Consider the following 72,089-nt stretch of genomic DNA (forward strand, 5'->3'; position numbering starts at 1 on the left):
CTTGGGTCGCATCCAGCTATGTCGCAGTCACAGGGATCACAATCACCTTCATCATCGACTTCATCTATTGCAGGCCTTCGCCTGCGAGGCAGTAGCTCTGACCCGCCTACACCGTCTTCACATGCCTCTGATACACATGCTTCGGATGGTGATGACGAGGTAGTGCATTATGATCGATATGGCAGGATCATCATAGTCCCCGAGGGTGATGGGTAAGTGTTATTCATTATTTTTGCGTCTATTGATTTGCAATATTTTTACTAAGATATTAATGTGTTTTTATTGTTAAATTGCAGGTTCAGGCCGGGTAATAAGACTACGAAGATAATCACCAATGCCATCAGAAAGCTTTATGATGGCCCTTATGCGACTTGGACTGATTGCCCATTCTCACTGAAGGAGCAAATTTTCAATCAATTTAAGGTATAAATGTTCTTTTAAATAGTTTAATAATTTATATTTATGATGTTTCCATCTAGTATTTAACTTTTGAAATACAGAGCAAGTGTGTATGGGAAGACCACTATAGCGCGAAAGTGGCTGCAAATTTTTATCATAAAGCTCGCAAGAGATTGGCGGATGCTTTCTCGGATGCTAGAAAGAAGAACAAGAGGCCTGGCTGGTTACTTGAGAATTTGTGGAATGATTTGCAAAGGCAATGACTTACCGTAGAGTTCTTAGAGAGGAGCGAAAAATAAAAGAAAGCTCGCGCATCCGAGAAGGGAGGCTGCTTTGGGATGTAATCTAGCCTACAATGTGTTCTACTTTTTTCACTCTACAACACATGACACACTCCATCATTCTTATGTAGGCGTTAACAGACATGTTTGTCGGGACTCAATGTGTAATTTCCTATTATGAATTTGTATGCTAGGCGGTCAACAAATAATTAATGCACGCAATATAGATTTAATTAGGCCGATAAACCGCCCGATAAGAGCTAAACCGATACCAATCCGCCCGATATCTTATCGGGTGGCTAGTGGATTAATACATTTAAAAGCCGATAACCGTTAAGCCAAAACGTTAAGAGTAATTAACCGCCCAATTCGCCCGATAAGTAGCCCTACTGGAGGTACGATCAGCCTAGGGACAATAAAAAGAAGATTGGTACGTAATTGCTTAAATTATTTTACTTTTCTAAGTATATCTATTCTGCTTATTTACTAAATTAATTTATTTTCAGGAAAAGAAGTATGGACGTCCAATGAGTCATGATGAGCTATTCAAGGAGACGCATATTGTGAAGAAGAAGAAAGAGGGGGATCAAGATAAGTGGGTCGAGGACCGGGCCTCGACTGTATATGTAAGCTTTCAATTTTCTTTAAGTATTATAATTTAAATTTATAAAAATTTTGAAATACTAATTTAATTTAAAATAATATAGAGTCGCTACCAAAGTAACGTGGAGGAATTCATCCGTAGTCATCCAGCTGGTGAATCGGGTGAGCCAACCCAACCTTCGGATGAGGATGCTAAAAGAATATGGTTGGAGTCTGTTGGCAGTCCAAAATGGGGGAAGGTATACGGGCTTCCTACTAAAAACTTCCATCGCTATAAGTGTGGAAAGCGAGGAATAGGGACTTCCTCGCAAGGCGAGCAACATAATAGGGAGAGCCTCTCCGCTATGCGGGAGACAGTGACAAAGCTCACATCCGAGCTAGAAGCGGCCAAGGAAAGAGAAAGGCTTAGAGATGCTCAATTCCTTGTCATACAAGCTCAGATCAGAACTCTCCTATCTAGTGGAACTTTTCAGTTGCCCCGATCTCGTGAGTCATCTCCAGAAGGTCGACCTCCACGTGATCGTTCCTCCCGTCCTGCTCGTGATCGTTCCTCCCGTCCTCCCCTTGATCGTGTTTCCCGTCCTCCACAAGATCGTTCTCTATATCATCTTGTAAATGAAAGTTCATCAGACGGTGATGATAATGTTGTATAAAATATCCCTTGGCTTTTATATACTTTGTACTAGACAAATAGAACCAGTTTTGAACTAGTTGTAATTAGTTTTAACTTGGTTTTGGATTTTTATGTTCAATTGAACTTTAATTTGTTAGTTTTAAAGTATTTATTGAATGTTTTGGTTGTTGTTGTTGTGTTGTTGTTGTGTTGTTGTTGTTGTTATTAGGTGTATTGGTATGCTGGCAGGTGGTGTAGCTGCCAAAACAGACACTTTATGCCAAAATTAAACCCAGAATTTTTAATTAAAAAAATAAATTATTCCAAAATACCGACCAAAGTTGGTCGGTTAATGAACATTGAATTCCCAGAATTTCACATTACCGACCAACTTTGGTCGGTATTTTGCCTGCACTGTTGAGATTACCGACCATAGTTGGTCGGTAATGTTTAATTTTAATTATTTTAAAAAAATATATATTTTCAATTACCGATCAAAGTTGATTAGTTTTTTTAAATTTTAATAATTAATAAAAAAATATAATTTAGTTAAACCGACCAACTTTGGTCGGTAAAATTAAATTAATAAAATATGTTTCCGACCAAAGTTGGTCGGTAAGTACTTAAACTTGTCAGATGGTCGTTTTAAGCTACCGATCAAAGTTGGTCGATAATTTCCAACCAACTTTGGTCGGTAAGTCATTCCGACCATCAAAACACCGTCTATACCCTAATGGTCGTATTTTGGTCAGTAATTGGCCATAACCGACCAACTTTGATCGATTTTTTTGGTCGGTTTTTAACGAATTTCTAGTAGTGATAGGAGTATTTGTTTTGGACATATAATTTCTTTAATTTTTTCCCGTTGCAGTCTTTTCAGTTCATATAATCCCTGATGTCAACTGCATATTTATCGAACAGATCTATACCCTCGTCAACTAGAAGAGGTACGACTTTATGTTTGTTCCTGTACCATGCAACCCTGCCCTCCCCCAACCCCAACTCTCCCGAAGAAAAAGGATTTACGTGGAAAGAAGAACTCCATGAAAAACAAAAAAGAGAAAAAAGAGAAAAGTAAAGGATCTTAGTGGACATAGGTAGGATAAAATAAAAGGAAAAGTTGCAGTTCTTAGGTCCCACTTTATGTACAGTTGATCGGTTAAGAAGCTGAAGATCTTAATTTGACTTGCATGATAAATTAGTAGTAGTAGTAGTAGAAATTATCAAAATAATTGTAAAAGAGCTAATTTAATTGGACCCCATCTTCATCTAAATACAGTGCACTTCATTTCTTTTAGTTACTTACCAAGAGGGCTTAAAACTGCTTACCATGAGCACAAACTAGTGTCAATAACTTGCTTTAGTATGCAGAAGTGAAGTAAAAATAATAAAAGAAGTGCTAAAAGAGGTCCAAAATACCACACAATTTTATGAATGTTTTTCCCTTTTTATGTTCAAATTGAAACAACAGAATGAGACGGTCAAGTATCCGTTAAGCTGTCCTAAATTAGATGACTAACTGAACGTATATAAAAATCTTTAGTGAAATTAGTGAAAGTTAAGAACTCATTGAAACAAGTTTTTAGGGGATCCTTATCTACCAAAATTTTAATTTCTGGTTCCGGCGAACGAATAATCATTGAGTCCTCCTCTTTTCGGACAACACATACAAAGAGACCCGCCAACAGTCAAATAGTTAGTGAACCTTAGAGATAGAGAGATATTTCTATAATTAGTTTGTTTCTCTTCTATTTTTCTATCTCCCATCTATCTATTTTCTTTAGTTATTTACTAGAGCAATTATGATCTGGAAGTCGATCCGGGGCAAGTGTTCGAATCTATTATGACATAGCCTTGAGTCGCTCAACGGACCTTTTAAAAAACCTTTTTGGGCTTTGGCAATATTATAAACATTTACTATGATCCGGCTCACTTTCTCACTTCAGTCATGGAAACGATACACACTGATTCTGCTTATAAAGCATTCACTGGTAAAGATTCCACAAAGTCCACATTAAAGATGCCTCTTGGGAAATCCAGCCAAGACATACGACGAACACTTGCAAGTTCAGATGTTCAGTGTCCAAATAGTGACTCAAATATTGAGGTAAGTGTTCATTGCCACATTAAGTTTCTTGCTTCTTAGACTGGTAAATACCTTTCAAGTTTACATTATAAACTGGCCTTTCAGATCAACTCTACCTCTCTTTATAATGCCTTCTGCCCTTTAATCATGTAATCGTGTTTCCTTTCATGTGAAACTTCAACTTCTACACCTATCCCACTACGAAAGTTAAAATTATCCTATCAAACACCATCATATAAATGTTAGTCTCTGCTGTCGTGCTAGGGTAAACCGTTTCGCTACTGATTTGGGCTGATATCTAAATCTGCATTTGTCTTCTGCTGTTCTTCCACTCTGATGTAGTTTCTTACATTCTCTTTTGGTTCTTAACATTTGAGCCTTTTTTTTCCGCTCTCAGAAGTGGAGACATATTGATTGATACCCCAAAGGAGCGCTATTGGTCCTGTATTATTTGACTTCCATGTTTGTTGAAGACGTTGTTTCGATGCAAGCTGTTCATCTCAGGTGTGCAAGTGGCCAATTGAGGCGCACCATTGTACTGCAAAATAGAGATTACAGCACCTTTGACAAGTAGAGCAATATAGAAATTATTAACCATAAGGTTTGTGAATTCTTAAGTTGGTTGAATGGTAGATGTCATATAGCTGGTGCTATTACACTTAATTTAAGCTTTATGGGGATCTCTTTGAAGGATATTGTGCTTCAAGATATCTAATTTTGCACCCAATTTTGTTCTCTGACTTATGTGGATTTACGCTTGAATTGCTCCATGATGGCATAAAGTTTTCATCTTTGAGAAAGTTAAGACTCACTAACACAGTTTTGAATGAGCACTTTATTCAAGCTTTATGTAAAAGCTAGGGGTGCCATTTTGAGCCCAAACTCATTCAACCCGCCCAGATATTAATGGGTTGGGCTACAATATTTTAGCTTATGAATCTATTTGGGCTGAGCTATGGCTTGCAAGTGGGCCGGTCCCGGGCCTAAACGGGCTAAGTGGGCCGGTCCAAACGGTCTCGGGCCCGGTCCCGGGCCGGTTCCAAATTAAATGGGCCAAACAGGCCTGGGCCTAAATGAGCTTTTTGTATGGACCGGCCCGCGGGCTAAACGGGCTAAGTGAGCCCAACATATATATTTTTAAAAAAAAAAAATTAAATAGATATTAGAGACAAAAGGATGTTAAAAAAAATATCTAATGCAATGCTTTGTAAATTTTATTATAGAATTGTGACCTAAATTTTATTTAACATCCTAAATTTTAATATTCAATATTTAATATCGAATGTATATAATATATACATCTTATATATAGTATATAAGATGTATATATAGTACATCGATATAAGATGTATATATATATAAGCTATATTCGATAAGCTATATATACATCTTATATACTATATATAGTATAATATATATATATATATATATATATAGTATATAAGATGTATATATAGTATATAAGATGTATATATAGTATATCGATATAAGATGTATATATATATATAAGCTATATTCGATAAGCTATATATACAACTTATATACTATATATAAGATGTATATATAGTATAGTATATATATATATATATATATATATATATATATATATATATATATATATATATATATAGTATAGACAATTCCTCATCTTTAAGTGCTAAACCATTATAAACAGTTTCATACCAAAAATGAGGACCTCATAATTTCATACAAGGATTTAACAAAGCAGAAACACCATAAATAGGGGGAATAGGGAAAAAATATTTTTTAAACTTTTTTCTCATAGAATCAATAGCAAGTTTATAAATTTTCCCACCCTCTAAAAAATGAGCAAACAAATTTGCAAGTTCTGCAATATAAACTAAACAGTTAGAAATAATAGGATAATATTGCCCAGAAAATTCATTTGTAGCAATATGAAATTTTTCTAAAAATTCTACAAGTATTTTAACATTAGCCCAATCCCCATTTGTAAGGTGCTCATCATCATCACTTACATGTGCATTAAATGTTGAGTTTATGGGGTTTCTATATTCATATGCAATAACCAAACTTTCATACATGTAATTCCATCTAGTTGGACAAGGTTTAGGAACCTTTCTTTCTCTTAGGCCAAATTCATCGCATCTTTTAAAAGATTGTGATAGATCGATGATTTTGTAAGAAAAAATAAAAGAATGATGGGGTATTTATAGTTGAAAATAGGGAAAAGGTGTAATTATAAAAAGTTTGGGAGTAAAACAAAGTTGGGAGGGGGGATTAAATGGCTATTTTATAAATAGCCAACGGCTATTTTTGACAGCCCAACGGCTATATTTAAAAATAAAAGTTTTTTTAAAAAAGAAAATAGCTGTTAGGACCGTTTGGCCCGCTAAGGGACCAGGCCGGTCCCGGGTCCTGGTGGGCTAAACGGTCTCGGGCCTGACGGGCCCAAATCATAGGACCGGCCCAGGCCCGCTAAAACCGGGCCAAATCGTCTTGGCCCGTTTAGCCCGTTTGGCCCGCGGTCCCGGACCTGGACCGGTCCACTTGCCACCCTTAGGCTGAGCCCAAGTTAACCTATTATTTTTTATAGCCTATTATGACCCATGAAGTAGCCCAAATACAACTCATGAACCTCACCCCAACTTATCTAGAAATTTACTTAGTTGCCATATCATTAGTTGCCAAAACAAAGGGATCTCACCCTATTTAAGTTTTAGGGTGTGTTTGGTTGCACAAAATAGTTTGAAATTTTTTTTCCATTTTTCACTGTTTGGTTGCACAAAATAGTTTGGAATTTTTTTCCTGCACCCCCACCCCCCCCGTAATTTTTTTTTTTTGTATTTTCGTTTTTTTAAAATGTTTTGTTTATGCAAGATGAGCATGGTTCTAAAACATGGGTCAAGTTGGCGGGTTGGGCTATGACCTATTGTTTAGCACCAGTGGCGGACCCAGGATTTTATACAAGCGGGTTCAATCTTAGAAGTATATAAATTTAGTGGTAAAATAGTAGTTGTCAAATGAGTTCAAATAAAATATTTATGCAAAATTTACACAGCTTTAACCTTAATTTATACATATACACAATATTATTTATTTGTGAAGCGGGTTCAGTTGAACCCGCTAGCCACCACTTGGGCCCGCCACTGTTTAGCACATCTTGACCCAGCCCATCTTAGCCCAAGTACACTTTGGACTGGGTTGGACAATAACTCATTTATTGACCTAACCCATCTTGAACCGCCCAAATTCAGCCCAACACTCCCATTTGCTACCCCTAGTAAAAGCTGCAATGGCTTAGAGGCTTTAACTTTATTTCAATTTCACTGCAAGAACTTTACCCAAACTGAGGAAGGTTTGGTTGGATATTGTCCTTCTGAATTCAGATGGTTGATATTATAGCACCTAATCTTGAAGATCTTCACATGACCAGTGATTATGAGCTAGAAGTAATGAATGTAGCTGCTTGCAAAGCCTTGAAAAGTTTGTTCCTCCGTCGTGTGAATGTCACTAATGAATGGTTAGAATATCTTTTCTCCAATCTACCAAACCTAGAAATCTTGAAGTTACTCAGCTGCACAAGATTGAACACAATGAATAGTTAAAGCTACCGGCTCAAGCATCTTGTTGTAATGTCTCAAAATATGATTGTTGTTAAGCTAGATACTCCTAATTTAACAAGGTTCTCATATACTTGTTCTAGATTGCCAACATTCAAAGTTCAAACTGATTAAAGCTTCAATTTTGCTAGAGGTCATACTCAATGTGTTCATTGGACAAGCACTTGATAGTCATTGGTACTCTGAGCTCATGAAATTTCTTGAAAACTTCAAGCAGTCGAAGGCTATTGAGTTAGGGTGCGACAATGAAAAGTTGATAGCTATACCAAAAGGCATGAGAAAAGACTTGTTTCCTCCACTCTATGCCTCTCATTGCTTGCATATAAAATTTAATTGTTGTGTGAAGAATTACTCAGTGTTTCATTGTTTCTTGAGCCGATGGTCTATCGGAAACAACCTCACTATCTCTATGAGGTAGGGGTAATGTCTGCGTACACACTACCTTTCCCAGACTCCATTTATGAGATCAAACTGAGTTTTTTGTTGTTGTTGTTGAAGAATTACTCAGTTGTGGACGTTCTTGATAGTTTACTTTGGATATTGGGATCCAGACTTAAACAGTACCTGAAGTTTATATATGAAGATGAAAAAAACTTCTTGTGCATCTCTGCCCTTAAAATGTTGGAGACATAAGTTAAAAGGAAGTAAAATTGAAAAATTTTACAAGTATGGATCAACATGAGTTGATTATCTTTTCACAAATTAAGATACATCGAACATGATTGACATTATATTCACATAGAAATGCACCCTTTGAATCCAAGATTATTCCAACATAAACTATTCATAGATTATTCCTACCTTCATTAGGACAGAAGCACTAACGTTTAGCACACACCAGAGTTAAAAGCTTTTGGCTCTCTTTTCGCATTGAATTGGAAGGTCCAATTTAGATTCCATGTCTCCCTTTATGGTAAGGAAAAACAAAAAAGACGTTGCGAACTAAGTAATATAATAGTTATACTTTTTTTTTTGCAAGTATATATAGTTATACTTAGTTTCTTTTTCCTTGTAGTTAACTAGTTATATAGAGTCTTTCAATGGATATATTTTTAGTTTTTCATTTGGTGATTGCATCAACTTTGAAATCCGACTAATTATCATTTAAAAGTCTCATTTTGCAAAATTCTTTTAGTTTTCCATTTAGGGTCCAGTATCAGCTTTGCGTTCAGACTAAAAGATATTCGTGTCGAGAAGTCTCATTATTGAAAAAAAAAATTTATTTTCTCATTCGCTCTGGTATTTAGCGTTAGGGTCCAACCAAACGACCCCTTAAATGGATACAACCTCTTAAAACCTTGGGCTTCTCCTTCTCACCATATCACACTGTAAGCTTCAGCCAACTCCAAATGCTATCTTCAGTACAAACTCCTCGCCACTACTTTTCTTCAACGCTTACGCCACACAGAACCGCAGCTCAAGAGCTTTTTATATGTATCCGACGTCGTTTTAAAGGAGGCTGAAGAGATTGATAGGAAAATTGCTAACAATGAGGAGTTGGGCCCCTCATTTTGTTTTGGGGTTCTGAATCAAGGTGTATGCATTAGAAGGGATAGAGTGAATGCTCTACCATGTTAATTATACGAGTAGGTTCAATTTCATATTCTCAGATAGTAATGAGTGACATAAATGTAGTTGGAAGAATTTGCTCTAAAGAGTTCAATTTGTAACTTAACATGGTTCACTCAGGTGATGCATCTTGGTATTATCAGGTGACAGCAAATCCTTGGGATTTGTCCCGAGTACCAGGTGGTTCATCAGGGGGCTCAGCTGCAGCTGTTTCTGCTAGACAATGTATGGTATCATTGGGAAGTGATACTGGTGGAAGTGTTAGGCAACCAGCATCTTTCTGTGGTGTTGTTGGTCTGAAGCCAACGTATGGGCGTGTCTCAAGATATGGACTTGTGGCATATGCTTCATCTCTGGATGTTATTGGTTGTTTTGGCTCATCAGTTGCTGATGCAAGCATTCTCCTTCATGCAATATCTGGTCATGACAAGTATGACGCAACAAGTAGCAAGCGAGTAAGCTTTCTGTACATGTTCTTTAGTTCATGACTCCTTGTATTTGCCTCAGGTGCTATGTTTTTCTATTTTAGAAAGGGGAAAAGAATCTCCTCTACTAAGTTTTATTCATTGAATACACTTGATCTTGTATGCTTGTTATGAATATGAGGAGTTTGGCATACAATGTCACAAAGAGTGAGTTCTATGTTATTAATGAGTGGTTGGGGCAAGGGAGTAATGTAATCTAATTCAAGTCTAATAAGAGCTTGTTGGTATTTCCTTCTGATATAAACAGCCACATGGCTATACGGTCTGCTAGCGGTATATGTTTAGAGGTTTGCTTTAACTATTTGGCAATATTACTCTTCAGGAAGTTCCCGACTTTGCTTCCCAATTTATTGCGAGAGATCATTTGGACTCCAAACCTCTGAAAGGATTGAGAGTTGGTCTGATCCGAGAAACCATTGAAGATGGAGTTGACCCGGAAGTAATTACTTCAATCCGTGGTGCTGCTAGTCATCTTGAAGAACTAGGATGCACTGTCACCGAGGTATTCTTCATTTTTCTGTAGTTATGAACCTCGTGCTGAGTTACCATATTCTGTGGCGTTCCTTATTTGAAATTAGTTGTTAATTTTTATTTTTGCAGGTCTCATTGCCATCCTTCTCTCTAGGATTGCCAGCTTACTATATCCTTGCTTCTTCTGAATCTTCTTCAAATTTGTCCCGTTACGATGGTATCAGGTGATGCATTAAAGAATTTTTTTCCATCTGAACTTTCCTTTCCATTCCTCGGAGCAAATAGAAATACATAACGGCAGTACTATTTTCAATCCTCAATTTTTAGATATCTTTTAGGATTCCTCAGCTCTAATCTTCTGTTTTGGAAGCCAAATTGAAGGAGATTAACTAAGTATCTCGTTAGTCTTGCCAATTAAAAAGAGCAGAAAGTAGTGGGAGTGCCGAACGGATATATTCTTTTTAATTACTGCATACCAGTCGCAAGAACTAAGAATTTACTGCCATTTTGCTAAGAGAATAGGTGGATACCAACCATAATTTAGAAAGAAAAGTTGTAATTGCGGAGACTGCCTTACATTAGTAATGATAAGTTTTCAAAATGTTAAAACCCAAAAATTCATGGTGAAGACTCAAACATAAGCTTCGGAGAAATTCTGCAGAAAGTAGTTAACTTTCGATTTGTGTCGGAGCTAGCGTAACTTCATGTGATATCAAAATGCAGGTATGGCAAACAAGTTGTTGCCGATGAGTTAAACTCCCTTTATGGGGAATCCCGTGCTGGAGGCTTTGGTTCTGAGGTACCAAGGAACAGAAGTTTTCTTTGTAAAGTAGCTTTCTAATGGTTACATCACAATTCACAAAGGGTCTCCTGCTTCCCCTTCTCCATGAATGAGGTGACTTTTGAAAACACTATTGGACTGAGTGTATTAAATGTCTTTACAGGTGAAAATGAGAATCCTAATATGATGCATACTACAAGCGAGCTCAGCAGGTTGTACATCTATGTACTTAGAATAGTCCAAGTCCTCATAGTTATATTAAAGTTAAAACTGCAAACACTTTCTTTATATTCTCATGCTGCTCAAGATAATTAACTAATATAAGCCAATTAGAGCTAAGTAAATATTTCAGCCTCTTAAATTACATTTTTTGAGTCTCTGGCTAAATGCTTATACAAGACAATCTACACGTCAGTGTCTGACTGTGAAGTTCTAACTCCAAATATTTATCAAGCTGAATTTGGATCGAGTGTGTACGTGGCATTTAGAACCAATTACGTTTGGTCGATGCATCTATTAGACTCGCTAATTCATATTTTAAAGAGTTATGTAACCCCAATTTACAAGTGCTTTGGTATTTTCTTGTTCATTTAATTCTTCGAAAAGTTAAAGAGTGATTCTATTCCAGGTAAGGACTTTGGTAAGGGAAAGCTTCAGGGCAGCATTAGAGGAGAATGATATTTTGATTTCACCTGCTGCACCATCAGCGGCATACAAAATTGGTATGCTTTTTTTAGCTTTTGCTTTTACTTCTACTGATGTATCTACTTTGCAGTCTTGCTTAAATATCTTTTTCTATTCTTTCTTTTTATTCCGTAAGACCCTTCTATTGAAAGGCTACACTAACTCTGACTACGACATGTGACATTTACAGGTGAAAAGAAGAACGATCCATTGTCAATGTATGCTGGTGATATCATGACTGTAAGTAATTTTGTTGCTTCTTACATTTCTCTTGGTAATTTTCGAACTTTTTTCCCCTATAGTCGGTTGATGATGTAACTCGTTCATTTATTCTCTATTCTCTTCAGTTGATGATTCTTTTTATCATCGGCAGGTCAATGTCAACTTGACTGGTCTTCCAGCATTAGTTCTCCCGTGTGGATTTGTTGATAGCAGCTCTGCGGCCCTTCCTGTTGGTATTCAGATGATTGGTGCTGCATTTGAAGTGGTGGGTCTCCGTACTCCCATTTTTCTTGTTGGTATTCCAGTATTTAGTATAAAACAGGATATTTGAGCGTGGGGGTACTTTGACTTACTTAGACCTCTCTTTTGAGAAAAGTTAGAGAAAGGGGGAAAGAAGGATGGTACAGCTACTTAGCTTGAAATTGGAATCGAGTTAAACATGAGCATCTTAAAAAGTAGTGCTGAATACATTCAGTTCCTTACGGGACTATAGGAAAGAATAATTGGAAACCATGTAGCACAACAACAACAACAATCAACAACAAACTCATTGTAATTCCACAAGTGGGGTCTGGGGAGGGTAGTGTGTATGCGGACCTTACCCCTACCTTGAGAAGGCAGAGAGGCTGTTTCCGATAAACCCTCAGCTCAAGGAAAGATGAAATGGAAACTATGTAGCACAAATGTTCGAATTTAACACAAGCAAAACTGAATTAGTAGAAAATGATTAGAATTTAGAAATTAATGTGAACACCAAGTAGTTTTAGAGTTCAGTGAAGGATATCCTTGTCTATGTTCTGAAGAGATTTTCAAATCATTTGAACCTTGCCTCACATGGTTTCTAGTCTTATATGTCCTTTTCTTTTCCTTCTCTTCATGCTGTTCTTTGTTCATGCTCGCATGTGTGTGGGGGTGTGTGTGTTTGTTTCCCGCTTTTACATGCTAAAGTTCTTGATATTTTACTTACTAAAATGACTGCAGGAGAAATTGTTTAAAGTAGGCCATATCTTTGAGCAGACACTGCAAGGCTGCTCTTTTATTCCTCCTATAGTAGCCGATGAATTGGCATGCTAGTCGTGAATTCTTGCACAATTGTTGGGGATTGTTCTTCCTATCAACCTAATGATTTCATAGAGACTGGCGAAATAGCTATGGTGGAAAGCTCTGTGCTAATTGGAAGACAGATGCATCCATTCCATATCAAATGTTCAACCAAAGCTTTCTGGGCTCGTGCCACTGTTGACAAAAGAACTGATTCTTGTGCTGAATTTTTTTATGCGCCCATTACGAATTCATAAGAACTCTCAAAATTCTGGAGACTGTAACTTATTGAAAGCATTTTTCTTAGGTGTAAATTAGCTTGCATAAATTTAAAACACATTTATTTCATATTCTTTATTTTCTGGAAAGTTGTATTACTCCAACATTTCTGATGGTGGATAAGTGTGTCTATATCAGATACATATATAACTTGTTCTTATGTGCAAGAGCTCTTTCAGAGTTGGCCTTTCAATGCCTTTAATTTTTATCTTTGTAAAGCTTCTTATAATCTTATCTTTATCATCATCTTCACTTCCATGAAATTCATATTCTTTTCATAAATCTTTGCATATATTGTGAATCAAGACTTTAGCAAGCAATTAAACTATAATGCAAATAAGGAAGCAACATATTAAGGATAGAAGGGGACTTTTAAAGACATTACTTTTTTGCATGATTGACATTGTATAATCTTATGAAAATTACTGGTATAAAAAAACTTACACACTCATTTCCTTCCAATTTATGTGGTGAATTTGACTTTGCATAAAATTCAAGAAAAAAAGACTTTTAAAATTTATCGTCTTAAGTCTGTCATGACTATTTTGACAATGTAAAATATGTCACTGAAGATAAATGAAAAATTTAAAATTAAATTATTTTTAAATATAGAAAGTTTTTTATTTGTTTTGAACAGATTAATAAAGAAATATAGATAGCTATATAAAATAGAACAAAGAGAGTAAAAAGGAAACCAAACAGCCTCTGATTGTAATCTCTAATAAATAAAGGACATGTTAGTCATTAGATAATATATGCATAACTAGTATACAATATATATATATATATATATATATATATATATATATATATATATATATATATATATATATATATATATATATATATATTAATTAAACTAATATAAATATTTTTGGCCACGGCTAAATTTAAATGTGTAACTTTCCCATAAAAAACAGTCAGAATTGATAAAATGGACATTGATGTAATATCTTTAGCTAGTAAAGGGCATCTTAGTCATTATATCCAAAAGAATAGAACACAGCGGCCGATGTCGCGAATAGAACAACATATAAGAATTTATATAAGGGATTTCTAAACGAAGCTTCTGAAGAAGAAAAAAAGCCCGAAGTTTCTGCGAAGCTATCAAAATAAGAATTTATATTGAGAGAAAGAGAGAGGAGGAAAAATTTAAGGTACTAATGCCTTCTTATTTCAATTTAAAGTTAGTATTATTGGTGGTTTGAATTAAATTGTGTTAATTGGGACTTGGATATAGTGAAAATTCAACCAAGATATAGACTGAATTGAGAAAGTTAGGGTTTAGAATGTAGCAAAGTTTGAGGGTCTTGTGACTTAGATCACATGTTTGAGCCATGCGCAATGCCAACTAAGCCTGGTATTTACGTGGAAAATGGTAGAGGGGCGGGCGCATTATCCCGAGTTTCTAAAACTATTGTTGGTCATTAGGAAAAAACTTCGGGATTGCACCCGAGGGGTGTAGCATAGTGGTCAATGAAGCAGGTTGAGGCAAAAACTCTAAGTGATTTCTTTCCATTTGTCTAAACCTTTGGTGAACAGAATTACTTAGTACCTGTGTTGGTGGAAGGTATCACTAGCAAGTAGGATTTAGAATTGAAGGATTTGTAAACTAGGGTTACTTGAATTGGGAGGGTTCATGGGAATTGTGAGATAGGAGAGACTTGGTGTTAGTAAATAATGACGAGATTGTAATACCTAAGAAATGAGTAGCCCTAAATTGATGAATGGGGAATGTCCTATCTCGCGCAACGGGCACATAGGAACTAACTAAATTTGACAGAATTGAACTGATTATGTTGGTAGTTCGTGAAGTTGATACATAGATTAGTTTTGTGATGATATAAGATAGTTGAGGAAGTGGAACACATTGTTCGTGGTGACACCTTAGGTATTTCGTCACGAGTAAAGTGAATGAAACCTTACCATGATTTGTATTTCTACTACTGATTACATGATTCATTCTTAGAAACCTACCAAGTATATGTATTTGTTTGCAGCATAGTATTTTATAGTTCTTATAGTTATTGTTTTCATGAAGGGGCTTTGATGATGCTCATCAATTACTGTACTGTCATTTAAATACTCTATACATGATATGATTTATGATCGTTATGGTTTTTAAAAAGGGTTTATAACCTCTTACTGTTTTCCTATGTTTTTTGCGTATTGTATATTAGCATATTTTCTTACTTATCTCCTCTAAAGCTATTGTGGGTAAGTGCTATCTACTTATTAATTTAGTGAACTCACTCTTTTGCTATTATTGTTTTACATAGACATCTATTGACACCAACGAGAACCTCCCTAATTTCGGTTCCCCAAATTTCAGTACAGATGATCCCTGCATTAGTTCGTCTGGGCGAAGAGCGTTACTCATTTGTTATCATATTTTCTTTAAACTCTTAAAGTTGCTCCATTAGTTAATTGCATGAATATTTTGATTATCATAAGATGTATAAGTATGCCTTAATCTTTCTGTATTATTGTGTTACAAACATATGGTTAGTAGTAGTTGTGACTTATTTTAATTGGTGCTTGTTATGTTATATGATTTAGCTGAGACTGGAAAATTTCTATATTCCTAGAAATAAGGAAAGTTTGTCCATCTTTTAAAAAACGAAATCTCTGGTAACTAGCTTGTTCGGGGACCCTATTCCCTAAGGTCAGTCACGTCCTTAGATTGGGTCGTGACACACGATTTCTTAATTATTTTGAAATTAATGTGAAAATGATATACAAATTAATACAAATCATGACTTGTAATATGTAAAAGTAATTAATAATAGAGACAAAAAACTTGGGATTGAAGAAATAGTAAAAGCTGTTCAGTACTTAAAACCTAAATGGTATGCTACAGTTGTATCTATCCGCAGTTTAAGTTCCTAAGGGAAGTGTCATAGAATATTTACACTGGGGATGTATTGTTATCTTTTGTACTATTTTTACGATTTAGATTTTACATTTCTTTTCTTTAGCTGATCAGCTTAATTTATCAAGGTCTAAGACAGTAAAATCGGCTGGATCAAGAACGTAATCGAACACCAAAGACGTATGACAATGATGCATATGGCTCCTTATTTAGTAGATTTATGTGTTCAGAAGGCAATGGATAATGTTAGATTTCTTGGAGATGTTGGTGAAACTGAGTTTCATCTTCTTCAGCGTATTTTGCCTTACTGTTCTCTTGAGCAGTTGATGCATGTAGAGAATTTAACACAAGTAAGATGCTTAGCTTCTTCCTCTTTTTCAACATTATACATCATGTTTGATTCAGTGCTCAACATCTGGCTTAATTCAGGGAAGAGATCTTAGTCCTGTAACTGATAAACTCTGGAAGAGATTTTACAAGATTCAGTTTGGTGAAAAAAGCATAAATCAGGTTGTCCAAGACATGAAGCTAAGGAATGGAACATTCAAATGGAAACAATTGTATGAGGTGATTTACCTTTTTTTTCTTTCTTTGTCCCATTTTATGTGATACTATAATTTTCTAGGGAGTCAAACAGGTTTTTCTTTTAATATGATTGTTTCAAATTTCTTTTAGCAGTTTGAATTGTTAACTATAGTGCTTATAGTCCTTTTACTTAGTTCCCGCATATGTCAATTTTATTTTAAAAAACTTGAAACATTTATGACCGAATTCATATCGGAAGTTAGTGCTTTGATGCTCGTATTCCGAACTTGTTCACATAAAGCGGGACAGAGGGAGTATATCTTATGTTCCGTACTTCTTTATTATGAACTTCAAGTGATTATGTTACGAATTATGTGAAATGTTTCAGCCAGCACGAAAAATCAGTTATGGTTTTCTTGTTTTTCTTAATATATATAGTAACTTCATAATGCAGGCAAAGTTAGAGGAACTGGAAGAAACTCAACAGAAGTTATTCAAAAGAATTGGGCAGTACTTATACCTAAAGGAAGATGGTAAGTAAGCACTTTGCTTCTGTTTTTGATTGTTCTTTCATTTGCTCTCTTTCAAAAGCAGTGGAAATTGCCTCGTATTGTTGTCATCTTAAACTAGTATTATATGATAAGTCGATTTTATATCATTTAATTAGGTAATTTTCCTTAGTAAGTGGTAAGTCTTTGGCATGAGAATTGAGAGTGGTTTTCTAACAGAATCTTATCTACTTTCTGCAGGTACTGCAAGATTGCAATATCAGAAGAATTTTGGGAAAAGAAATCACAAGAAGAAAACAGAGGTGAAGCTCGGAACTGGACAGTTGTCGGTGTGTCGACGCCCTTCCTCATTGCTGCAGCACCAAGAAATCAACTAAGAATAGGTAGTGTAGATATTGGGAAGAGGAGATGGAGAGAGCAATGACAAGACAAAACTAGTGGCAAAAACGGAGTCAGGATTTGAAGTTTATGAGTTCTGTCGTTGCCACCTAACCCATTATTCATTTAGTTACTACTAAGTTTGCGATTAAATATTTATACATATTTAGTGAATTTCATAATACAAATACAGGGTTTAAACAAAAGCTACTGGATTCGTCCGAACCGGTACCTAATATTATAGCTTTGCCTTGACTAGTGGTTGAAGAAACCTTTATTCAAAAAACTATTGGACTGTAAAATTGTGGTGCAAGAGTACTAGTAACATTTTAAAACTTTGCACATGGTTAGTTCTAACCTGTATACTTTGGTTACCTCTTTTCAAGATTCTTGAGATAGGATTTATTTTCAGGGGGTCTCATGCTTAATCAAATATGTAAAGATCAAGTCTGAAAATCAAGAAAAGAGAACTGAAATCAACTCAGTATTTGAGCTTCGAGTTTGTCCATGATTTCCACAAGTAGAGATGGCAATGGGACAGGGCAGTTGCTGTAAGAGAAGGACTGTGAAATAAGAGAATTTTTCGCTGATTGTATCCATCATTCAAATGTCTATATGTACAAGTAAATTGCTACAAAAGAAAATGTAAAAGAAAATCCTATTTACACTTGTACTATTCCTATTCATTATGTTGTTCCTGTATAACAGAATTATTCTTTTACTATGCGCACACATGTGCCAAGCACATGCTTGGATCTTTCTAGAATAATTCAATTATACAACTGCCTCTTGTCATATCTCACGGCTGAGAAATGAGGCTCATTTATTTTCTTCTAAGCTGAGATTGAGCCACGTAAGTGAGTGAAATTTCGAACATAAGAATGTGAACCTAGTTAACTCCGAAAATACTTTATCTTTGTTTCTCAATCCCTTTCATCTTTCTTCTTCATCAGAGAGATTAGCTTCCTTCTTCATAGAGTAAAATCGATCCAAAGCCTTATGGGGCTTTTCTATGTCAACACCCCCCTCAAGTTGGAGGGTAGAGAGAGTACCCCCAACTTGTTCATTATAGCTTGGTGAGAAGCCCTAGATAAGGGTTTGGTGAAGAGATCGGCAAGTTGTTGTGCCGATGGAACGAAAGATAGAGTGATGATCCCATAGAGGAACTGTTGGCGGATAAAGTGGCAATCTAACTCCACGTGCTTGGTCCGTTCATGAAAAATGAGATTTCGGGCTATATGAATAGCCGCTTGACTATCAGAGTAAATGGGCACTGGTAGAGTCGCCGGTGTTGAGAGGTCAGCAAGGAGACGAACTAACCAGGTTATCTCAGCTGTGACACGCCGCATAGATCGATATTCTGCTTCGGCGGAGGAAAGAGATACAGAAACCTGCTTCTTGGATTTCCAAGCAATAGGGGCTCTACTAAGTGTGACAAAGAACCCACTCACAGATCTGTGAGAATCTTTGCAGGCTGCCCAGTCGGCATCGCAAAAGGCTAGTAAATCAAATGAGGGATTTGCTGATAGAAAAATTCCTTGAGAATGATCTGAATGTAGATACCTCAAACCACGCAGAGCTGCTGAGAAATATGGAAGTGTAGGTTGCTGTATGTACTGACTAAGGCATAAGACAACAAAAGAGAGATTTGGTCTGGTGTTTGTGAGGTAATTCAGCTTACCAACAAGGTAACAATAAACAGTTGGATTTTCCATTGGAGGCCCAAAGTCGGCATGAAGCTTTGCATATGGATCGAGCGGAGAAGACACTGCTGCCCCAGTACAATCAAACTCCTTCAACAAATCCAAGGTAAATTGTCTCTGGCTAATGATAAAACCTTATTTTTCCCTTAGAATTTCCATGCCTAGGAAATAATGAATGTCCCCTGGATGTTTGATTATGAGTTCTGTGCTAAGGAAGTCAGTGATTTGTGGGATTTTTGTGATATCATCTCCTGTTAAGAGTATATCGTCTACATAAACAGCAATGATAGATGATAGGTCACTTGTCTGTTTTTAGAACAAGGAATAATCATTCAATGAACTAGAATAACCCTTATAACTTAGTGCCCATGCAAGTCTAGCATACCATTGTCGAGAGTCTTGCTTCAAACCATAGAGTGATTTTCTCAAAAGGCAGACTTGGTCAGGTTTAGGAGGGGAAACACCTGCAGAAAATTTCATATAGACTTCCTCCTGCAGTTCCCCATACATAAATGCATTATTGACATCAAATTGTGAGACCTTCCACCCCTTTTTGACAACTACTGTTAACAAACATCAAATAGTGGTTATTTTAACCAAAGGGATAAAGTCTCAGAATACTCTATCCCTTCTCTTTGTATGTCCCCCCTGACCACTAGTCTTGCCTTCAACCTCTCTATAGTGCAATCAGAATTATGTTTCACCTTGTACACCCATTTACAAGGTAGAGCTCTTTTCCCTTGTGGCAAATCTACCACATCCCAAGTGTGGTTCAATTCAAGAGCTGTATTTTCTGCTTCCATGGCATGCTGCCATCCTGGGTGAGTGGAAGCTTGAGCAAAACTTCTAGGTTATGAGATAGTATACAAAGAATGGTAGAGCTTTTGATTGTTGAGTGATAATGCTCCAAAAGAAAAAATATTTGGCTGGGCAGGATGAGTGAAACAGGTAGAGGTGAGGTCTGAGAGGATGATGGTATTGCAGACATAGTCCTGTAAGTAGGCTGGTTGTTGACTGACCCTATCAGATTTTCTGATTCTTGGAGGTGGAGAAGGAATTAAAACATTAGGGCTAGGTGTGGAAGTGAGAGGAGAGGTAGGGCTTGGTGAAGAGTTGAGTGAAGGAGCTTGAAGATTTAGGTGAGAAATAAGGTCAGAAGTATGTTCAGATCTGTAGTTAATTGGTGTAGTAGGAGTGGGAATGCTTGAGGAAGGAGAATTGTTAGGTATGAAAGAATGACTTGAAGGAGATAAGTCTGGGGCTATGCTAGGTGGTGTGGGGACTGGTTGAGAGGTATCAGGTATGATAGGAGTAGAAGGAAAATAGGACAGAACATAGGGGATGGTAAAATGAACAAAGGAAAACTGATGCGTATGAAATTTAACATCTCTAGAGACAAACACCCTTCTGCTTGCTAGGTCCAAGACTTTATATCCCTTTTGATGTACAGCATATGCCAAGAAAACAAACTTGTTGCCCTGGGAGCAAACTTCCCTCTGTTGTGACCCAAAGTAGAGACATGACACAAATACCCAAAAGATCTGAGGTGCTCATAAGTAGGTGGCTTACCAAATAAAACCTTATAAGGTGTTTTCCCTTTCAAAGTTCTGGAGGGAAACCTATTGATCAAATAAGTAGAGGTTAAAATACATTCACCCCAGTATTGTAGAGGAACATTAGACTGGAACATCAAGGCTCTTGCAATTTCAAGAAGATGTCTATGTTTCCTTTCAACCACTCCATTTTGCTGGGGTGTAGCAACACAAGAAGTTTCATGTAGGATTCCATGTTCAAGTAGAAAACTGGATTTTGTGTACCTTTGCCTAATTCCAGTGCATTGTCTGATCTTATCTTTTTCACTTTCTTGTTAAATTGTCTTTCTACCAAACTTGGAAATGATTTTAATACTGAAAAGGCATTGCTTTTTGAACTTAACAAGAAAGTCCAAGTTCCTCTATTGTAATCATCCACAATGGTTAATAAGTACTTGAACCCATTATATGTTGTGTTTTTGAAAGGACCCCAAGTGTCAAGATGAATTAGATAAAAAATACCACATGTTTTGATTTGACTGATAGGAAAAAAAATCCTAGTTTGTCTAGCTTGAGGATAGACAATGCAAACATAATCAAAATTTAAGGGAAAATGAATGAAAGTGAATTTCTTCATTACTGGAAAGGGTAAATGCCCAAGCCTTACATGCCAATCCTTTACATCTGAAGTAGCATTAGCATACACAACCTTTGAAAGAGAAACAAGACTAGAAACTAGAGTGGAATTGCTTCCTTTTGGAATTGAAACTACATTTTGATTAGATAGAAAACTAGACTTTATATTAGCTGGCTGGAGCAGGTACAGACCATCCCTTAATTTACCAAAACTTGTCCCCTCCTCATTAAAGGGACCTGCATCAGACATGCACTAGAAGTGAGATTTAAGGAACAACTGAATTGAGCATATAACTTATAAACAAACAATAAGTTATATCTGAAAGAGGGAACATAAAGAACTTTGTTAAGTGTCATATCAGGCTGGATGCAAACACTTCCAATATATATGACATGTAATTGAAAAGAATTAGGCAAGCTAATGTGTAAAGGGATGGGAAGTGGTGTCAAACTAAGGGAAGAATTTGAATCAAAACACATATGTTTTGAAGCTCCAGAATCAATTATCCAAGTCTTAGTGTTAAAAACACCAAGGCAAGTGCCATAATACTTAAGTATAGTACCAGCTACATCATTTGCATTGATTTCAGTTCTTGTATTTCCTGCTCCTCGAATCTGTACCTGTTTTATCAGATTCACTAGTTCTGAAACCTGCTCTTTACTAAAGAATTGATTCTGAATGTTCCAAGTTCCTCCATTGGGAGTGACTTCCATTTCTGCTCCTTTCTGACTTCCCATCACAACATTTTCTTTGACTGCTTCTTGATAGTTCCCTAATTTGGTAAACTGGAAATCTTCAGGAAATTCTATCAACCTATAGCAATTTGATCTAACATGTCATGTCCTCATACAGTGAGTACATCTTACATTAGGATTGAATTTGGTCTTTCTTCCCTTGGATTTCTGCTGTTGATTCCCATACTTTTGTGGTGGATTCCATCATTTCTGATTGTTGTTTTATGGTATCTTGTTCTGTGCATTTACCATGAATGTTGCTCCATCTGTTGGATAGTGGGGGCTGAGGTATACCTCCCTCTGACCTTCATCCTGTAGGAGTATTGAGTAAGCATAATCTATGCTAGGAAGTGGGTTCATCATTAGTATGTGTCCTCTTACCTGTGCATATGAGTCATTTAGACCCATGAGAAATTGAATGATCCTTTGATCTTCCAAGAACTTTGCCACCTTTTTCTTCCCTTCACATGTGCAATTGTGTGTACAACCCAAATGAGAGTTGAGAGAATCCAGTTCATCCCACAACCTTTTGAGTGTTGTGAAATATCCTGCTATGATGCTATTTCCTTATATTGACTTTGCAATTTCCTTTTGCAAATGATAAAATTTGGCACCATTTGATTGCCCAAACTTATGTTCAAGACTGTTCCAAAGGCTTTGTGCAGTCTTTGAATAAATCGCACTGTCTCCTATCTCTTTGGAGAGTGAGTTTAGCAACCAAGAGGTGATTATATCATTTGTTCTGCTCCATTGAGGATGGTCCTTAGATCCCAGATCTGGTTCAACACAAACACTATTGATGAAGCCAATCTTATTCTTGGCTGAGAAAGCAATCAAGACAGACCTTCTCCGGCCTGGATATCCTCTTCCATCAAAAGGTGCCATCAAAAGGTGAGTTCACCATAGTCATCCATGATGCATCAAATGAATGCAGAAAATAAGGATGATTTGTGTCTGCTATGACTCCAGTACTGGATGAACCAGCTAGAGAAAGAGTGGGTGAAGCTTCAGTTCCTGCCATGGCTGAAGGTTGAATAACAGGGAAGAAACAGAGAAGATGATTGATGGTTGATTGTAAATGGATCGAGCTACTGCTGCTCTGATACCATGTAAGAGAAGGACTGTGAAATAAGAGAATTTTTCACTGATTGTATTCATCATTCAAATGTCTATATGTACAAGTAAATTGCTATAAAAGAAAATGTAAAAGAAAATCCTATTTACACTTGTACTATTCCTATTCATTGTGTTGTACCTGTATAACAGAATTATTCTTTTACTATATGCACAAATGTGCCAAGCACATGCTTGGATTTTTCTAGAATAATTCAATTATACAGCTGCCTCTTCTCATATCTCACGGCTGAGAAATGAGGCTCATTTATTTTCTTCTAAGGCTGAGATTGTGCCACGTAAGTGAGTGAAATTTAGGACATAAGACTGTGAACCTAGTTAACTCTGAAAATACTTTACTCTTTGTTTCTCAATCCCTTTCATTCTTTCTTCTTCATGAGAGAGATTGGCTTCCTTCTTCATAAAGTAAAATCGATCCACAGCCTTATGGGGCTTTTCTATGTCAACAGTTTCGGTGCGGATTGAACCTTAATCCGCAACTGTTTCCACTCGCCCCGCTCCGATACAACCATTTATATTTTTATCTATCTATTAGTGAAGGTATATATGAAGGAAGGAATCCACCAACATGGCCAGTAAGCCGAAGCTAATTACATTTGCTAGTCAAAAAGTGTATAAAATATGTATATTATATGTATATGTACAAAATATATATTTTGTGTGCTGTTATTTTTTGGAGTGCTAAAATTATACATTTCTCTTTCTTTCTAATCACCTCAAATTATACGTAAAGGCATGCCGGATTGACGGTGTATAATTATCTGCACAAGTGTTTATATCAAATTAAGGAATTTAACCTTACTGATCTAAAATTAAAGTGAAGATACATATTACTCAATCATAATTAAATAATTAATAAATATATGTACGAATTACATTTATTACTTTAGTGTAAATAGTAAATTTTTGCTACCATAGCAACAATACCTGTAATTACAACAATAATATATCCAGTATGATTCCACACGTAAGGTTTGGGAAGGGTAATGTGCATGCAGATTTTACCTCTCTATCTTGTGTGAAATAAAAAGATTATTTCCGATAGACGGTCGGGTCAAGAGAAACGTCAAGAGAAAAGACATAACAAAACCTGCAATTAATAGTACTGGTTTGCCCACGTGAGGGGTTTGACGTTATTGTGTTTTTGCTTCGTCCATGCTCCATTATGATAATGACTGAATGAGATACTTTATTGCTTACATATTTGAATTTATGGTGTCTCCCTTTTATTTTATTTTATTTTATTTTTTGGTATAAGTACTGTTTTGCCCCATTTTTAGCAATGAGAATTTATTATATTTTCACACTTGCATTGCAGTCTGTACACTGTTTCCTCAAGTTTGGTGTTTTTTAAAGTTATAAATAAAGGAAATCATTTCCAAAGACACAATGTGGACAAAACTATAACTTAGGCTCATTCATTATACAAACATGAAAATAGTAAATTGATGGTAACAAACGATAAAGGTTGCATTGGATAGTAACTATTTCATCCGTTCACTTTTACTTGTCCATTATATTAAAATATATTTTTATTTTTATTTGGTCACTATACTAAATAAAGAAAAAAATATATTTTTTTTTTATGTTTTATCCTTATCATTAACTATTTATTCCTCAAATCAGTTCCCAAGACTTTTGGAAATACTATCATTATTATGGGTAAAATTGAAAAATATATATTTCATTTATTGTTTCTTAAGTGACGTGAAAAATCAAAGTGGACAACTAAAAGTGAACGGATAGAGTACTTAACAACAATAATAACAATATATCTAGTATGATTCTACAAGTGGCATCTAGAGAAGATGCGGTGTACATAGATTGTACTTCTACACAAGATAGATAGATTGTTTCCTATAGACTTTCGGCCGGAGAAAAACGTTTCCAAAATATATTGGATGGTAAGTACTAATTCACCTTAATCAGAGGTTTCTTATTTGAGCTCCGAATATGGAGTCGTATTTATTAGACAATGCTTCCCCGCCCCCTACAGGGGCCTCTCCTCCACTCCCAAATATGAGACTTCTGGGTTGTTTTAGATTTAATCGGGTTTTAATACAAATACCGATACCAAATAAAAATCTAAAAAAAGAATAAAAGGAAACCATTTTCAAAGACACAATGTGGACAAAACTATAACGATGGCTCATTCACTATACAAATTAAACATGAAAATAGTAAATTGATGGTACTTTATAGAGTAGCTAGTGACAAGTGATTGAGTGAACATTACTTGCACTCCGATTGGGAAAAAAGCATAGACTTTTGCTTTTGTTCCTTTTCTACAAAAAGCGTAAGGTGGAATATTTATTCCTTTCAGAAATGGTTCCTTTCTCTTCACTCCCTCGACCTAACAGTATCATCTTGTCACTTATACAGTCATTCAAATAGTTAAAAGATGTAGGGAATCAGCATTTAGTTCGAGTAATCTATATATTTAAAGAAAGTTATACCTCCTCTCTTTTTTCCATTAGTTGGCTGGTATCCGGTATCTGTATTGGAGCTCGACTAATTTGATTTTATGTCGTATAAGGCCTATTACAGGAGAAGTGCTCCCTATTTGAATTTTTTTTCATTCTCGTGGCTCGAACCCGAAATCCTCCGGTCACACGTATTTGACCTTTTGGCAAATTGATTTTATTTCAATTTTTTTGAGATATTAGAAAACCAAGAAATCATTTATATTATTTATTATTATTTTCCAAATTTACCCTTACTATTCCGATTACTGGAGTGTTAGTTACGTAAGACATTTAGAGGAGTTAAGGGGTATTTTAGACAAATACTCCTTCAAAGTATTAAGCATCTTCTTAAGAGTCGTGCGAAAAACTTAAAATAATATGAACCCGTGGCAGTATTTATACAAAATTTATCATCTATTCTCATGAAGGAGTTGTAAGTGGATATAAATTGATATGATTTGATGTAAATATCCGTGACGGATACGTTTTTTCCAACATACCTTACTTAGTGGAGTAGTCACATATAATCAAGGGTGGTCAGTTGAACATCCTTCATCAAAAAATTATACTGTATTAATAATCAAAAATTACTTTTTATAAATGTATATTAAATCTTGAACAATCCTTAGCGAAATTTTTGACGTCGCCACTTATCTTACTGCTACCATCCCAGGTACCTGCCTGCTATCATTTCACTATTGTTGGTTATTACTTAGAATAGTAGTGAAAGGTAAATAAGGTAAAATTGATGATCAGTTAAAGTATATAGGACAAGAAATGCAGCTAGCAATATCTGAAAAAACTTTGTATTATGATGGTGCAAGCTTAGTTCATATATAAGAGGAAGCTGAAAGTTAGTACTGATATGAATAGACTGAACTGAAGGGTGGGATCCAGCAGCTTTATCTTTTAAATGTCCTTGTGTTTAGTCCTCTGAAGGTCTTGTTTCTTCATACACAACACTCATGTCCCTACACAAACAACCCCTTATCGGAAGCAGGATTTTTCACCAACGGGATTCAAAAAATAACGCGAAGAATTTAAAGGATATTCGACATCTAATATATATATATATACATGGAAAACAATTGACCTTATATACACTGTATGGTAGGGGTAAGGACTGTGTACATATTATCCTTTCCAGACCCCACTTGTGAAATATACTAGGTATGATGTTGTTGTTGTTGTTGTTGTTGTTGTTTGATACACACAGGGGCGAAGCTATGTAGTTGACCACTCTTCAACGAAAAATTATACTACGTATAAGGTAAAATATTATTTGTTACTAATTAAAATAGACTTTGAACACTCTTGCATAGTCCACTGGCAAAGGGTGTTCAAAATTTGAACATCCTTATAGAATTTCCTGGCTTCGCCACTGGACAAACAATATACTCCCTCCGTTTTAATTTATGTGAACCTATTTCCTTTTTAGTCCGTGACAAAAAGAATGACCCCTTTCCCTATTTGGAAACAATTTACTTTTATGCAATGATTTATAGCCACACAAAATATATGTGCCTCATTTTACACCACAAGTTCAAAAGTCTTCTCTCTTTTCTTAAACTCTGTGCCCAGTCAAATGGGTTCACATAAATTGAAACGGAAGGAGTAATTTTTGGGTGAAGAGGGTTCAGTTGAACCCTCTCCCGCCAACTTAGCTCTGCCCCAGCCCTCCACCCCACCCCACCAGTGGCAGATTTACAATATTAATTGGAATTGGGTTAGAATATATTCATTTGTCTTCTTTTTTCCCGATATATACATACATATATATGTGTGTATGCGCGCGCATAAAATAAATTTATTATCTGTTTAAATTTGATCCCAAATATACCTTTTCATGAGTGGACATGCTCATATTCGTATCTCAAAATTAAATGACTTTTAACTTTTTATTTTTATCCATTTAAAATATATTTTATTATTGAGATGAAGTGCCACTGTACAAGACAAGAATCGTAACCCCAAAAATTCCTTGTAAAAAATTTGAACTAGAAAGATTACAGATATCCAAAATGGTTATAAGAGCCGAAAACATCTAATTGCTTATCATATTTATGTGTTTCACTATTTAAATTTTTTACCCTCCTGAAATTTAATAACTATTAAATAGTACACTAATTCTAGAAAATTAGTTATTTTTTATGGAAAAATAAATAATCTTCAAGAATACAAATAAAATTGAAATGCTTAAATCAATAAAAAATAATTAAAAGTAAATGAAGGAATCACATGGAGTTATTTTATACACTTAACAAAAAGTTATAATCTTGTTGAAGAAATTGCAATTGTTATAATGCCTAAAAGAATAAAATTCATAAACATTAGATTTATTCCTTTTGAGATAAATTTATGCATATAATTATAATTGCATAGACAAGAGAGTATTGGCCTTCGCAAAGAGAGAAACTTAAAGAGAGAAGACTCATTAGTTGTCCTTTGAGAAAAATAAAATATTTTGTGAATATTTGCTTTTAATGTGTATTTCTGAAAAAATTCTACTGTCTTTTTTTTTTTTTACTTCTTATTGTTCTTCCTCTAGTTGTTTTAGAATAGAAGTTAAAATTTACCCTAAGATAAAAGGATTGATCAGTTAATTTTGAAGGGCAAATATGACCTAGTCCACTCATAATAAGGGCATATTTGGGACCAAATTCAAATGGAGTACAAATTTGTTCTATTTTTCGTAGTTGAGGGGCATATATATGAATTAATCTACTATTGATGAGGGTATGTTTAGGACCAAATTTGAAGTAATGGCAAATTTATTCTATTTCCCATTATTGAAGGGACATTTTTGGCCTTTTTCCTTTTCTTTACTGGCCTCTTAGTTTTTTTATTTATATTTATTTTAAATTTACTTCTTTTTGGGTAAAAAGAATGGTGATAGGAGAATGTGCATTTCAAGTAGAGTAAAATTCACTTTACCCCTTTTAACCTGGTTGAAAAATAATAACACCTCACATTTTGAATGAGAAAGGAAACCCCCTTAAGCAATATTTTTTTGGTGAGAGTTTTTTTTTTAAGATAATAATTTTTTCTCTCTCTATCCTTTCAAAGGTGAAGTATAATATTTTTCATCCAAACCAATACTTGAATTTCGTCTTTCTTGCTTGTAAAATTTAAGATATTTTTCTATTATATTGAGGCTATTGTTAAAATTTTTGCAATAAAAAAAAAATTGCATACAAAATTCAAGAAATATGTTGAACGCACATTCACCATGGATGCTTTAGCATTTCAATTTGAAGAGAAAAAGTTACACTGAAATAGTCAATTCTCTGACATATATATTAGACGAAAGAATTGTTGCTATGAGTATTAATTAATTTATGTATTTTCTTTGTATACTAAAATTATTGTACTAAAACCATTATTAAACTTTACTTATTTTGAAAATATCTTTATTATTAAACTTTACTTACTCGACCAAAAAAAAGTAAATATCTTTATTAAACAGGAATTATAGTTGATAATGTCACATTTGAAAATTTATTGTGAAGGCGTTTTTGCATGTTGAAGAATGAACCGGCGACTCATAGGCAGTGGCTTGGTCAAGGGAACCCACCGGAGCCGTAGCAAAAGCGAGTCTTCATAGGGCAGTTGTCACTGCTTATGGACCCGAACCTAGGTGATCTATCCATGACCGGGATGAAACTTGGGTGAAACTAAGTGGAGATTCGAACTGACCGATGTTGAAGAATCAACGGATAAGTTATGGTTAGGGGTGAAATGCAACTCGAACCTAGAGCCATTGACAATGTAAATATTCTTTTTACATTATCAGTGAATTTGAATTTGAAGTAATCTGTTATATGAGTTTTTTAATGCAGTCAGTATATAAAATTTAAACGCTAATATTAATAATTGCAAAGTAAATAGTAATAAGAAATAATTATGCTACTTAATAGACTCAGAAGTACATGTTGGGAGATATAATTTACTAGAAAGAATCAATAATACAACCAAACCTAATTCCTAAACAAAGAACACTAAATGATACAAAGCCATAGTACACAAAACAAACATAAGAAAAAATGACTTCATTACTCCATATGAAGCTTCAGATTTCTTCAATGGCATAGTTATAGAACTAGTATTGTTTCTCCCACATATATTAACTCCAAGATAAACTCCATTTGCCTCAGGTGGATTAAAACAAAGCCCTGGATTTCCACTTAAGTCCAAATTCCTACCAAGCCTTTTCAAGAAACTTGAATTGAATGGAACAACACCATCCAAAAAATTTCTGCTCAAATTCAAGTGATACATATGTGAAAAACTAGAAAATTCAACTGGGATTTCACCCGTTAATCGATTATTTTGTAATGACAATGTGCGTAAATTCAAGAGCTGTGAATAACTTGATGGTATTTTCCCTGAATAACCAGAAGAAGCAAGTCTCAATTCTTGAAGTTTTTTCAGCTGAGCAAACTCTATTGGCAGTTGTATAAACATTGGATTGTCATCCATAAGAAAATATTGCAAACTTTGCAACTTAGGTAAACCTTTAGGAAACTTCCCACTTAATTTGTTGTTACTCAAAGCCAAGAAAATCAAAGAATGTAGATTTTCTATGCTCTCTGGAATTTTTCCAGTGAATGAATTGGAGCTTAAGTCAAGCTTTTGAAGTGTACCAAGTTGGCCAATTGTATTCGGAATTGGACCAATGAAATTGTTGTAGCTCAAATCTAAGCCAACAAGATTTTTAAGATTACCAATTTGGTAAGGGATTTTGCTTGTAAGCTTGTTGTAGCTTAAATCAAGATGTACAAGTGAACTCAAGCTAAAGATTTCTAAAGGAATTTGACCAACAAGATTGTTTTGTGACAAAGTGAGAATTTGAAGTGACTTTAGTAGTGATATTTGAGGTGGGATTGAGCCAATAAGTGAAGGATTCGATCTTAGACTAAGCTGCTGGAGTGAAAGGCCAAGAATTCTTTTTTCTGGAAAAGAGATTCTTGTTTTGCTATATGCGAAACATTGTATAAAGAAAACAGATTCAAGATTTGGGAGTTGAAAAATTTGTGAAGGGAAAGTTGCTGTATTTTTGCATGTTGGATTTGGATGTGTACCAAAATCAAGCCTAGTAACATGAAACATGTTATCAATATTACTTTTTTTGCACTCTATTCCAAGCCAAGATGAACTTTGTTTACATGGATTTGGATAGGAAATTCTCCAATTTTGATCAGAGGACATGGATTCCATTATCTTGAAAAGAGTTTCAAGTTCATGGGATTCCATGTTAGTAATTGGCTGTGGGAGATTCTTGTTATTTGCATGTTGATTGGTTGAGACAAAAGGGATAGAAAGAAATGAGAAGATGAACATGAGGAGTAGAAGCAGAGGAAATAAAGAGAGTGAAAATGGATACATTGTGTTAAAGTCTGTGAAGTTCTGAACTTCTGATCAATTGTTGTAGCTCTATTTGGTTTTAAGTATAGAATCAAATTTTGCAAGAACTGTTAGCAGGGTATTGACGCGAAAGTTTTGGAGTAACAACAAAGTTATTTTGTGTGATATATAAGTCCATGTTCGAGTCATAGAAATAAACATTAATACTTATATTAGGGTATGCTGTCTACATCATACCCTTTGAAATACGGCCCTTATCCGGACTTTGAGTAAAGCTGTTACCACGTGTACCGTACTTTTTTTTTTTTTTTAAGGGTATTGAAGTTTGGTGAGTTTGAACTGAGCTGACTGAAATGACAGGTGAGAAGTGGGGACATGATCATATTGAGTGAGAAATTGAAACCTAAGGTAGGGTCATAGGACATTTGAAGCCATGGGGGGAGACAGAAAGAAAGAGGAGATGATGGAAAATAGCAATGCATATGTTTTTCATTGGAGTTCAAATTCTATATACTAACGAGTTGTTTGGTTGGTGAGATAATAGATAATAATTTTGGGATTAGATGCGAGATTATTTTATTTCGCATTTTGTTGAATTTTTGAATACAGAATTAGTAATGCCGGGGTTAATTTATACCACAATTATAGTATTATTCTATTCCATATTGAGATTCGGATAATAATCCCCGGTTTACTAATCCCGATATAAAACAAAATCTAAGGTAAAATTGAAAATAAAAATTTATCCCAACTTATTTAGTATACATCAAATACATGCTTATATTAAACCTTGTATATCTTTTTCATAGTCCAATGAATCAAATATCTATCAATATCCACTAAATAAGTCTCTCACTGCTTTATCCTTGTATTAAATTACGTTATTATAATTTTTAGATAACTTGTTCCCAAACCAAACTATTCGTAATGTTATAGAAATATTTACATATTTAGATCACTTATAATTAATTACATGTAAATTTCTATGTTAAACAATAATTTCTACTCTAATAAAATTGATGGCCAACCTTAAAGTATATTGATAACGAAAAATAAAAAAATTCATTTCATTTCGGAGGAATTGAGCTAGACTTTTAACTGGTAAAGGATATCGGAAGAGCAACAAATCAAGGTAATGTTGCTTGCTTCATTTTGATTGAACTTTCTTGACATAGCTGTTTGCAAATTCGATCCGTTATTGTCCGGCCAACAGAATAGGACTCCAACGTAAACTATTTTCTATGTTTTCTAGTAGTTTTATTTTGGGGTGAGGAGCGGGGCGCATCTAGTATTCTAGTGACTGGTTCAATTAAAAACGTAAGTTTGAATTGCAAAAATTAGTAAATATGAACTCATAACTGTAAAAATATAATGAGTTCAATACAAAAAATCTTAAAGGTTGAAATCATATAATTTAGATTATGGATCTGCCTCTAGTGAGTGTCCGTGAATAGAGAAAAATGAAAAAAAAAAAAAAAAAGAGTTTTTTCTAAAACGCTCATTGTCAAAAAGTTTTCAAACACAAGAAAGATGGTGGTTTGGCAAGAATCTAATTTCTCAGCTTTCCAAAATACTTTTACTTTCTCTTGTTTTCTTTTTTTATTTAAAGTTACTTTGTATTAATCCTTGTTAGTTTTTACTTATTTCCCTGAATACAACACGAATAATCTCAATGACTGTCCAAATTAATATATAAGAAAAGACTCACATATATTTGTAATTTCACTTATGTGGAAGGGTTTTGAAATTCAAAATACAAATTGATATACAACATATCCAATTGAAACATAAACAATTTAGTAAATAAAGAAAAACTCTGTTGTTGTTGGTAAGGTAAGAGAAATTTCTGAAATCGCTCGTTTCCTCAGTGTTTCTTTGCTTCTCTTTCCGCCTGAAAACATATCAAATTCACAATAAGAATGACTTAGTGGGCGTTTGGTTTGGACATAAGAATTGTAAAACTACGAAAAAAGTGAATTTTTTTTTCAAGTGAAAATGATATTTAAAAATTAGAGTTGTGTTTGGATATAAATATAATTTTGGGTTGTTTTTGAATTTTTACGATTGATCTGAGCGAAAATTTTGAAAAATAGTTTTTTGGAGTTTTCAAAATTTCGAAAAATTCTAAAATTCATCTTCAAGCGAAAATTGAAAATTTCATAGCCAAACACTGATTTAAAAAGAAAGTGACAATTTTTCCAACGGGCCCATTAGACCAAAACACGTGTGTGTGTGTGTGTATATATATATATATATATATATATATATATATATATATATATATATAGATCGTATAAAAAAATTCGTTCTTTAATAATATACTGTAAATGTATAGAAATTAAACTGGTTCGGGAATTATTGTTCGTACCGCTTTGACGACCTTATCAAAGGCATCTGGTCCATATTTTTCTATGTATCTCTCAACTGATTTTCTTGCATCTAAGCTCATCATTTGAAGAGCCTTTCTTTGGTTTTCAGGATAAGTTGAGCTAATACGACTTCCAACTTTAACATGCCTCCTTACAAAATTCTCATGTATATAAGCTGCTCCATTGAAAATTGGTAGCACCAACCACATACAACATACAAGCTTGATGTATGGCCAAAATGGAAGCCTGTCAATGACATTACTAATGTAATATGAACAAATTCAAGTAGAGGCGAAGCCAAAATTTAACGTTAGTGAGTTGGTGATTCTAACTTTTTTAAGTTCCTGAGTTTTAAATGAACATTTTAAAACAAATACAAGGTTTGGATCAATGCTACTGGATTCAACCGAACCCATAGTCAAAGCTCTAGCTCCACCACTGAATTCAGAATATACAAAACTATACACTGACAATGTAATAGAATATTTGTAGGTCATCTAATTAAAGATGACTATATGTAATCGTTCATTGAAAGAGGTGACTAGTAATCTGAAAAATAAGGCAAGCTAGTAACATAACATAACATGAAGGAGAGCCTTGGAGGAACAATAAACTTGCAAACATATGACCTAGGTCGCACGAGTTTCAAGTCGTAGAATCAATCAATGATGCTTGCATGAGGGTAGACTATTTATATCACACCCTCTTGGGGTGCGATCCTTTTTCGAACCCTGCGTAAACACATGATATTTTGTGCATCAGGCTGCCCCTAATTTTATCCATGTATATAAGTTAAAATTCACAAAATTATATCTCTAGACGTTTGTACATAATATGTTGTTACCATTGGAGGATTTTCCAGCAAGATAACTCAAATAGAGTTATGAATGAGTAGAGAACCCAATAGGTTAGCCATTGTTGATCATCTAGTGGTGAAGGGCTCTCAATTGCTCGCATAGAAGAATACCTATTCATTGGGGGGAAAATGAATTAGTGACACATAATGTTGTGTATTCTATATATTGTGTATTTTCACTAGCAACTAAATTAGATGGCAACTTACAAAGGATAAAGAAGCTCCACTCCAGGTCTGTTAAGAAAAAGGAGAGGGAAAAATAAAAAGTTAGGTCTTAATTTTCCAAATAATACAAAAAAATAACAAAAAATAACCAATAAAAATGAAGAAAATATACAATAATCTTCAACCATACTTTGCAGAAAATTAGCATGCATGTTGAACATATATGGTTTTCACAATACAACAAAATGGTCATATAGTAGGACTGTTATATATATATATATATATATATATATATATATATATATATATATATATATATATATATATATATATATATATATATTTAAAAGACGGTCTTCACATAATAGATGTAAAAAATTTAATATAAATGAATTAAATTGGTAAAAAAGATATAAAACTAAAACTAAATTTAAAATACCCGATTAGCCCATTCAAACTCTTAGCAATAGTTCCAAGAGAGCCCATTGAAGAACTGCTTTTCTTACTTTGCTCTCTTGCCTCGTGAAAATTTGATCTCTTTAATTTCTTTTTATCCAATGAGAAAGGAAAGTTGTGGAGAGAAATGAGGGAATGTAAAAAATAGTTGCATGATTTTATACGTACTAATTATTACTAGGTATTTGGTAGATGAGACAAGCAAGTAAAGGATATCTTTTCAAAGGAGAGAAAGTCTTCTTTTCTCCTTCGTGAAGGAATGAGAATATGGTCAAGAAATTAAAGAGGAAATTAACACATGAGAAAGCTGATCATACAAAGTGGTTCATTATATTCTTCGTTCCTATAATTACACACACCCTTTGCCTCTACCTATACGTCAACTATAATCCACTTTTATTTTGGTTTCTAATCGATGTCTGATATTCGCATTAAAGTCCGATTAAATTCAGATTCACTATGAAAAGTCCTATATTGGGGTAAAGCGCTTCTTAACATAGTCGACTCCTTATCCAGGGCTCGAACCTAAGACATTTGATTAAGAATGAAGAAATACTTACCACTCTACTACAACCTTTATTAATTACGTAGCTCTAATTTGCCTCAAATTGACCCCTAGTTATTTGCTCTTGAACTACGTGAAATGGTCTAGCTCAAGGGCAAATTTAACCCTTTATTCTCGTAAAAAAAAGGCCCACCTACTAGATATGTGGCATCATCAATTGCTAAATTGTCATTAAAAACTAAGCTTCTGTCGTTAGTCAATAAGAACAAAAATATTTCATTTTTTAATGGAAAGGGTTAAGAGCAAATTTGACCTTTTTCCCAGAACTAAAATACAATAATACATTCATCTTCTATTATCTAACTGTAGTTAAAATATACTGATTATTAAAAAAAAAAAATATTGACAATATATATGTTAAATCTATTTTCTATTAAGTTGAAATTAAATAAATTGGGCCAGCAGGGAAAAATAGATAATGAGAACTGATTAATTTAACATTTAAAAAAAAAAAATAGAAGAAGAAGAAGAAAAGAAGACGATAAATTAGACCTTCAGAAGAAGGAAAAAACAGAGAATTGGGGATTTTTTCTCATGATAATTTGGGAATTTAAAACAAAATTGGGGGGGGGGGAGGGGGGACGAAAACCATAGGATCTTTACATAAATAGCCGATTGAATTTACTCTTTATTACTTCTAGCTGATATATATTTATATATATATTAAACATAAATTATGCATATACCGGCTACTTTCAACTTAAGTAGTTGGATGGACATCTATTTAGGTTAATTATTCAAAACATAAAGAGACAAAATGGGGCAAACAGATATGAGTTTTTTTCACTTTTAGCCTGCACCAGAATTGTTTATATTCGGTAGCCGAAAAAGTACATAAAATCTGTATAATTTTTGTATATAACATACAAAATATATATATATATATATAAAAATATATTTTTTCGGTTATTATTTTGAGATACAAGGTGTATTTGGTATGAAGGAAAATATTTTTCGGAAAATATTTTTCAATTTTTCCATGTTATGTTGGTTTAAATGTTTTGAAAAATATTTTTCTCATGAATTAGGGGTGCTTATTGGGCGAATCGGGCGGATAATTAAGCTTAACGGTTCGGTTTATCGGTTATCGGGTTATAAATATAATAATTCGTTAGACATCTAATAAGATAACGGGCGGATTGGTATTGGATTAATGGAGATAGTTAACCACTTTTTAACCATGAGAGGGTGGATGTAATTTAGCTTAAGGAGCGGTTATCAAGCGGTTTATCGGCTAAATCAAATAGAAAATTTTTGAACAATTCTAGAGCCTGTTTGGATTGGCTTAGAAAAAGTAGTTTTTTAACAGAAATAACTTTTAAGCCAAAATTGAGGTTGCCCAGCTTACTGCTTTTGGCTTGTTTTGAGCAGTTTTAAACTTATTTTAAACACTTTTTAACTTTGTCAAACACTAAAAAGGGTTAGAAAGAGCTTAAAAGTTGATTTGACCAGCTTAAAAGTCAATCCAAACACCCTCCTAGTCTTGTGAATACCAAACGGCCAAACCTGATAAAGTGACTTGACTATAAGTCCCACCCCCTTTTAGTTTACTAGGCTTGTTAACATCTATTTCTACATGATCGAATGTGTTAACACTTTATAATTTGAACTGCACTTATTATAAGTATTTCTTTTGGTTGCATATCTATCATATTTCATATCAAAAAAGGGGAAAGACTGTAAACTGGTCAAATTGACTAAAACTTATATACAATCGGAATCCCCTGCACTTACAAAACTTGACTGAAAACTTGAAGGCATTTTCAGATTTATTTTTTGATAATACTCATGTAACTTTTGTTGATCCCATATAAAAGTGTAAATATAAAAATTCTTAACGGGTTAACGGTTTATCCGATAAGAAAATTGAGTAATCCGCCCCAAACCGTTAAGCCGCGAATTATAAAATCCCAATCCGTTCACCAACCGTTACCCCGAGAACCCAATACCAACAAGCCAATAAATCATCGGTTCGGTTAACGGTCCGGTTAACAGTTTTGAATAGCCCTATTATAAACTAATTTTCCTCCAATTTGAGAAAAATATTTTCTCTATCAAGAGAAGGAAAAATATTTTTCAAAACTCTTTGCCAACCTTCCTCTCATTCCCCATCCCCACCAAAACCACCCCCACACCCCCAACCCAACTCTCCACACCCAACCATCCCCAATTCCCCACCCCTCCCTCACCCCTACCCTAAATATGTCACGACCCAAAAATTACACATGTCGTGATGGCGCCTATCTCAATACTAGGCAAGCCGACAACCTCAATAAATCACATTTTCTCTTAAGTTTGAAATCATAATATTTGAATTTCCATAGAAAAATCTCACAAATTACTGACATAAGATATATTCTCAAAACTCGGTGTCACTGAGTACATGAGTATCTAAATGATAACAAAGTCTGACTGCTAAAAACACTGTCTGAAAATGTAAAACAATACAAAAACAGAAAGGAAAAAGAGTCAAGGTTTGCGGACGCTAAGCAGCTACCTCGATAATTTTCAACAAATAAAACTCCGAGAACTAGCAACCACCGTGTCCAAAAGTACCTGGATCTGCACACGAGGTGCAGAGTGTAGTATGAGTACAACTAACTTAGCAAGTAACAATACTAAATAAAGAAATGAAAGTAGTGACGAGCTTCACAACTAAGTCCAATTACAGTAATTTCCAACATAAGAAGATAGGCATACTTTCATGTTCAACATTTAAAACTCAACAGTAATTTCATATCAAGTTCGACTGAAAAAGAAGATAATATCTTTCAGAAATTTCCAACACAGTGATATATGACAATTGTAGTGCAATAAGAATGAAATCAAATGCATCCTCTCAGGACCACAGTTACTAAGCCATTTCATTCACTCAGCACTCAATACTCGCACTCGGTAGATACCTACGCTCACGGGGGGTGTGTACAGACTCCGGAGGGGCTCCTTCAGCCCAAATGCTATAATTCACACGGACAACTCACGTGCTATAGTATAATATCTGGATCCTCACGGACAACTCACGTGCTGCACGGATAATTCACGTGCTATAGTATAATATCTGGATCCGCACGGACAACTCACATGCTATAGTATAATATCTCACAATCAGGCCCTCGACCTTACTCAGTTATAAATCTCTCACGTCTCTCGGGCTCTCAATAATCATGAAAAATCAGCCCAAATAACAATGATATGATGCATCAATAATGAACAATAGAGACTGAGATAAAATAAATAAGTAAACTGTGAGTGAGTACAAAATAATAATTTAGCAGATAATTCAATATGTACACAACCTCTGTGGATCCCTATAGTGCCAACACATAATCTAAACATGATTTGTGATTTAATTTCCCTACTACATGGAGAATGTACAGATAACAACAGATTATTCAACTACACAGTTCCATAGAATTTGACCAAGTCACAATTTCTACGGTGCACACCCACACGCCCGTCACCTAGCATGTGCGTCACCTCAAAATCGATCATATAACACATAATCCGGGGTTTCATACCCTCAGGACCAAATTTAGAACTGTTACTTACCTCAATCCGAGCAATTCTTTATTCCATTAAGCCTTTGCCTCGCGAATCGTCCTCCGAACGCCTCGAATCTAGTCACAATTAATTCGATTCAATCAATTTAAATTATAGGAATTAATTCCATACGAAAATACTAATTTTTCAATAAAATACGAAATTGCACTCAAAAATCTCAGTGGGACCCACGCCTCGGAACCCGACAAAAATTACAAACTATGAACGCCCATCCAACTACGAGTCCAACCATACAAATTTTACCAAATTCCGACATCAATTCAACCCTCAAATCTTCAATTAAAGTCTTTGAAGATTTCTATCATTTTCAACCAAATCTCTACCCATTTGAACTCAACAATCTTTCTACAAACCTTATTGGTACGTGTATGTATAAATAATACTCCCAATTACTCATATTTACCCAAAATCGAAATTGAAGACTATGGTTAGAAAATCTTACCTCTTTGAAGCCCTAGTAAGTTCCTTGTGAAATCTCCAAACCTTGAACAAGAATTGATAGACAAATGACTAGGTCTTCACTTTCTCTCTCTAAGATGCTCTCGCCTCTCTCTAAAATATCAGATGAAACCCTTCAAAATGACCCATAATAGTATTTTATAAGAATGGGGTCGGGTTTATATAATCAGAAAAATGAAGCTCCACCGCAAAATGGGTCGCAAAAAGGCCCTCCGGAACTGGGCAACACCGTTTCAGTCTGTGACCGTTATGCGGTCCGCAGACCTATTCCTCGGTCGCATAATGCACCGCAGAACTGGTCTGCAGTCGCATAATGCGCCTCAGACCTTCCTTCAAACTTGCCCCACTTATGATTCACTCTGCGGCCATTATGCGGTCCGCAAAGTGATTCTGCGACCGCATAGTGGGCCGCAGAAATGACTTTTTTCGGCAAAAATTTTCCTTTACTCCCCCGCTCATTATTCAACCCAAAAGGTCATTCTCAAACATGTAAGCCTAGTTCGGCACCACGAAACCTTAATTTTCTTAGCAAAAATTTTCCAGGGTCGTTACAAATAAGTCAACATCCGGTCATCATTTTCAACTTAAGTTCTAAACTTTGGAACTAAGGCCTCATTTGTTTTTTTAAGATTAAGGCGTATGAATCTGAATACATATCTGAATAACAAGATGTGTATTAAGATTAAGACATCTAAATCTGAATACACATATGAATATTAAGATTTGTATTAAGATTTGAATACTAAATGATTAAGACTGTTTGATTTTTAATATCTTAATGTATAAAATTTATCTTTATTTGAAAATTAATAACCATAAAATTCAAATGAAATACTCATTAGTCTAATATTCTATCAATAAAATATATAATTTTTTTAAAAATATAGTAGTTGCTCGTGGTGATGGCTAACTATGGTGCTTGTGAATGCCGACTAGATGTGGTGGTTGGTGGTAGGTTTGGTTGATGGTGGTGGTTCAAAGTAGTAGCTAGTTGTGATTAGCAGTGATGGCGATTATGATTTAGGATGGTGGTGGTGAGTGGTGATAGTTAATAATGGCGGGTGGTGGTGGTAGTTGTGATTGAGGAAGGTGGTGGTAGGTAGTGACAGTTTATAATGATGGGTAGTGCCGGTTATGATTGTTGATGGTGATGGGGTGGTTAGTTGTGGTAGTTGAGGTGGATGAATGTTTGTGATTGGGAATGATTGTGGTGGGAATGGTGCGGATGGCGGGTGGTGGTAGCCGATTATGGTGGCGGCTATGATTGAGGATGATGGTGGTGATGGAGGTTGAGTATGGTGGTGGCGGCATGGTGATAGTTGATAATGGTAGGCGGTGACGACAATTAATAATGAATATGAATGATAGCATCTTAATGAAATTAAGTCTCTGTTATGGATCTTAATCGTACAGACCTATTCAGACCCATTAAGTGGTTGTGAAGCAAAAAAAATAAACGCACTTAATGATTAAGATCTGAATAATTAAGATTCAGACTTTAAAAACAAACGCACTTAATGTCTGAGGTTTGAATGATTAAAATTTAGACCTCCATTAAGTGCAAACAAATGAGGCATAAGTGTTTCAAATCATTCCAAAACCTCACCGGACCCGAAGCAATTACCCCGGCAAGTCAAATAACAACCGTAAAACACAATTTGAGCAGTAAATGGGGAGATGGGATTGTAATACTCGAAACAACCGGGCAGTTCGTTACAAAATAGAAATATTATTAATAGTATTTTCTTTTCATGTTATAGATAGAGTATTTTTTTCATTTCAACAAATGAATATTTTTTTTCACGATATAAATTTTTTTTTCTTTCATTTTAACAAAAAAAAAGTACTTTCCTATCATGATGTAGAACCAAAAAAAAAAAAAGATAGAACACAAATTTCAACATTATTTTTGCATAAAAAAGTAAAGCAACACATTAGTTCCTTTGGGTTTGTGTGAATTGTTAGAACAATAATTAAATTTTTAAAGAAAATAGAGTCATAAAATTGTTGGGTATTTTTTGGGGGGGGAGGGGGAGGGGAGGAGAGAGCACATGAAACATAGGGACTTGGGGGAAGGGGGTGAGGAGAGTAGCATAAAAAAATTATTTTCTTAAAAAATATTTTCTACTCTCTAACCAAATAATAGAAAATATTTTTCGAATTTTTTTTTTCGCTCACTAGCCAAACAAGAGAAAATAAGTGATAAAACCACTAATTTTTCTTGAAAACATTTTCCTTTCTACCAAACACACCCACAATGTCATTTTTCCAACAAATATTGTCAAAGAGATCGAAGATAGGCCCAAACCGTAGGCCCAACAACTTGTCTCTTCGGGTTCGCGCCTTCTCTTGGCAACCCAACTTCACAACACATTCTCGCTAACGAGACGCTCACTTCACTCTCATCTCTTCGTTTATCACACACAATTACACCTTCACTATGTGATTTCCTTCGCACAAAAAACCTTAACCGCTTACAAACAAACCCTAACTTCCCTCTGTAACAACGCCAAAGTTCTTCAATTCTCGTAAGTCTCTCTCTCTCTCTCTCTCTCTCTCTCACACACACACACACACACACACACACTGTTTCTCTCTATCTTTCTCTCTTGTTTCTCTCTCTTCATGTCATGTATGGCAGTGTTATAATTGAAACTGTTGTTTTGGATATATTTAGACCCGAAGTCCGAAAGGATTTTGGGTTAATTTAGGTTTCGGATCCGATATTCATAGGGTTTTAATAATATGTGCTTCTCCGACCCGACTTTTTATTTTTCGTCTACCCTAATGAATCGGATTATGGGTCGGGTACTGGGTCATGTAGACCCGGTTTGGTTGGACAAAATTCACTATTTTGTTGAGCCGTTTACGCTATTGCTCTTTAAATTTTGCCTTTTAATCTCTAATTTGTGCGTAAAGTTTGCATCTTTTGTTTTTTGAACAATAAAATTTGCATCTTTTATTTCCAAACAATGTAGTGCTTTGTAAATTAAAGAGGAATTTTTTTTATGACTACCGGTGCCTGCTACCTCCCACTAGCATAGGTACCGGGTAATTTTGCGCAGTAAGATTTGAGCGGATGGGAAGAAATCACCTTGTGTTTTTTTAAATTATTGAGGAATTCTGGTGTTGTGCTGGCTAGAATTTCACTAGTGCCTCGTTTTGTTGTGAATTTCTTCTTATTATCTTAGGTGGGTTTAAGTATGGATATGGAGCAGAATGGATATTCATATTGTCGATCCCAACTAGTTTGGGATTGAAGTTATAGTTATCTTGTGCTGCCTTAGATGGGTAATTTGAAATTGAAAGGTTTCTAGCTTAATTCACCTTTAGAAAAACATTTGATAAAGCTGTAACAATAATTAGAAGACATTTGAAAAAGCTGTAACAATAAATAAATAAAAAAACAAAAAAACATTTGATAAAGCTGTAAATTTTTTATGTAAAGTCTGAAGTGTGCGGATTTGATAGCGTTTTCTGTCATGTAAATGGTAGAAAGGTCTGGCTTTTATGTAATGTGTGTGGATGTGATAGTGTTTTTTTGTAATTTAAATGGTAGAAATGTCCTTTATAGGTTTATTTGTATATTATATATACTGATCCTCGCCCAAATATGTGGGTGAATTTGATAGTTTTTTCTTAATTTAACTGGTAGAAAAGTCTGGCATAGCTCTATTGGTAATTTGGTATATTATATATATATATATATATATGTGTATGTATATGTATATACTGATGCTCGCCCAACGAATAAGGCAACTGTGTATACCTACATTCTTTCTATCATTTAATGGTAGAAAAGAAAACTTGAAATGCAGAAAGTTGTGCTATTTTGTTTGCTCATTAAAACAAGGTATCTTGTTATTTTGGTTGACAGTGAATGATCTATGTTGACCACTTTGTTTGTCATGTTTTCTTCAGAACTCTTCACGAGTTTGCTTCCATTTTTATCTGTTAAAAGTTCATTTTTGAGCATGTTGTAGTTGACGATACTTTACTAATTTAAGGGTATCTTGCACCAGAGAGGATCCTTCAAGTTTTAAAAAAAAGTTTAGCTCTTCGGATCTTGTGTAAGCTAGAAGCCATCTTACAAGTTGCTGATGCTATTGAAGTATATGGTTGGTAGTAGCACAGTCAAGAGGTCTAACAAGGAGATTAAAAAATGTTAGAATGTCCACCTAGCTCTCGACCCTGCAGCTTGAAGCAATTTTGGAGCCACCTTTGCTGCTACACTAGAAGATTCCCTTATGCCAAAAAAATTAGTCTTTACCTTATTTGTGCAGTATAATTTTAAACTACGGGGATTCAATTGAAGGCCCTTCATGCAATATAGCTGTGTCCCTGATGATTACTTTGTACTTCCTTTTCTCCCAAGTATTACTTGTTATTTCTTTAATAAGCTTTTTTAGAGGCTGAGGTTCCTAATAGTTGATAGAAATAGTTGTACAACCTTTATGTGCATTGAGACCTTCCAATTAGTGTTGAAATATTTATTATCATTTCTAAGGTTTGTCAATTTCTGGCAAGATATATATGACGTCTTTGTGCTTGTTGTGATTGGAACAGCTATATTCAACTGGTAATTAAAAGAACTGCTTGATTACAATTAGCCTTTGTGTTATTGAAGCTTTATTGTCTCTTCATTTATTCTAGTTTAGAACTAATAAGTGTCTTTGCACTTTCCCCATGCTCCCTAAAAAAATTCTCAGGTATTGCTACAGTCGGAAGCAATGGAGATAGCTGAGGAAGCAGTTATAGTCAATTCTAGTAGACTAAAATCTGTTGTGTGGAATGATTTTGATAGAGTAAAAAAAGGTGATACTTTTGTGGCTATCTGTAGGCACTGTAAAAGGAAACTTAGCGGGTCTAGCACCAGTGGGACTTCACATTTGAGAAATCATTTGATCAGATGTCGTAGGAGATCAAACCATGACATAAGTCAGTTGCTTACACGGGGAAAGAAAAAGGAGGGAACCCTTGCCATCTCGAATTTTAGTTTTGATCAAGAGCAGAGGAAGGCTGAAGCAGTCAGCATTGTGAGGACTAAGTTTGAACAAGGACACCCAAGAGATGGGTTACTCAACAATGGGATTAACTTTGATAATAGGCGAAGCCGGCTTGATCTTGCTCGCATGATCATATTACATGGCTATCCTTTGTCTATGGTTGAACATATTGGTTTCCGTATATTTGTCAGAAATCTTCAACCTTTATTTGACATTGCAACATTTGATGGAGTTGAGGCTGACTGCAGGGAAATTTATCTTATGGAGAGACAGAAAGTATATGAAGAATTGGACAAATTGCCTGGTAAAATCAGCCTTAGTGCTGATACATGGACTGCTAATGGCGATGCTGAATACTTGTGTTTGACAGCACATTACATAGATGACTCTTGGCAACTGAAAAAGAAGATTCTGAATTTTTTAACAACTGATCCTTCCCAAACAGAAGACATGCTTTCAGAAGTTATCATGACTAGTCTAAGAAATTGGGATATTGACAGGAAATTGTTTTCTGTGACATTTGATAACTACTCGACATATGACAAAATTGTAAGTAGAATCAGAGAGCAGCTTTGCCAGCACAGGTTTCTTTACTGTGACGGCCAATTATTTGATACACGCTGTGCAGCTAATGTTGTCAAGTTGATGGTCCAAGATACCTTAGAAACAGCAAGCCCGATAATCCACAAGGTCCGGGAAAGTATTCGGTATGTTCGAAGTTCACAGGCAAACCAGGAAAAGTTCACTGAGATGGCTCAAATTGTTGGGGTTGATTGCCAGAATTGCTTGAATCTTGATAATTCATTTTATTGGAACACAACATATATCATGATTGACACTGCTTTGGAGTACAAAGATGCATTTCCCCTTTTGCAAGAACATGATTCTGGGTATGGAATGTGTCCATCTGCCACAGAGTGGGATAGAATAAGTGCCATTGCTAGCTTCCTAAAGCTCTTTGTTGAAGTTTCCAGTGTTTTTGCAGGAAGCAAGTATCCTACTGCAAATACATACTTTCCAGAGATCTGTGATATTCATTTGCAGTTGATTGAGTGGTGTCAAAACTCAGATGATTTTGTTAATTCTTTGGCTCTAAAGTTGAAAAGCAGATTTGATGAGTACTGGAAAAAATGTAGCTTGGCTTTGGCAATTGCAGCCATCTTAGACCCACGATACAAGATGAAATTGGTTGAATACTATTATCCTCAAATATATGGTGATAGTGCTCCAGACTGTATTAATATTGTCTCAGATTGTATGAAGGCTCTGTATAATGGCCATGCTATTTACTCACCATTAGCTCCGAATGGTCAAGCTGAAGCATCTCAAGTTGGTGGTGCTGGTGCTAATAATGATCGGCTGACAGGGTACGACAAATTCATCTATGAGACCTCACAGAGCAACAACATAAAATCAGATTTGGATAAATACTTGGAAGAGCCGCTTTTCCCTAGAAAAGCCGATTTTAGCATATTAAACTGGTGGAAGGTTCACACTCCAAGGTATCCTATTCTGTCCATGATGGCACGGAATATTCTTGGAATGCCGATGTCAAAAGCTTCATTAGAGTTTGTATTCAACACTGGGAATAAAGCTCTTGAACAGTATCGCAGTTCGCTAAGATCAGATACCTTGCAAGCTTTGATGTGTGCCCAGGACTGGATGCGTGATGAATTTGAAGGTTAATATTTATTTTTGTAGTTTACAATTATGATATATTCTATATTATACGTGAAGAATAATTCTGAATTTTTTGTTCAACAGATTCAAGGGCTTCATCGAGCACTGTTACTCTGGCCCTATGCTATGATGCAAAATAATAGCAAGCTTTTGGTATGCTTTTGTCATTCCAGGTTGCCATTCTTTTGCTTTCTGTGTATATTAGCATCTTCTAAACAGTTTCTCTCCTTGTTATGTTAAGATTTTGTAGAAATTAGTTCATTTGAAGATTTTGCTTTTCCAGAGCTTCCATAAGTTGGTGATAGAAATCATTTGCTCTAACTTTATGCCAAACATCAGATGGGATCTTTTGTTCAAGAATCTAACAGTTTTTGCCGTGTTAGGCCCCATCAGTTAACTTATTTATCTGTATGTAGTTTTTTTTCCCCTTCCCATTGTGGTATTTGGACAAGTCAAACTGGAAGCCTTTCCATGGGGATGGATCGTTCAGAACTTGTGTAACTCATGCTCATTATGGTCAGTGATTTGTTCATCTGAACCAGCTGAGTGGAAAATTGCGAGGTATTCTTGGATTTTTGCAGCTTTCGTTCCCATGCTCCAGCCTACTAGGAGATGGTAGAGTCTGCTGTTTTGTATTTCAACCTCCTAAGGTGTGACGGTCGCAGCCAAATAAAGGGAGAAGTGAATAATGAGTTATTCAAACTAGTTGGAGAAAATATCCAAAGAATTTTATAGGGTTTTTGCTTACTACGGGACCTTACAAGAACCATATGTAGCATGACTCTAATTTCAGTTTTTCGATTATTTGGTATATTCTGACAAAAAAGAAAGACTTTGTTGTATGACTTTAGGAAGAATTTTTACAACATAATGACCTACCAACTTATAGAATCTGCACAAAATGTTCCTCATCTTGCATTCTTTCAAGTGCAAAAAATGGAAGACTGCTAACTTCTCTGTTGAACTGTGTGCAAATAAGAAACATTAGACATGCATTTTGAAGGCGGCCTTCTCCTCTTTGCAGGAACAATCCTTTGATAATTTTTTTGTGTTGACTCTGCCACATAGGTTTACTTAGATTTTCTTAAAACCAAATTTGGTTATTTTCTTTCTTTCTGATATTGTTGGTGTTTGGGTTAGCTTTTGCATACTTTGACTAATGCACGGGGCAGCTTGTCCCGCAGCGAACACATTGCCAAGATAATTCTATCCACCAAGGTTGAAACATATGGGTTCGTAGTCGCACCAAGTGTTGTTGGGATCAATCCTAGGATGTCCAAGTTTTTATTTCAAACCTAGCATTGGACACCCGAAATCCAGCAAATGGTGAAAGTCCATGACAGTATCTCGGACGAAATCCAGAACACTGTCATGGAGTTTTACTTTTTAAAGTTTAAAGTCCATGACAGTCATAGTAGCTCTTTTCAAATATTGGCTATTTTTTAAAAATGCGATCCAAAAAAGTAGCTAGCATGTAAACAGTTTAGTTTTGAGATTTTTACATGGCTGAGCATTTTTTAAAAATTATTTAACAAAATGATATTAATTTTAGTTTATTCCATAAATAGCAATTTTTTTTACAATCTTAGCATACTGTAAAGATTATGCCATAATTAATGAATGCACAAATGAAGGAATTCCACTAAATAAGGAATTTAATATAACTGACATTTCTCTATCGGGATTATTTTTTAATCTACATAAATTATTTTCAAATCTTACCTAATAATTTTGCTATTCCAATTTTTTTCTGCCTTCACGCTACTTCTTCTTTGTATATATATACATTTATATCTATAATTTATACATTACTGGATATATGACTTGTAAGCACATGCACATATTTAATGTATCATTTATGTATTTTGGGTGTAATCTAAATATACTTTATGTATATTTGACATGAAATATTTTTTGGACTTCTTCATGTCTTTGCAAACATAATAAAATATAATTTATATTTCATAATGATATATATTAAATAAACAATGTATATATTGCAATGTAATTTATTTTTAAAAAATAAATGGTATATTCAATGTTGTAGTATTGTTTTAGCTGTTATACTAAATATATAATAGTAATATTTGATATTATTTTATAATTGTTTGATTTCATATGTATATTATTATACACTATATATTCTAGATTTATTAGTTTCATATTTTATAAATGATACAAAATGAAAGAAAATATATATTGAATCTGCTATGCTATGTTAATACTCAGGTGCCATAGAATGACAATTAACTATTGCGGCTACGGATATGTAAATTTTCTTTAAATATTGGCTAGTTATGTTTTTTGCCCGTTTAACCAGTGTCTATTTTTTAGGCCACCATTTATATTTTGTCCCTTTTTCAGAACCTTTGCAAATCATAACCTCCCGCTTCTTAAGCGGAAGATTTCACCCGGGTTCATTCGAAACTTTAGAATCAAGCGTCTAAAATTATAGAAAAATTATAAAAAATTTATGACTAAACTTTAGACCACTATTGATTATTGTCACAACTACATAAGCTTATGTCAAAATCAGTGTTTTAAAAGGCGTGGGTGTAAGTCGAGGCGTTTTACATATGCCTTAGCGAGGCGTAAGCCCCATAGGTATTTAATTTTTAATATTTTATAAAATAATATAATGACAGTAAATATTTATAAACAGGTAAAATTGCATAAAAATTGAAGAAAATTATATATATGTGTGCTCCATCCCCACATATATATAATGCATTACTTACAAGCAATGTTTTAAAAGGCGGGGGCGTGAGGCAGGGCGTTTTACTTGATATAGGGCGAGGCGTAAGCCTGGAGGCGAGGGGAGGGGGGGCGTAAGCCCCATGGATCTTTAAAAATTTTAATTTATAAATTAATAAAATAACATAATAACACAAAAAAATATAAAATATAAATTAAAAGTTAAAAATTTAAAAACAATTAAAGGAACTCATAAAAAAATAATCTAAGAATGATTCTTAAGTATAACTAATGCATACAAATCACGTATAACGTCTTTAACTTTCAATTAATTAAAAACTTATAATTTCTTTAAAAAAATGATTAAACTCCACATTTTACCTTCCTAAATGTAAATAATTAATAAAATTTTATTAGTACGATAATTAAAATATTACTCCTTCATGAATAAATACAAATTAGTTTAAGATATCAAATTAATAGAAGTGTATAACAAGGAGGGACAAATGAACTAAGACACGACCAATAATAAGTGAAGATATAAATTCGCAATACTATGTCTCATTATTAGAGTTATACTCAATCTTCATATTTCTATTGATGAATAGAACTTTTATCATTAATTTGTTAAAGAATTTTGAATATCAACGATATTAATTAGGAAATTCGACACGTGATTTGCGTTAGAACTGTTAGGCGAGCCTCGAGCGTTGGCCGTTAGGCGTGTTTAGGGCGCACGGTCGGGTGCTTGGGGCGTAAGCCTCACAGAACTAAGCCCCATACATGAGTCCCAGGGCGTTTTGCAAGTGTCCCGCCCAGAGACGACCCCGGGCGAGTCCCGGAAATACCTTTTTAAACACCGGTCAAAATGTATCCTTTATAACAAAAACCTACGATTGGTTCTAAAAGAAATACTTTTGACGGTCATAAAACACTATGAAACATGATCAAAGTAATTGAGACTATTCTTCGTGAGTTCAATTTTAAACATGTTAGTGATTTTTTGCTTTCTCTCTCTAGCTCCCATGCCCTCCGGCGCACGTTAGTTAAACATACGCCCACCGTAGTTCATGGCTGGGGAAGAGGACGAGCTCGCAGAAGACCTAGGTTGCAACCTTTAGCTGGTATTGGTAAACCAACTGAAGCTCCTAATAGCTGAGATGGTAAAGACTCGCGTTCCATTGGATGATGCAAGGATAAAACAATATGAGAGTGAAGCGATAATACAGGGGCCTGCTAAGAGATTGGATCTCAGTATTAGTCCATCTCTAATCGGCCATAAGAACAAATCAACTGGGAAATTTGAAGACCTAACGAGTACTACCAGATCTAGCACCAGCAATTGAGAAGAAGGGGACAACAAATGCATGGACTTCTCTATTTGCAGGTAACCGTAGTTCTGAGAATGGGCTAAAGTTATCTTACATTCCCCCAAATATTGTTCATGTGAAAACTGTTGTTCAAACTTGAAAAGAGATTTTCTCTAATTGTGTATGTAATTGAGGAAACTTCGAGCTATAACTACATGCATAGGTTTATAAAGCAGAGTTGGAATCAAGTGGCAGAACTAGAGGTGTTTTACCATGAAGAGGGTTACTATGTAGTCAAATTTCAGTCTATCAATGACATGCATGAAGTCCTGTATTCAGGTCCCTATACAGTTAACAACAAACTTTTGATCCTGAAACCATGGACTGTGAACTTCGACTTTACAAAAGAATTTCTCACTGAAATTCCCCTGTGGGTGGTGCTACCAAATCTCCCTATGAGTTGCTGGGGTGGTCAATCTCTGAGTAGAATTGCAAGCGCAATAGGAAGGCCTTTGTATGCTGATGAGTGCACTTCTAAACAAAAAAGGATCTCATATACTCGTATGCTTATTGAAATCAATGTTACTCGACCACTTCCCTCTAGTGTCACTATGTGGGAACCTGAATGGAGGCAATTTGATCAAATGATAGAGTATGACTGGAAACCGGATTTTTGCGAAGTGTGCTTGAAAATAGGCCAATGTTGCAAGCAGATTGAGGCTGAGAAGCATAAAGTTGAACAACCTAGAAGAAGAAGGAGACCAATTGGCAATGCACAACCTGCCCCACAACAAGCTCCACAACCAGTGGGACCTCAAAAGGTGATCCAGGAATGGAGAACAAAGAAGCCTGCTGAGGTGAGGGAAAAGCCTACTGAGCACTTGGAAGCAAATAAGCCAGCTACAGGGATGTATGATCATCAAGTTCCTGAGAAAGGACAACTACTACTGTCTATTTGTGAAGAGCAGCCAATGGTAAGAAGCAAGGAGATTCATAAGGAGGACCAGCTACCCCAGAGAAGCCCTGAGTTGAGCTGTATTAGGGAGTTTCCGGCTTTATCTACTAGTGTTCAGAGGGTAAGCAATGCAACAGTGAAATCAGGTGGGAATGGGAATCAGAAATGCTTGCCTACAACAGATAGTGGGCCTCTTATACCAGCCTAATGACCTGGTTAGTGTGGAATGTTAGAGGGATTAGCAAGAGATACAAGCAGAAGGAGCTAAAGTTATACTTAAAGAATAAATACATAAAACTAGCTGGTCTGCTTGAGACTAGAGTTAAAGAAACTAGTGTCAATAGAGTTTTCAAAAATATATCACCAGGTTGGGGCGTTGGGCACTACAATATAATTATCAAAGTGTTGTGAATGGAAGAATAAGGCTTACCTGGGATCCTAATGTATACTGTGTGGATGTTGACAGAGTAGAGTCTCATCTCCTCCATTGCTTAGTTCGGGTAGGGGTGTTCAAAACCGAACCGAAACTGAAAACCAAATCGTAAAAGTGACCTAATGGCTTATTGGTATCGGGTTATCGGATTAACAGGTGGTGAACAGATTGAAACTTTATTATAAACGGCTTATCGGTTTGGGGATGAATTATTCAATTTTCTTATCGGATAAACCGTTAACCCATTAAGAATTTTTGTATTTATATATTCTTATCCATATGTATATTAAATATTCCTTCCATTTATCCATATGCAATATTTTACCTTGGATACAGTAAGGGCGGGACTCCATTGTTCTTTTAGGATGTCCAGACTAAAGGTGTCAAACGGGTCGGGTTGGCCCGATTCCGGACCGGCCCTGACCAGTTTTAGATCGGACCAGACCGTCCCGATAGTAAGGGGGAGGGCAGGGCTGGGTTGGGATGGGGGCTAGTTTGTGCCGGATAGATTTTTGGTACTGGTTAACCGGACTGGTATGACCCGTTATGGTCAAGTCATTTGGGAACCGGTTAATCGGACCGGCCCAGACCGGTTCAACGCCTTTTTTGATTTTTATTTTTTTATAAAGTTGACGTCTTGACCATTGCCCAACAACTAATTTGCAAGAATAGCCCTTTTTGGGCATTTTTTTAAAAAAAATAACACTTTTATTATTTACTAATTTAGCCCTTTGAAAAACTATAAATAAACCCCCCTTTTTTATTTCTTCACACATCTCTCAATTCTCAAACCCAAATTCTCAATTCAAGTTAAATCATGCTCCGTGCTTCTAGAATGAGCTCATATGTTTGGGAATACTTTGAGGTGGTAGAAGAAAATGAAGAAGTTAGTAAAGTAAAGTGCAATAACTGTGGTCTGAGTCTTAAATGTTCGTCGAAAGTGGGAGGGCACAAGCTGTTTGAGGAGGCATATGAAGAGTTGTCTTGAGCGTCCTCTAGAAATTCGTATTTAAGTTGATTTGAGGTAATTTGTGTTATTTTAAAATTATTAGACTTATTTAAGCTTAATGTTTTAGTTTGTTAGATTAATTTGAAGTATTATTATGCAATGAAAATTTGAAATGAAACTATGAAAGTTTTTGAAATTTGATCCTTACATATCAAGTTATCAACACTCCACTATAAGACTTGTACTATAAGTTATATATTTTTCATGTTCATTGGAACAAAGGAAGGCTCTATGGACAAGTTTGAATGATATCTCTGTTCATACGACCAAGCCTTAGATATTAAGTGGTGATTTCAATGCCATTCTCTACGCACAGGATAGGTTGTATGGCAATCCAGTTACAATGAATGAAATGGATGACTTCTCAGACCGCATTCACACTCCTCTTGAATGAGCTGCCATGGAAAGGAGACTACTACACCTGGTCAAACAAACAACAAGGTACAAACAACAAGGTACAGACAAATCCTAAGTATGAATGACAGGGTATTTGGCAATGACATGTGGATGATGAACTGCGACAATGTGTGTACTGAGTATGACACTCCACTGATTTCTAATCACTCGCCTATGTTGATCAATATAAAATCTGTAAGACTCAATATCAAATCACCATTTAGGTTATTTAATGTGTGGGAAGCTCATAGGGATTTTGAAACAATGGTGGAGAACATATGGAAAATGAGAGTAGCTGATGATAAAATGAAGGACATATAGAAAAAAAACTCAAAGCCCTTAAACCACTTTTCAAAAGACTTAACAATGAAGAGTATAAGGGCATAGCACAGAGAATTGAAAATGCAAGGTTGGAGCTCATCACAGTGCATGAAAGTATGCAACAACACTACATTGACAGCCTATTGGAACAAGAAAAGAATACACTACAAGAGTTGGAGAAATGGTCTTTAATTGAAGAGAGCATACTGAAGCAAAAGTCTACAGTAAAATGGATCACTCTAGGAGATGCCAACACTAAGTATTTTTCTGCTATTATGAAAGAAAGAAGCCACAAGAAACATATACTGGAGATTATAACTATGGATGGATGGAAGCTAACTACACCTGCTAGCATCAGAGAGGAGATTGTCAACTTTTATAAGAGTTTGATGGGGTCTTCTGCCAAGTCATTGCATGCAATCAATTAAGAAATTATGCAAAATGGGCCCAAGCTCACTCATGATCAACAGCTAAGTTTAGTTGCAGAAGTTTCAGATGGGGAAATATATGAAAGGCCATGTGCTATTCATGAGGACAAGGCTCATGAGGTTGATGGCTATAATTCACGCTTCTTCAAAAAAGCATGGTCATCTCTGGCAGACTGTACAAAGTTATAGCTTGTACAACAATCACCCTTGTCCCTAAAGTGAGTAATCCAGCAACAACAAAGGATTTCAGACCTATTGCTTGCTGCACTGTGCTATATAAGATCATTTCTAAAGTGCTAGCAAATGGGCTACAAAGAGTAATTGCTAGTGTCATCAGTGAAGCTCAAGCAGGCTTCATTCCTGGGAGGAAAATTGCATACAACATAATTCTGTCTCATGAGCTTGTTAAGGCATATACAAGGAAGAACATTTCTACAAGATGTAGGATCAAAATTTACCTAATAAAAGCTTATGACTCTATGGAATTGACTTTTTTTGGAACAAGTGATGGGGGAGCTGGGATTTCCTAGAAGATTTTAGCAATTGGTGCTAGGTTGTGTTAAGACAGTTAGATACTCCATAATTATAAATGGGGAGCCTTCAATACCATTCTCAGCAGCTAAATGGTTGAGGCAAGGTGATCCCATGTCTCAATTCCTTTTTGCAATAGCTATGAAGTACTTCAGTCGATGCCTAAATGGATTGAAAAAGAAGAGTGAGTTTAAATATCATCCCAGATGTTCCAAGTTGGGTATCACTCATATTAGCTTTGCGGATGACCTACTTCTCTTTGCAAGGGGAGATGTACTATCAGTCATGCAACTACAACAACGCCTAAGCCAATTTTATGAGGTTTCAGGCTTGCAAGCTAACCAATCTAAGAGTTCAATCTAATTTGGAGGTGTGACACAATTAGTTAGAGGAGATACTGCAGAAACTAGGATATGCTAGGGGTGAATTACCAGTCAAGTATTTAGGAGTTCCTGTGCCCACTAAGAAGATGTCATTAGCTCAATGGCAACCCCTCATCGAGAAAATAGTGGCAAGAATCTCATCATAGACTGCTAAAAAGCTCTTATATGCTGGTCGGATTAAGTTAGTACAATATGTATTATTTGGCATTCAAGCATATTGGTCACAATTGTTTTTGATCCCTAGTAAAGTGTTGAAGACAATCGAAGCTTACTGCAAGAGCTATGTCTGACCGGGAGAGTGTCATCACAAGAAGATCATTAGTGGCTTGGGAGAAGACATGTACACCTAAAAGTGCAGGTGGGCTGAATCTAATCAACCTCAAAGTGTGGAATAGGGCAGCAACAAAGAACCATTGGGATCTTGCACTTTAAGTGGACAAATTGTGGATCAAATGGATACTCTTTTTACATAAAAAGGCAGCAAATTTTTGATATTCCAATACCTTAACAGGCCTCTTGGCTAGTCAGAAAGATGATTGAAGCAAGGGATTTAGTGAAACCAACACAAATTCTGACCAATAGAAACAACAACATGATCAGACAAATATACTATCTGATGCTTGGGATATTACCTAGAGTGGAATGGAAGTTATTTATGTTTAGGAATGATGCACGGGGTAAAGCTAAGTTCACTATGTAGCTATATTTTTTAGACAGGTTGCTAACTAGTGATAGACTAGTACGCTGGGGAATGCTGGTGGACACCCTATGCATATTATGTCAATCCCATGATTAAAGTAGAAACCACCTGTTCGCAGAATGTGACTTTGCCAAGAGACTTTGGAAGGGGGTCCTATTATGGATGCAGAGACGACCATATTGTCCTAATTCATGGAGTCAACATTGAAAATGGGCAGTGGAAAATGCTAAAGGAAAATCACAGAATGTTGTTGCCTTCAAATGATTTATGCTGAGACAATTCACATGATCTACAATGAGAGGAACCTTCGAATATTTGAGAAGCACAGTAGAGAGGTAGAAGAATTAGCTAGGGCTATTGCATGTGTCTATAATATGAGAGTATATGCTCAAACAAGAAAGCTACTGCAACAACTTAAATTTTGAGGAGTTAGAACACATAGGACTCGTGGTTAATTGATATTTGTACAGGTATAGGTAGAAACTTCTATATGAGACAGGGAAATGTGATTTGTAAAGCTACATTGATGATCAATGAAAATTATTTAATTACCAAAAAAATCTTAGTTTAATGGATTTTTAATTTTTTATATTATTAGATTACTTGAAACTAACTATTTCATTATATGTGAACTGTTATAAATATATTATATTATGGGTGTTCATTTAGTACTCCGTTGAAAATAAACTTCCTGAAGAAGCTTATCTATATGAGACTCTGCCGTAAATATGTTTATCTATTTAGTACTCTATTGGAAATAAGTCTCCTGAAGAAGCTTATCCTTTCGGTATCCCGCTATGGATAAACATTACCCCGTTAGAAAATTATCTATATCTGCTATAATGAGCTTATCCTTTCGGTACTCCGTTATGGATAAACATTACCCCCGGTAGAAGATTATCTATATCTGGTATAATGAGCTTATCCTTTCGGTACTCCGTTATAGATAAATATTACCATCGGTAGAAGATTATCTATATCTGATATAATGAGCTTATCTTTTCGGTACTCCATTATGGATAAATATTATCCCTGGTAGAAGATTATCTATATCTGATACATTAGCAACTTACACATCAACTTGCTTTTTTCTATAAATAGATGAGATTTCAGTTCATTATGTACATAAGTTTGAAATTTGAATAATATATCAGTTTCTCTCTATACTTGTCTTTACTTTACAGTCTTTATTTTATAACACGTTATCAGCACGAGATTCTGCCATCTCGAGCAAATACTTTGAAAGTATAAGAGGTACAAACTTTCTTTTTCTAAATAATATCAAATCTTTCTAAACTTGAGTTTGTAGCCCTGGATATATAGGGAAAAAACTACATGTATTGGGTGCTTGATGCTGAAATTCATCTTGATGCGATAGGTCTGACGGACACCATCATGGACAAAAATCAAGCATTAAACCAAGACTGTGCCAAAGCAATGACATTCCTATGCCATCACTTTGATGAAGGCTTGAAAATGGAATATCTCACTATTAAAGATCCAGTCATACTGTGGAATAATTTGAAAGATAGATATGACCACCTGAAGATGGTCGTTCTTCTACAGACACGTTATGATTGGACTCATCTAAGACTACAAGACTTTAAATCTATCAGTGAATATAATTCTGCTATGTTCAAAGTTATTTCCCAATTGAAATTATGTGGTGATAATATTACTGATCATGATATGTTGGAGAAAACTTTCACTACTTTTCATGCCTCGAATATGCTCCTGCAGCAGCAATATTGAGAGATGAGATTCAAAAAGTATTCTGAACTTATCTCACATCTTCTTGTAGCCGAGCAACATATTGGGCTATTAATGAAAAATCATGAAAGTCGACCTACTGGTTCTTGTCCATTCCCTGAAGTGATTGAGACGAACTTCTACCAAGCTAAGCGTGGAAGAGGACGTGGCCCCAGTCGTGGTCATGGCCGCGGTCGGGGAAGAAACTCTAATCATGGTAATAATAATGCACCTAAGAACCCTCCTCACCACCAGCAGTGGAAAAGAAAGCGGTGCAAGCAATAAAGCTAGAAAATGTATGTTATAGATGTGGAGGAAAAGGGCACTGGTCACGTACATGTCGTACGCCAAAGCACCTGGTTGAGCTGTATCAAGCCTCCCTGAAGAAGACAGAGAAGAATGCTGAAGCAAATTTTATTTTTGAAGATAATTTAAACTTCATGCATTTGGATGTAGCAGATTACTTTGCACACCCGGAAGGAGAAACAAGTCATGTGATCAGTGATTAATCTGTAGAGATGTAAATATTTTAATTTTTGTTGTTTGTAGTAGATAGTATGGTTATATAATTATTGTATATAAATAAAAGTTATTCTTTGATAATGATGTTTACTATCATATTTATTTTATTTATGCCATTTTGAAGAATATGGATAATCCTCAAATTATGTTTGGATCAAAGACCAATCATGAAGATATTTATGTAATTGATAGTAGAACAACTCATGCCATATTCAAAGATTAGAAATACTTTTCTTATTTGCATAAGGAAAAAGCAAATGCTTCAACAATTTCTGGTAATATAAGTTTAATTGAAGGATCCAGAAGAGCCACTATATTTCTGTCTAAGGGAACAAAACTTATAATAGACAATGCATTATTCTCCTCCAAGTCCCGAAGAAACTTATTGAGTTTTATAGATATCCGCCGAAATGGGTATCATGTTGAAACGATAGATGAAATGAATATGGAATATCTTTGTATTACAAAGAATGTTTCTAGCCAGAAGTGCATTATAGAAAAGCTACCAACTTTATCTTCTGGCTTATACTATTCAAAATTAGTACAGTTGAAACACACTCTATCGTAAACCAGAAGTTTACTGATTCAAATATTTTTGTGCTTTAGCATGGCCGTTTAGGCCATCCTGGATCAATAATGATGAGACGAATTACTGCAAATTCGAGTGAGCATCCATTAAAGAACCTGAATATTCTTACAAATAATGAATTTTCTTGTGATGCTTGTTATCAAGGCAAAATAATCACTAGACCATCACCAATGAAGGTTGGCATTGAATCCCTTGCCTTTTTAGAATATATACGTGGGGATATATGTGGACCTATTCACTCACCAAGTGGGTTGTTTAGATATTTTATGGTCATAATAGATGCATATTCAATATGATCTCATGTGTGCCTACTATCATCTCGCAACCTGGCATTTGCAAAGCTATTAGCTCAAATAATTTGATTAAGGGCACAATTCCCAGATAATCGTATAAAGGCTATTTGCCTTGATAATGTTGGAGAATTCTCATCTCAAGCTTTTGATGATTATTGTCTATCAGTTGGGATAAAAGTTGAACATCGTGTAGCTTATGTTCATACTCAAAATGGCCTTGCAGAGTCATTTATTAAATACATGCAATTGATAGCAAGACCACTACTTATGAAAACGAAATTGCCCACTATTGTTTGGGCCATGCTATCTTGCATGCAACATTACTTATCCGTCTCAGACCGACACATTATAATAAATATTCTCCATCACAATTAGTTTTTGGTCATGAACCAAATATTGCCCATCTACGAATTTTTGGATGTGCTGTATATGTGCCAGTAGCACCACCACAACGCAGTAAGATGGGCCCGCAGAGAAGATTAGGAATATATGTTGGGTTTGAATCACCCTTTATTTTCGCTATCTTGAACCATTGGCGGGAGAATTATTTACTGCTCGATTTGCAGATTGTCGGTTTGATGAAACAAATTTTCCACAATTAGGGGGAGAGAAAAAGGAAATCAAAAGTAAAATTGTGTGAAAAGTTTCATCATTATCCCATTTTGATCCACGTACTCCTATATGTAATCAGGAGGTCCAGAAGATCATCCATTTACAAAATATAGCAAATCAAATGCCAGACGCGTTTACTGATTTGAAAAGGATAACTAAGTCACATATCCCTGTAGAGAATGTGCCTATCCGAATTGATGTCCCAATAGGACCATCTACTAGCATGAGAGCTAGTGAACCTAAAGCACGTCTGAAGCGTGGTAGGCCTTTGGGTTCTAAGGATCGAAATCCTCGAAAAAAAAAATCAACAAATGATCACAACGATACTATGAAGGGATCCCCTGAAGAGACCCAAGATCTGATTAGTTCTGAGCTTCCTGAAGAAATAAATGAACCCGAGACTCAAGTGAGTGAGAAGCTTTTAATAAGTTCTATTGGTGAATGGATTAATTTAAATCGATCTGAAATAGTGGTGGATAATATTTTTGCATATAATGTTGCACTTAACATTATGCAAGATAGTGAGGATCTTGAACCTAGATCTGTCGAAGAATGTCGACAAAGATCTGATTGGCCAAAATGGCAAGAGGCAATTCAATCAGAATTGAACGCACTTGCTAAAAGAGAGGTCTTTGGACCGGTAGTCCAAACACCTGCTGGTATAAAACCAGTTGGTCATAAATGGGGTTTTGTGCGAAAAAGGAATGATAAAAATAAAATTGAAAGATACAAAGCTCGCCTTGTCGCACAAGGATTCTCACAACGACCTGGAGTCGATTTTGATGAAACACATTCACCTGTTATGGATGCCATAACATTTCGATATCTCATAAGTTTAATACTATATGAAAATCTTGAAATACATCTAATGGATGTAGTTACAGCTTATCTGTACGGTTCACTTGATAATAAAATTACCTTGAAGGACTTAAAATGCCTGAAGCAAATCCAAAATCTCGGAAAATGTATTCAATCGGATTACAAAGATCTTTGTATGGTTTAAAGCAATCTGGACGTATGTGGTATAATTGCCTTAGTATATATTTGCTGAAAGAGAGTTACATAAATAATGTTATTTGTCCTTGTATTTTTATAAAGAAAATGACATCAGAATTTGTTATACTTGCTGTTTATGTTGATGACATAAATCTTGTTGGAACTCCAAAAGAGCTCCAAAATGCAATTGAATATCTTAAGAAAGAATTTGAGATGAAAGATCTTGGAAAGACAAAACTTTGTCTTGATCTTCAAATTGAACATTTAGAAGACGAGATCTTTATCCATCAATCTGCCTATACAGAAAGGGTCTTAAAACGCTTTTACATGGACAAAGCGCACCCATTGAGTACACCAATGGTTGTTCGATCACTTGAAGTGAATAAGGATTTGTTCCGATCTCCAGAAGAGGATGAGGAACTCCTTGGTCCCGAAATACCTTATCTTAGTGCAATTGGTGCACTTATGTATCTTGCTAATGCTACAAGGCCTGACATAATATTTTCTATTAACTTACTAGCAAGATAAAGCTATTCTCCTACACGGAGACATTGGAACGAGATTTAGCATATATTGCGATATTTAAAGGGAACACTTGATATGAGTTTATTTTATTCTAACAAAGGTAGTGCAGATCTTGTTGGTTATGCAGATGCAGGTTATTTATCTGATCCACATAAAGCTCGATCTCAAACCGGGTACGTATTTACATGTGGAGGTACTGTCATATCATGACGCTCCACAAAGCAATCTATTGTTGCTACTTCTTCAAATCATGCTTAGATAATAACTATTCATGAAGCAAGTAGGGAATGCGTGTGGTTGGGATTAGTGATTCATTTTATTTAAGAAAAATATAGTTTGGAAGGTGATAAAAGATCCGCAATTTTATACGAACACAATGCTGCATGCATAGCCCAATTAAAGGGAGAATTTATAAAAGGAGATAGAACGAAACACATTTTACCAAAATTATTCTACACACATGATCTTCAGAAAAATGATGACATTGATGTGCAATAAATCCGTTCAAGTGACAATCATGCAGATTTATTCACTAAATCTTTGCCAACTTCAACTTTTGAGAAGATGGTATACAAGATTGGAATGCGGAGACTCAAATATTTGAAACAAGGTTTTTATCAGAGGGAGTGAAATACGCGCTATACTATTTTTCCCTTACTAAGATTTTTTTCACATGGTTTTCCTTATAAGGTTTTTAATGAGACTACTAGTTATGCGTATTACTAAATATGTGTACTATTTTTCCTTCACTAGGATTGTTTTTCCCACGGAATTTTTCCTAGTAAGGTTTTAATGAGGCACATTATTTTTTGATGAACATCCAAGGGGAAGTGTTATAAATATATTATATTATGGATGTTCATTTAGTACTCCGTTGAAAATAAGCTTCCTGAAGAAGCTTATCTATATGAGACTCCGCCGTAAATATGTTTATCTATTTAGTACTCTATTGGAAATAAGTCTTCTGAAGAAGCTTATCCTTTCGGTACCCCGCTATGGATAAACATTACCCCAGTAGAAGATTATCTATATATGGTATAATGAGCTTATCCTTTCGGTATTCCATTATGGATAAACATTACCCCCGGTAGAAGATTATCTATACTGGTATAATGAGCTTATCCTTTCGGTACTCCGTTATGGATAAATATTACCCCCGGTGGAAGATTATCTATATCTGGTACAGTAACAACTTACACAGCAGCTAGCAGCTTACACATCAACTTGCTTTCTTTTATAAATAGAGGAGATTTCAGTTCATTATGTACATAAGTTTAAAATTTGAATTATATATTAGTTTCTCTCTATACTGGTCTTTACTTTACGGTCTTTATTTTATAACATGAACTTATTTTATTGAATAAATTTAAGAGAAATCAATATCTTTGCAACTCGATTAAACATCATATTTATAAAACCATGACATTCAGGGTAAATGAAATATTTAGGTTATGTTTAAGTATAAAATAATATTATTAATTTTAAAATAAACTAAAAAGAACAAAGTATAAAATGGAGTGAAGGGAGTACTAATGTAAATAAGAATACAATACTAGTTAGGGTTAATGCTAGTGGTAGTGGAGTAATTAATTCTACGGCAAATGGCCAAATATACTTCTCTACTTTCGAAAATGGTCTAAAAATACCTCTCGTTATACTATTGGTTATTTATACCCCTGCAGTCATACTTTGGGTTCAAATATACCCCTCATTTAAACGGAAGGACACGTGTCATCGTCTTGTTGGTCAATTCTAAATATCTTCTAATTAATTAAAAAGACCCATTAATCATACCCGAAAAACAATGTTTTAAAGTATTTTTTTTTTAAAAACTGAAAAAAACTGAAATTATTTTTTTACTAAAAACTGAAAAAAATGAAAATATATTTTTTCCAGTTTTTACAAAAAAATGCTTTAGAAAAAACTGAAAAATATTTTCTAAAATAATATTTTTGAAAAAACTGAAAAAGCTGAAAATCAATTTTCTAAATCAATTTTGTTTTTGTAAAAGCTGATTTTTTTTTACTAAAATATTTTCGTTTTTTTTCAGTTTTTACAAAAAAATTGCTTTTCAAAAAAGGTGAAAAATATTTTCTAAAACAATATTTTTGTAAAACCTGAAAAAAAAAACTAAAAAGCATATTTCTAAAGCAGTGTTTTTGAAAAACTGAAAAAATATTTTTTTTTCAGTTTCTCGTTAAAAATATTTCAATTTTTTCAGTTTTTAATTGCTTTAGAAAATTGCTTTTAAGTTTTTTTTCAGTTTTTACAAAAATATTATTTTAGAAAATATTTTTCAGTTTTTTTAAAAGCAGTTTTTTTGTAAAACCTGGAAAAACAAATATTTTCGTTTTTTTTTCTTTCAGTTTTTAGTAAAATTATTTTTTTATTTTTTTTCAGTTTTTACAAAAAAATAATATTATTTTTCGGGTATGAATAATGAGTCTTTTTAATTAATTAGGAGATATTTAGAATTGACCAACAGGACGATGACACGTGTCCCTCCGTTTAAATGAGGGGTATATTTGAACCCAAAGTATGACTGCAGGGGTATAGATAAACCAATAATATAACGAGGGGTAGTTTTAGACCATTTTCGAAAGTATAGAGGTATATTTGGCCCTTTACCGAAAATCGTTAATTCTAACATAAAAGTTCGCGGAACATAATATAATATTTGGTTTGCCGCATAAGGAAAAAAACAGCCACGTAACTAATGCTACATTTGGTTAGCGGTATATTATTCTATGCAACGACAGAATATAAAATAAAAATATGATCATTAACAAAAGGCGATTAAAACATAGAAAGAAAATGGGCCTTTTAAAAATAATTAATTTATGTATAACAATTTTCTCATTATTAATCATCGCAAAATATTATTAATTATCAAATAAAGAGTAAAATTTCACAAATAATCATAAAACTATAATTGTTTTTTTTACTAAAGCCACATAACTAGTTATGTTTTTCTAACGGAAAAATCACATAACTTTCATCACGTAATACAAAAAGTCACAATTGCCAGAAAATCCAACTTTCCGATACAATAAGTTTTTACTTCATACTTTTTTTTGTTAATAAATATTAACTCAATTAAAAACGGGCCGCTCGACCCGACCCAAAACCCATCTGCATAAATTAATCAATCAAACAACTAAAGGGTAAATGAATTGGAAAGAAACTATCACAGGATATAACTTTCCACGCATTGATAACTAATATTGCCATCGTCCAAATTTATCTTGTCGTGATCAAATTTTGAAAGTCAAACTAATTTTTACTGTAATTTTTCTTTTTAAATTATTAGTTACTGTACTTATAAAAGGTAGGTTTACAAACCTTCATGGTGCTGTACATTGTTTTTGTTGAACAAGATATTACTGGAAGAGCTGTTCAAGGTCTTGAAATTGTGCAAGGTGCTCTTGAAGTACTGAAAAATAGGGTCAAATATTTAAAAAGCGTGTGAAAAATTGCGATATAAAGAGCAAGTTTAACTCGGTAGTTATCGCTTCGCTATAACCGTTTTTCGTATTTTGACATTTTAGGGCCATAAAATAAGAATTTAATATAATTCCCAAATTATCGTGTGTTATAGCCTACGCCATTTGCGTGAATTCGGACGATCGGTTCTGAATCGCCTAAAATTTTGTGAGGTCAAAAAAATGACCTAATAAACAAAAGTCATCGTTTTTCCATGACCGTTCCTCGTTTTATGGCATTTTAGGCCCATAAAACAGAAAATCAATATGATTCCCTGATTTTCGTGTGCTATAGTCCACGTCATCTACATGAATTCGGGCGACCGACTCCGAATCGCCTAAAATTTTGTGGAGCCATAAAGACGAAATAATGAACAATAGTCATTGCTTCGCCATGACAGTTCCTCATTTTTTGGCATTTTAGTACCATAAACAAGAATTCAGCACGATTCTCAGATTTTCGTGTGCTATAAGTCCACGTCATCTGCATGAATTCGGGCGACCGACTCTGAATCGCCTAAAATTTTGTGAGACCATAAAAAATGACGTAATAAACAATAGGCATCGTTTCGTCATGATCGTTCCTCATATTTTGTTATTTTAGGGCCATAAAACAGGAATTTAGCACGATTCTCATATTTTCGTATGCTATAGTCCACGCTATCTGCATGAATTCCGGCGACCGGCTCCAAATTGCCTAAAATATTACGGGACCATAAAAAATAACCCAATGAACAATATTCATCGCTTCGCCATGACCATTCCTTTTTGTTTTTGACATTCTCGGGCCATAAAACAGGAATTCAACATGATTCCTAGGTTTTCGTGTGCTAATCCGACTCTGAATTGCCTAAAATTTCGTGAGATCATAAAAAATGATCTAATGAACAATAATTATTGCTTCTCCATGACTATTTCCTTTTTTGGCATTTTAGCGCTATAAAGTAGGAATTTAGCACGACTCCCAAATTTTCATGTGCTATATTCCACGCCATCTGTATGAATTCAGGCGACCGGCTCCGAATAGACTAAAATTTTGTAGGACCCTAAAAAATGACCTTATAAAAAATATTCATCGCTTCGACATGACCGTTCCTCATTTTTGGTATTTTAGGGTCATAAGACAGAATTCAACATGATTCGTAGATTTTTGTGTGCTATAGTCCATGTCATCTAAAATGAATTCCGGCGACCGACTCCGAATTGCCTAAAATATTACGGGACCATCAAAAAATAATCTAATGAACAATAGTCATCGCTTCGCCATGACCGTTCCTTATTTTTTGGCATTTTCGGGCCATAGAACAGGAATTCAGCACGATTCCCAGGTTTTCACGTGCTATAGTCCACATCATCTGCATTAATTCGGGCGACTGACTCTGAATCAGCTAAAATTTTGCGAGATCATAAAAAATAACCTAATGAACAGTAGTCATTTTTAGCCATGACTGTATTTTTTGGTATTTTAGAGCCATAAAATAGGAATTTAGCACCACTCCCAAATTTTCGTTTGCTATATTCCACGCCATCTGTATGAATTCGGACGACTAGCTCCGAATCGCCTAAAATTTTAGGGGACCATAAAAAATAACTTAATGAACAATAATAATCGCTTCGCCATGACTGCTCATTTTTTGTTTTGGTATTTTAGGGCCATAAAACTGGAATTCAGCATGATTCCCAATTTTTCGCGTGCTATAGTCCATACCATCTGCATGAATTTGGGCGACCGACTCTGAATCGCCCAAAATTTTGTGGGACCATAAAAATGACATAATGAACAGTAGTCATTATTTCTCCATGATCGTTTCTTATTTTTTCGCATATTAGGGCTATAAAAAGGAATTCAGTACGATTCCTAGATTTTCGTATGTTATACTCCACGCCATTTTCATGAATTCAGGATACCGACTCTGAATCGCCTAAAATTTTGTGGGATCATTAAAAATGACCTAATGAGCAATAGACCTTGCTTCTTCATGATCGTTCCTTATTTGTTTGGTATTTTATGGCCATAAAATAAGAATTCGGTACGATTCCCAGATTTTTGTGTGCTATAGTCAACACTATTTGCATGAATTTGGGCGACCGATTCTAAATTCCCTAAAATTTTGCTGGACCATAAAATGACACAATGAACAATAGTTATCATTTCGACATGATCGTTCCTTATTTTTTTTGGCATTTAGGCTATAAAATAGGAATTCAACATGATTTCTAGATTTTCGCGTGCTATAGTCCACGCCATCTGCATGAATTCGGGCGACTGACTCTGAATCGCCTAAAATTTTGTGAGATCATAAAAAATGACCTAATAAACAATAGTCATTGCATTTCCATGACCGTTCCCCATTTTTGATATTTTAGAGTCATAAAATACGAATTCATCACAACTCTTAGATTTTCATGTGCTATAGTCCACTCCATTTGCATGAATTTGGGCAACCTGCTCCGAATTGCCTAAAATTTTATGGGATCATCGAAAACGACTTAATGAAAAATATTCATCGGTTCACCATGATTGTTCCTTATTTTTTGATATTTTAGGGCCATAAAACAGGAATTCAACATGATTCCCAGATTTTCGTGTGCTATAGTCCAAGCCATCTACATAAATTTGGGCGACCGACTCCGAATCGCCTAAAATTTTGTGGGACCATCAAAACCAACCTAATAAACAATAGTCATCGCTTATCCATTACCGTTCCTTTTTTTGTTTTAGTATTTTAGGGCCATAAAATTAGAATTAAGCACGATTTCCATATTTTGTGTGCTATAGTCTACGTCATCTGCATTAATTAGTGCAATCAGCTCTGAATCGCCTAAAATATTGTAGGATCATAAAAAATAACCTAATGAACAGTATTCATCACTTCTCCATGATACGATTCCTAGATTTTCGTGTGCTATAGTCCACGCCATCTGTGTGAATTTGGGCGACCAACTTCAAATCGCCTAAAATTTTGCGGGACCATAAAAAATTAGCTAATGAACAATAGTTATCGCTTCACCATGAACGTTAATTGTTTTTTGAAAATTTAGGTCCATAAAGCAGGGATTCAGCATGATGCCCAGATTTTTGTGTGCTATATTCCACGCTATCTGCATGAGTTCGGGAGACCAACTTCGAACCGATTAAAATTTTGCGTGACCATAAAAATGGCCTAATGAATAATGGTCATCGCTTCGACATAACTTGTCACTATCCAAAATCCCACCACAGGCGTCGTGATGGCACTTAGTCTCTAAGACTAGGTAAGGCGATTACAATTACATTTCAAAGGCCTTTTTTTTAAACCAACAACGGAAATAATTATAACACCTTCCCAAGACTGGTAGTACTGAGTCACGAACTCTAACTGAATACATGAAATGATCTCAAGGATCGAATACTTAATACTATTTGAATAATAAATAACAGTACAATAAAAATGGAAAGACTCCAAGGAACTGCAACGACCAAGCAGCTCTACCTTGAATCCTTGCGATCCCACTCTAACTCTGCCCAAGTCCGATATTTCCAATACATGGCTCTGCACAAAAATATGCAGAAGTGTAGTATGAGTACACCACGGTCAGTACCCAGTAAGTATCAAGACTAAGCTCAATGGAGTAGAGACGAGGTACAGTCAAGACACTCACTAGTCTAATAACTTGTGCAATATGATATACAAATAATAGGAAACAAATAATAATAAGGGCAACATAAATCAACCAGTGATATGCACAACAAGACAACATGAACACCATTAATATCGCTCAACAATTAATAAATACAAGTACACCCAATTAAATCAAGTCATTCAAATAAATGTCTTTCGCATATAATTTTTCCAAATAACTCTCTTTCAAATATAATTTTCCCAAATAAATATCTTTCAAAAACAATTCTTTCATATAATACTTTTTGAATAAAAATCCTTCCAAATAAATATTTTGAATATAATTCTTTCAATTAAAAAGTCACCATGTGATACCTCATTTCAAAATCATAAAAATACGGGTCTCATCATATTTTCATATTTTTTTGTAAACACGAGTCTCAACCCATTTTTATATTTCCACGGCACTTCGTGCCCATAATTAAATCATTATATTTTTCCGGTACCTCGTGCCCTCATTTCATATCACAACTGCACGGACAACTCACGTGCCAAATATCATTATCATTTAATCATAGTACCTCGTGCCCATATTTCATATCATAATTCACGTGCCAATATCCTCATTATTTACTCACGACACCTCGTGCCCATATTTCATTTTATAATCTGCCTGGCCATAGCCACAAGCTCTCAATTTCAACATAAATCAGGTTGTTATCAATTTACCAACAACAAGACAAATTGCACAAGGTATAAAAATAAACACAAGAAAATCACAATATCACATGAAAATCACCAACACCACAACTCCACGTCATCACATACCGTCCCTGACAATAGCCACCCTTATCGCTCCTATTGCCGCCCTTATCGCTCCTATAGCCACCCTTATCGCTCCGCCCAGACAATATCAATAGTCACCCTTATCGCTCATATTGCCACCTTTATCGCTCTTATAGCCACCTTTATCGTTTCGCCCAGAAAATATTCCAACAAACACAACAATGGTGAAATGCCACCCTTATACCCACATAATATCAACGGTGAAATGTCACCCTTATCTCTCCAAAATAGTAACTCACACAATACAACAATTTACACGAAAAATTATCACGGCAACATGACAAAATCAATTCATATCACAATTTGCCCAATGGCCACAACTAAAGTTCCAAAGATACAGCCAAATCATTTAATTTCACAACAAACAGCCGAAGGCTCCACACAATGTGTATATCACCATAAAATAATCAACCGAGATAAAAATTATTCAACATAAAGCAAAACCTTCATTAATCTAAATTTAGATAATTATATTAACACATCTTCTTAAGCTTGCTTAATTAATTATTTGCATAGGGAAAAATCCATAATGAGATTAAATTCCAAGAAATATCAAACCAACAAACTCACGAAATTACATAAATATTCAATTAACAATCACATCAAATTGTCATATAAAAACAAGTTCAACCAACAAGGATTTAGGTATGGCAAATAGATGATTAAATAAATGCCAACAATTATCCAATTTACTACACAATATGCCTAAGACTTAAACCCAATGTATTTTCACATATAATCCCGAGTACGTACTCGTCACCTCGCGTACACGACTTTTGCACATTTTACAAACGACACATAAGACTCGATGCCTAAGGGGTAATTCCCCCACTCGAAGTTAGGCAAGATACTTACCTTTAACCGTGAAATTATTTACTCTGTTATGCCTTTGCAACGCGAATTGGCCTCAGAAATCCTTGTATCTAGTCACAATTAATTCGATACAGTCAACAAAAATTATATAATCAATTCCATAAGAAACTACTACATTTTTCAATAAAAATCCGAAATTAACCCAAAATTCGCCTGCGGGGCCCACATCTCGGAATCCGGTAAAAGTTACGAAATACGAACACCCATTCACTCACAAGTCTAACCATACTAAAATCACTAAATTCCGATACCATTTCGTCCCTCAAATCCTGATTTTTCATTTTGAAACTTTTCTTCAAAAACTACCCTTTTCCTCAACTCAAAACACAAATTAAATGATAAAATTAAAGATAGAATCATGGAAATAAATAAATTCTAGGTGAAGAACACTTACCCAATCGATTTGCTTGAAACCCATAAGAAATCGCTCAGAACCGAGCTCTACAAGTCAAAATGTGATAAAACTGGTCTAACCCTCGATTTGAGAATTTATTTTGCCTTCCCAGGTATTTGTACATCGCGATCACGGAAGAAATAATGCGAGCGCGTAGAAGGAAAATGGTTACTGTCCAAAATGTGCTACGCGATCGCGGAAGGGCTTATGCGATCTCGTAGTGAAGGAATTATCTGCTGCCCAAAGCTACACTTCGCGATCGCGAAGCAGAAGATGCGATCGCGTAGAAGGAGTAGACAAACTTCGGCGACCGCGAACAAGGTCATGTGAACGCGAAGAGTAACGAGTACCTGTGCTCAAGGCTAGGTTTCTACTATGCGAAAGCGATGGAGGGGATGCGAACACGAAGAAGGGGAAAGCAGGCCTTCGCGATCGCAAATGGAATCATGCGAACGCGAAGAACAATAATCCATTCTCCCCAAATTGCACTACGCAAACGCGGAAGAAGTGACGCGAACGCGATTAAGGAAATTAGATGGCAGAAACCTGCAGTCCAAAAATAGAAGAAATTGGCCCGTAGCCCATCCGAAATACACCCGAGGCCCCGAGACCCCGTCTAAACACACAAACAAGTTCCATAACCTAACACAGACTCGCTTTAGGTCTCAAATCACATCAAACAACGTCGATACTACGAATTACATCAAACAATGCTAGAACCATGAATCATACCCCAATTCAAGCTTAATGAAACTAAGAAATTCTAACTTTTACATTAAATGCAGAAACATATCAAATCACGTCCGATTGACCTCAAATTTTGCATAGAAGTCATAAATGACATAACAGACCTATACAAATTTTTAGAACTGGATTCCGACCCCGATATCAAAAAGTCAATTCCCCGGTCAAACTTCCCAAAAATTCAATTTTCGCCATTTCAAGTCAAATTCCACTACGGACTTCCAAATTATTTTTTGGACACGCTCCTAAGTCCAAAATCACCATACAGAGCTATTGGAATTATCAAAACTCTATTCCGGGGTCGTTTACACATAAGTCGACATTCGCTCACTATTTTAACTTAAGTTTTAAACCTTGGAACTAAGTGTTCCAATTCATTCCAAAATCTTACCGGACCTGAACCAATCACCCGACGAGTCACATAAAAACCGTAAAGTATAAATCTAGCAGTAAGTGTGGAAGCATGATTGTAATACTCAAAACGAACGGTCGGGTCGTTACATTCTCCCCCTCTTAAACATACGTTCGTCCTCGAACGTGCCAAGAATTATTTTGATGACATTAAATTACCGAGTGCATTATTTCACACATACTCACGGGTGATTCTACGTCACCGTAAATTTAACAGGGGTCTGACAACATCATCTCAGTGGAGATTATTTCTTTTATTTACACTTATAAGATTTAAAGCCAATTCCTTACACTCCAATCAAATTTCAAATTCCTCACATCAACATACGGTATTAGTCTCAACCGGCTATAGAAATTCGTGCCTATGCACACGACATATGTATGTCCATAACCACATCTCTCGTCATAATAGCTATTTATAATTAACTTCAGCATCCTCAATTAATCACCTATGCACACGACATATGGCTAAATATGCACAGAAAAATATACAAAATTATCAAATAAGCCTAACATGCATGACTCCTTGTTTATACTATAGTATAAATTTAATTTCACAAAGGGAGAATTTAAACTCATAAAAATTTTCACCACCAGGACATCGTCCTTATATAACTTTCACGACGGCTTGTAGCCCGGTTTAAATATTTCACATCATCACAAGTATTTTGCACATTGTGCCAACTAAAATTTTCAATTTCCTTTTTTAAATATATTTCGTAAATAGTTTTCACAACACATAATGAACCTCCATTCTAATAGGGCATATAATTCATAAAATTGAAATCGATTATTTCGAAATCACATCAAAACCCACTGTAGTGAATAATAAAATTACTTTTGGACTTATAGCCCTCAATGGTGCACAAAACAAAAATGATAGACACGGGATAACATCATCAAATCTCCCAACAAGGATAACATCATCAAATCTCTCAAAAGGATAACATCATTTTGAGAATTAGAGCCTCGATCCCCTAATAACTATTTTCCCCATATTTGTTTCCGCTATTGGGACTTACATGAGTGATTGGTTATGGAATTCAGAGAGTTTTGGGACACTTAGTTCCTAGTAGGAACTGTATGAAGACGGATCCAGAATGGAATTCCGTCAACTCTGTTAGCTCCGTTGAGCTATTTTGGCATTAGGAGCGCGTACGAAATGTGTTTTGGATGTTTGTAGTAGATTTAGGCTTGAATTGGCG

General features: G+C 35.1%; 6 protein-coding genes and 1 pseudogene across 11 annotated transcripts; 4 read left to right on the top strand and 3 right to left on the bottom strand.

Moving 5' to 3' along the window:
• The first annotated feature begins 9,245 nt into the window (after positions 1–9,245).
• LOC104093938 (glutamyl-tRNA(Gln) amidotransferase subunit A, chloroplastic/mitochondrial-like) lies at positions 9,246–13,309 on the top strand (annotated as a pseudogene).
• An 838-nt stretch (positions 13,310–14,147) lies between these two features.
• On the top strand, positions 14,148–18,069 carry LOC104093937 (uncharacterized). Its single transcript, XM_070181952.1, has 5 exons — positions 14,148–14,273; positions 16,117–16,338; positions 16,418–16,555; positions 16,968–17,046; positions 17,263–18,069. Exons 2-5 carry the CDS (start codon positions 16,171–16,173, stop codon positions 17,397–17,399), a joined length of 522 nt encoding a protein of 173 aa, XP_070038053.1. The 5' UTR covers positions 14,148–14,273; positions 16,117–16,170; the 3' UTR covers positions 17,400–18,069.
• A 2,723-nt stretch (positions 18,070–20,792) lies between these two features.
• LOC138896803 (uncharacterized) lies at positions 20,793–22,891 on the bottom strand. The gene is made up of 5 exons (XM_070182134.1): positions 22,621–22,891; positions 22,388–22,467; positions 22,256–22,318; positions 21,835–22,057; positions 20,793–21,508 (listed from the first exon to the last, which is right to left on the bottom strand). Exons 1-5 carry the CDS (start codon positions 22,889–22,891, stop codon positions 20,793–20,795), a joined length of 1,353 nt encoding a protein of 450 aa, XP_070038235.1.
• Positions 22,892–29,475: 6,584 nt separating this feature from the next.
• LOC104093935 (receptor like protein 29-like) lies at positions 29,476–31,078 on the bottom strand. Its single transcript, XM_009599778.4, has one exon. It carries the CDS (start codon positions 30,988–30,990, stop codon positions 29,590–29,592), a length of 1,401 nt encoding a protein of 466 aa, XP_009598073.1. The 5' UTR covers positions 30,991–31,078; the 3' UTR covers positions 29,476–29,589.
• Positions 31,079–32,680: 1,602 nt separating this feature from the next.
• Positions 32,681–34,949, bottom strand: LOC104103710 (HVA22-like protein f). The gene is made up of 5 exons (XM_070181896.1): positions 34,799–34,949; positions 34,402–34,428; positions 34,183–34,305; positions 33,338–33,584; positions 32,681–32,860 (listed from the first exon to the last, which is right to left on the bottom strand). The coding sequence occupies exons 1-5, from the start codon at positions 34,843–34,845 to the stop codon at positions 32,834–32,836; spliced, it is 471 nt and encodes a 156-aa protein (XP_070037997.1). The 5' UTR covers positions 34,846–34,949; the 3' UTR covers positions 32,681–32,833.
• Positions 34,950–41,717: 6,768 nt separating this feature from the next.
• LOC104115328 (zinc finger BED domain-containing protein RICESLEEPER 1-like) lies at positions 41,718–46,997 on the top strand. Of its 6 annotated transcripts, none has more exons than XM_070181953.1 (4): positions 41,718–41,928; positions 43,423–43,979; positions 44,110–46,087; positions 46,171–46,997. In XM_070181953.1, the coding sequence occupies exons 3-4, from the start codon at positions 44,131–44,133 to the stop codon at positions 46,224–46,226; spliced, it is 2,013 nt and encodes a 670-aa protein (XP_070038054.1). In that variant the 5' UTR covers positions 41,718–41,928; positions 43,423–43,979; positions 44,110–44,130; the 3' UTR covers positions 46,227–46,997. The 6 variants fall into 6 exon arrangements, with proteins under 6 accessions (XP_070038054.1, XP_009624230.1, XP_070038057.1 ...); XM_009625935.4 differs by lacking the exon at positions 43,423–43,979 and having other exon boundaries at positions 41,720–41,928; positions 46,171–46,259; positions 46,503–46,997; XM_070181956.1 differs by lacking the exon at positions 43,423–43,979 and having other exon boundaries at positions 41,720–41,928; positions 46,171–46,239; positions 46,503–46,997.
• Positions 46,998–50,305: 3,308 nt separating this feature from the next.
• LOC104115348 (uncharacterized) lies at positions 50,306–51,253 on the top strand. The gene has a single exon (XM_009625952.2). The coding sequence runs from the start codon at positions 50,306–50,308 to the stop codon at positions 51,251–51,253; it is 948 nt and encodes a 315-aa protein (XP_009624247.2).
• The last annotated feature ends 20,836 nt before the right edge of the window (positions 51,254–72,089 follow it).

Source organism: Nicotiana tomentosiformis, chromosome 8, assembly GCF_000390325.3.
Source record: "Nicotiana tomentosiformis chromosome 8, ASM39032v3, whole genome shotgun sequence".
In the NCBI taxonomy this organism is placed as follows: domain Eukaryota; kingdom Viridiplantae; phylum Streptophyta; class Magnoliopsida; order Solanales; family Solanaceae; genus Nicotiana; species Nicotiana tomentosiformis.

Coding starts and splice junctions, on each gene's coding strand:
- LOC104093935 (XM_009599778.4), bottom strand. CDS start 30,990: ATGTATCCATTTTCACTCTCTTTATTTCCTCTGCTTCTACTCCTCATG.
- LOC104093937 (XM_070181952.1), top strand. CDS start 16,171: ATGACAATGATGCATATGGCTCCTTATTTAGTAGATTTATGTGTTCAG. Junction 16,339..16,417: donor ATGTAGAGAATTTAACACAA/GTAAGATGCTTA, acceptor GGCTTAATTCAG/GGAAGAGATCTTAGTCCTGT. Junction 16,556..16,967: donor AATGGAAACAATTGTATGAG/GTGATTTACCTT, acceptor TTCATAATGCAG/GCAAAGTTAGAGGAACTGGA.
- LOC104115348 (XM_009625952.2), top strand. CDS start 50,306: ATGCATAGGTTTATAAAGCAGAGTTGGAATCAAGTGGCAGAACTAGAG.
- LOC138896803 (XM_070182134.1), bottom strand. CDS start 22,891: ATGGCACCTTTTGATGGAAGAGGATATCCAGGCCGGAGAAGGTCTGTC. Junction 22,319..22,387: donor TAAATGACTCATATGCACAG/GTAAGAGGACAC, acceptor ATACTCCTACAG/GATGAAGGTCAGAGGGAGGT. Junction 21,509..21,834: donor CAATGCAAATGATGTAGCTG/GTACTATACTTA, acceptor TGTCTGATGCAG/GTCCCTTTAATGAGGAGGGG.
- LOC104115328 (XM_070181953.1), top strand. CDS start 44,131: ATGGAGATAGCTGAGGAAGCAGTTATAGTCAATTCTAGTAGACTAAAA. Junction 46,088..46,170: donor GATGCGTGATGAATTTGAAG/GTTAATATTTAT, acceptor TTTGTTCAACAG/ATTCAAGGGCTTCATCGAGC.
- LOC104103710 (XM_070181896.1), bottom strand. CDS start 34,845: ATGGGCTCTCTTGGAACTATTGCTAAGAGTTTGAATGGGCTAATCGG. Junction 34,306..34,401: donor GTGGAGCTTCTTTATCCTTT/GTAAGTTGCCAT, acceptor CCCAATGAATAG/GTATTCTTCTATGCGAGCAA. Junction 32,861..33,337: donor TTGATAAGGTCGTCAAAGCG/GTACGAACAATA, acceptor ATATGTTTTCAG/GCGGAAAGAGAAGCAAAGAA.